Genomic DNA, 72,089 nt, shown 5'->3' with positions numbered 1-72,089 from the left:
GAGTGCAATGCATATCAGTTTAGCAGCAAGACTGTGCCCAATCCTAGCTGGCTGTAGGCTCCTTAGATGTTAATTAGGAGCTTAACGCCTGTTAAAGCCCTCCCTGTGCCAAATTGTTCCACGTCTGGGCCAGAGTTGTTGGCTAGGCTGATAGTGAGCTGGGATCTAGGAGGACTAGCATAACATTGGGGCAGTATTTTGTTTAAGATGTTAAAGAAGATCCCAAATGGATCACTATTAAGGATCCCATGACATGAGTCACGATCTCCTGGTGCCCGGGCCAACATTCCTCCCTCAGCTTACACCAGTGAAAATGATCTGCAAAGCTGGTTATTTGCATCCTGGCTATTTGTGGGTCTTGCATACAGAGAGAGGTTGTCTACTGCACTCCAAACAGCCTAGGCATAGAAACAGTTAATCTTTTGCTATCTCTTTCTACCCCAAGACCTTAGTTTGGTGGAACTCCTTTCATACCTCGACCTCCTTCCTCCTGAAGATTTATTTTCCTCTTTCTATTCCAGGAGCAGAATTTTGCCCTTGGCGGGAGTACCTGGCGGGGGGGGGGGGGGGTTTAAGGGGGGGCGCGGGAAGACATCCGCCACCCGCAATCGGCACCGCGCCGCGATTTCACACCAATTAAGGCCCAGCCAACGTGAAACGCGAGTGGCAGCGCTGCCTAGGCGGGGGGGGGAGGTGGGGAGGTTGGGGGGGGGTGGTGGTGAGCTGGCCGAGAGTGAACTTGGTGAATTTGCGCGAGTGAGTGTTTCATAAACTCCCAGAGCTGCCTCAGGGAGATGAAGAGATAAATAAAAAAAAAATTAAAATAAAGTGAGCAGGGACATGTTATTAATGAAAAATTAAAGTTTTTATTTTATTTGCTTTTGGAAACCTCATCCCACCCGTGGATGAGATTTCCAAGAAAATGTAGAGGTCCCTTGGCCTTTTCACCTGCCCGCCAGCCGTTAGGTTGGACGGGCAATGAAACTTCACCTTAATTGATAAGTTAATGGCCTTAACAGGCCTTTTAATTGTCAGTGGGCGTGCTGCTGGCTCCAGTTCACGCCCGCCAACCGAGCTATCGCGCTGCTGAGCATTGACGTCAGCACACTCGGCCGACGGCAACGAGGGTCATTTCACGCTCAAACGGGTCGGGCGTCCGCCCGCCTACCAAGTGGAGATTTCTGCCCCGGGATTTCAAGACTATGAAACTCTTCTTCTCCCTTCTTCCTGTAACTTTCTCCAGACTTTCAAAGTCCCGACTCAGCGTCACCCCTGCCTCCTCCTCTCACCCGCTGGCTGATACCAGCAATGTGGGCCTTTAGCTCTTTCAAATGGAGCAGTCTGGAATGGTACCAGCTCAGATCCAGATGGCTCTGTCGACAGGGCTGAGGCCAAAGGCATTATTAGGTTTTGGTGGCCATAATTAATTAATAAGTGAGAGGGCATCAAATGGTGCCCTCAGCACAGTGCCAAGCCTCTCCTGGAGGTGCAACCTTTAACCGGCCTTATTTATTTCAAGTTCCATATTAAACAATAACTATATTTGTATTCACTTGATGATTTTATTCACCGAGGGGTAAATTTAGCCTAACGCCACCCCACAGGGAAGGGGCATCAACTTAGCTGTAAAATGGGCGTCCAGCTCACAGCTACCCAGCACCTACCAGGTTAGCTGGGTTAAAATGACCCCCAGCGTGATGGAGGATGCCAATTCAGTGAGTCTCAGATACTTCTTTGCTTACACAAGCCTTTGCCAAAGGGACATTGTTCAGTCAGTTGTTTCCTGTTCTTGCTTTGCAAATACGGAAGCCTTTACCATAGGGGGTTGCCGACTCTGGTTGGATGTATTCCTGGAAGGTTTGTCATATGACTTCCTGCCCCCAGCCTCCCTTCCCATGCTCTCCTGCCATTGGTCACCTGCCAGATCCGTTCTTTCCCATGGCCAATTGGAAAGAGATCAGACCCTGTCCAGTAAAAGATGGGATGAATATTGACGATTATAAAACTGGTTTCTTTCCCATCGCCAAAATCCTTATAAAAGTGTTCAAAGGGAATTAAAAAATAAACTTTGTTTTAATATCCTTCTATTTTTCTTGGGTTATTTTCAGCAGTATCCTGGAGATTAATCTTAAATTCCTGGAGACTCCAGGGCAACCCTGGAGGGTTGTCAACCTAGTGCTCAGTGTTTAGAGAAACCAGCTCCTCCTGAAAAATATTTTTCTTTTTTATAATTTCTAATCTTCACATTCTATTGCGCTCCCTCCAGGGTCAGGGGAGATGATTTAGCCTCTAACCCCAAGGGAGGGTGGATAAGCCCACGTGTAGGCCTTTGTCCTGATATACATTCTCAGCCTGGCACTACAGGAGAGTCAGAATAACCAATGGGGAAAATGGAGGATGGGTATCATATGGAGCCAGGATATGTCACTGGGGAAGTGTGATTTTGGAACCCTCCACTGCACCAATCAGGTCATGTTATTCATGCTGAAGTCATCAAAAGCTCCTGCACTCCCCCTTTAATTGTCCTAAACCACCACAACATGAAGATATCAATTCTGACACAATGTGTAGGGATGGGTGAGGGAAGGAGAATTTTATTAATTTTTACCTATCGGCCCTCGGAGTGTTTGATGGGGACAGTGTAGAGGGACCATTACTCTGTATCTAACCCTGTGCTCCTCCTGTCCTGGGAGTGTTTGATGGGGACAGTGTAGAGGGAGCTTTACTCTGTGTCTAACCCCGTGCTGTACCTGTCCTGGGAGTGTTTGATGGGGACAGTGTAGAGGGAGTTTTACTCTGTGTCTAACCCTGTGCTCCTCCTGCCCTGGGAGTGTTTGATGAGACACTGAGGAGTTTTACTCTGTATCCCATGCAATAAATGAAAGTACAATACCCAGTAACTACCATATACAGCAAGTGAAAATAGTGCAGTGAATAACTGAACTATTGACATTTGTATCAATACAAGGAGCAAAATTGTGCAGGAGCAGGAAATCTAAAACAGTAAATGCAAGAAAAAGTCAGTGAGTTAGTTAGTTAGTGCCTGTGGAGAGAGCAGACAAGTGAATGTTTAAGGTCTAGATCCACCATCAGTTCTGACAAAGGGTTCGAAACTGAAATGCCAACTCTCCTGTTCCCCATAGAGGTGCTGCCCGATCTATTGGGTGTTTCCTTCATTTACTGAGGGTTCTTTCCTGCAATTCAAGAAAACGCTGGGAAATTCCTGTGAGAATCCTGGACTGGGGTGTTGTGAGCAGATAAAGCACTGGCAATGACAGGCTTAGCCTTGACTGTTTGACCAATGTCTGCCGCTAGAGAGACCACATGCTGAGCCGGACAAGCTAGGCTGCACACTAGTAATGCCGACTGAAGGACACTTCATGAAGTTTGTTGATTACTTTAGTAAATGTAAACCATTCCAACTAGGACAGAGCCACAATAGTGTCACCAGACTGCAGAGAAACAGAAGGAGACCAAGAGGGAAATCAGCATCCCACCATCTGTTTATTTATGAATAATTTCAGATGGGAATCTGTATCTGTTGCATAAATATTTGTTTGTGCATTTTGTTCTGTGTTATATTGTTAGACTATTAAATAAATGTTGCAAACAAAACCAACTCTGTGTGCCATGTGGTCCTAGCCTGCATGTTCAGTAGATCCATTTATTCAGCCATTTCTATGCAAAGACTTCCCTCCCACTCACTGGGAACTCACCAAGGATCCTTAGACAACACCTTCCAAACTCATGACCGCTACCATCTAGAAGGACAAAGGTAACAGCCAGATGAGAACACCTCCACCTGCAAGTTCCCCTCCAAGTAACTCACCATCCTGACTTGGAAATATATCACCATTCCTTCATTGTCACTGGGTCAAAATCCTGGAACTCGCTGTGGGTGTACCTACAACACATGGACCACAGCGGTTCAAGAAGGCAGCTCACCACCACCTTCTGAAGGGCAGTTAGGGATGGGCAATAAATGCTGGCCCAGCCAGCGAAGCCCACATCCCATGAATGAATTAAAAATAAATTTTGCAGAGTCTGATTTTAAATAACTGAAAATTACTTAAAAATTTATGCGGAACCATTTCCTGATATGGGAGTCAGTTTCTTAGTAAATTAAATATTTTAAGCCTTAAAAATTTTAAAAGGTGTTATTTATTGCACTGACCTTAGAAAAGTTTAATTTTTAGAACTTCCATCGAATCCTGCAAACTGCAGTGATTAACAGAAAGTCAAAAGTGTGATTAATTTGATTTGGGGGCATGGCCATCTTCCAGAATGATTTAGTGACTATCAGGTGAATTGCATTGGAAGCACCGCACCACCTAGCAGAAACTCTACTCCCCTATTCAAGAACAGCCGGGTCTGGTAACTGCTTCTACCATTCAGTATTGACTCCCACACATACCACCAGCTCCAGTCCTCAGCTCCAAATTTCCCAATTTTTTTGTCCTTCTGGATCTCTGCACACCATTGGCTGAGGTCACACTACCTTGTCAACCCAGGGAAGGGTGAATTTAGATCATATTCTGATAGGCGTTATTTCCAATGTAGTTTGTGCACACAAATTAAAACAGGGAGAAAACAGGCTTTGTTCATCTCGGCACATCACTGATCCTCATTATGAAGCAAAAACAGAATTACCTGGAAAAACTCAGCAGGTCTGGCAGCATCGGCGGAGAAGTTCTGTCGAAGGGTCATGAGGACTCGAAACGTCAACTCTTTTCTTCTCCGCCGATGCTGCCAGACCTGCTGAGTTTTTCCAGGTAATTCTGTTTTTGTTTTGGATTTCCAGCATCCGCAGTTTTTTTGTTTTTATCATTATGAAGCTGTCAGGAGACCTGGTTGCAAATATTGGCAGACAACCTCAGCCTTGCTCCACACTGTGGCCAGGTTTGAAGGACCCTGTGCAGTCAAATGGTGGGAGGAACAAGTACAATCCTCTTCTCTCTCTCTCTGGTTCATATCTCACTCTTCCCTTCTTGGACTCTGTTTCTCTGAAAATGGGCTCTCGATGCTAATCCATGACAAGTCTGCCCACTCCCACAGCTACTGCATTATTCCCTTTTCCCCGTTTCTCTATCTCAATCCCATCTTCTTTGACAATCCCAACTTGTGGAACAGCAGCTTATCTTTCCGCTCAGTATTTTGCAGCCCCCAATCCTTAAGATAGATTTTTTTTTTTACAGCTCCAGACCTTAACTCTAAATCCCACCTGAACTCTAGCAGACTGGGATGGGTGGGATTGGCTGAGGGGGTCACCCCATCAGTGCACTGTTTTTGGGGTGGGAGGGGTCAATCCCTTAGTCTTGACTTGGCGCTGAATCTTCCGGTCAGCACGCAGAAGCGCGCCCGACATGCCGATGTGTAAAATGACGCACGTTAACATCGGGCCTGCGTCCCGACATCATCGCGATATTTTGTTCGGCGGGCGTGCGCCAGAGTCAGCTGCGCGCTTACCGAAATGTTAGGGAGCTGTTAAGGTCATTGAGAAATGAATTAAAATACTTTAGAACCTTTAGGTTGTCAGGGCAGGTGAAGAGCCCAAGCGGCCTTCGCGATTTTCAGGAAACCTCATCCACGGGCGGGATGAGGCTTCCTGAAGCTTTTATAAAATAAATAAATAAATTTTCCAAACTTCACAAACATGTCTCAGCTCATGTGACAGGGGACATGTTTAAATAAATTGTTACGCCATTTATTCAAATGTCTTGTAATCTATTCAATCTCCCCGAGGCGGCTCTGTGCCTCAGGGAGATTCCAGCACTCTTTCATGCACATGCACGTATGAGCACAGGCCCCAACTCTCTCTCTCCCCCCCTGCTCACACAGGTAGTGCTGAGCGCTACCAGCCGTGCGTTACGCTGGGCGGGCCTAAATTAGCCCGTGGGTGTAAAATGGCTGCGCGCAGCCGATTGCAGGGGGCGATCAGCTCTGCTCCCAGCCTGCCCACCATAGGAAAAACCCTCCCCCTTGTTTTTGTTTCCTGCACACTCCCGGGTCACTACACCAAGCTGTGCTTTGCCGGTTTCTTCATGGTTCCCTTTCTACCCCATGGCTCTCCCCTACTTACCTTTCCACCCATCACTCACCTGTTTCCACTTGCTGGGGGTTTGGGGTGCTGGGTGGAGATGGGTGGAGGTGGGCGGAGGATGGGGAGGGTGGTAAACAGAGGCTTGGGGTAAATGTTGCTGGTTTATTGTCACCCATTTTGTGAGGCCTGTTGCATCCTCTCTGTCGAGTTTTGAACTTACACATTAGGAACAGGAGGAGGCCCATCTAACCCCTCAAACCTGCCCTGTCATTCAAATATTTCATGATTAATCTACACCAAAATTACATATGTTAGCTCCGAATCCCTTGGCTCCTTCACAGAATAAAAAGCTATCGATCTCACTGTCGAAAGCTCCAACCGTCCCCCACAATCCACAAATTTCAAGGGGAGAAAATTCAAGACGCCCTCCATATCTCCTTCAGATTTCCAGCATCTGTTGTATTTTAATCCTTGAACAAAAACCCGGTGGTGTTAAGGGGATCTTATCTTCAACCTTTAGACTTTGATTTAGTTTGTTAGTCTAGGGCGGTATGTATGAATGCCAGACCCTGTGGTTTTAAATTGAGGAATAAGACTCCAAAGTGGATCCCAGCCATTGGATTCAGAATGAGGAATTGTTTATATGAGTTTTATCATTGTGAGGTACACTTACACATGGCATATGTATTTTTGTGTCAATGTTAACTGATGTTTCAGAAAGTGGTTGAATTGTCATAAAGACACAAAACTTCCTAACTTTGTTTTGCATATCTTTTTCCAAAGCAGTTTAAACAATTTAGATTGTGCTCGGTCTGCACAATCTTTACACTAATGAAATACCGCGGATGGTGAATGTTAGCTGATTCTTTCTCCCTTAGTCACTGCCACAATGCAAGGCCAAATCGTTCAATGATAGCTTCCATGAGATTAAGCCCAGTAAATTTTAAATAAGCTTTAAGATATTGAGATTCTTCTATTCGTTCATGGGATGTATGTCACTAGCAAGTGTTTATTACTAATTCCTTGAGAAGGTGGTGATGAGCTGCCTTTTTGAGTCATTGCAGTCCATGTGGTGTAGGTACACCCACAGTGCTGTTGGGAAGGGAGTTCCAGGATTTTGACCCAGTGACAGTGAAGGAATGAGCAATGTAATTGTAAATCAGGATGGTGAGTTGCTTGGAGGGGTACACACTGCTGCTACTGTGCGTCGGTGGCAGGGGGAGCGAAAGCTTAAAGTAGTGGATGGGGTGCCAATCAAATGGGCTGCTTTGTCCCGGATGGTGCTGAACTTCTTGAGTGTTGGTGGAGTTGGAGCTGCTTCTGACCCGTGTTCTTGTCACCACAGTACTTATGTGACTAGTCCAGTTCGATTTCTGGTCAATGGTCACCCCCCCAGGATTTTGATGGTGGGGGATTCAGTGATGGTGATGCCATTGAGTGTGAAGGTGAGATGGTTAGATTCACTTTTGTTGGAGATCATCATTGCTGGGCACTTAAGTCACGAATATTCTGTGGATTTCAAGATGAGCAGATTTGACCTCTGGGGGATGCCTTCTGGAGATTTCTGACTGTTCCAAGAGCTCTAACTTTGGGAGGAAACAGCTGCTGCTTTTCTGCTATTCACCTGCCTTAAGTTGCATATACACGTTTCTGTCTTCATCCCTTAAGTTATTTATATTCCCCTCCTGTTTACTCTGCATTGAATACTTTATTATCTGTATGATGTTACTCTATTTATTTTAGTTACATAAACACCGATCCTCTCAAGAATAAACACCGTCCTGTAATCAGCATCGATTCACTAATGACCTTGCATGGTGCTTCCAAGTCTACTATTCAAGCAGCTACCAGTGTTATCAGGCCTTTAGGTAAATGGATCTCTTAGCAACCACCTTCCTTGTGTAGGTAAAGGGTCATCACTTGAATTAACCTCACAGAGATTTTTCCTGTAGCTAAAATGGCTGGAGCAAGGCGGGATGGGCTACTTTGGCCATTCGCTTCTGTTTAAACCACAGGGCTGAATGTTTTGGTTGGCGGGGGTGGGGGTGGGGGTAGGGGGGGGGTGTGGAGGAGGAGGAGGAGGAGGAGGAGGGGGGGCGGGGCGGAGTGGGAGTGGGTGTAGGTGGGTGTGGCCTGTTTATATGAAGCGCTGGCAGCCTTCGCAAGGCTGCTCACAATGGCAAGCGGAAGGGCTCACCAGAGGGCTTCTGGTGAGCAGGCCAGTCCGGAGGGTAGGGCAGGGGGACACAACAGGCCAGAGGGTAGGGCAAGGGGACAGGGCAGGCTGGAGGGTAGGGCAAGGGGACAGGGCAGGCTGGAGGGTAGGGCTGGGGGCCAGTGTGCCCCTCGTTTTTTGGATGACTGCCTTGCTGCCCTCCTTGAGGAGGTGGCAGCACAGTGGGAGGTGCTGGTTACCCAGGATGGGAGGAGGAGGCCCCTCCCACATGACCAAACGTACCTGGGGGGAGGTGGTGGAGGTGGTGAGCTCTTGCGACATGTGCGGAGCACCTGGATCTAGTGTCACGATCGCTTCAACGACTTGTTGCGCTCTGGCAGGGTGAGTACCATGTTGGCATTGGTCATGTAACCCAGCAGATCAGCTTTCCTCTCTGATCACCACCATCCCCCAAGTGTGAGTGCAGTTACTGCATTGAGTCATTGCCAGCATGTGTCCTTCACTGGGTGGGCCAGCAGATATTGCCCATGCCGAGGTCACCCTAAGACGGTGGTGATGAGATGGGTTCTGCCCCCGCAGCATGTGGTACACTGAGACCCACATGACTGGTATAGGGGCAACCTGGAGGAGCTGTACCTTGGCACAATGCTGGAACTCCAGGACATGTCCAAGTCAGGGTGATGAGATGCTGGGAGGAGAGCTTCAAAGTGGCGTGGCAACGAACCATCTGCTGCCCTCTGCGCTCCACGTGCTTGTGCCTCCTTTCTATGGAAGGGCATACTGTGCGGTGCCAAATGTGATCTAGGCAGCATTTGTCCAAGCGGGCGGGTCGGGGACATGCCTGGCATCTTTGTGTGAGTGTTCGGTAGCAGCGGGGTGAGGAAGCACTGGAGCTCTGATATGTCCCACTCTGATTGGGGTGGGCCGTGTGCGAAAAGACTCCAGGCACAGGTAGCACTAATCAATGCTCTTCTCTCCTTTTCAGGAGAAGAATGCTCATAACACGACAGAACGGGTGAGAACTGATGGTGCCCAGGCACACATCGCCATTCTAAGCCATTTCGAACAGGAGGCCCTGGATCTGGAGAGGCACCGTGCACCCGGGTCCACTGGTGTCGGTGAGGCTGGAGTGCCATGGCCAGGCATTTATGCCCAACAGTGAGGTCAACATTGTTCTCCCAACGGCCATGGCACTGCTGAATGTTAATTGATTTGATTTGCAACACGGTTTGACCATAGGTTATGGAAGGATGAACGTATAATGATCCGGGGGACAGGGATGCACATTGACATTGTCTATGTCTCCACGTTAACTGATCCAATGTCCTTGTTCTTTTTTTCAGCATCATCGGAGCAGGGCTGGGAGAACGATCAGCAGACGCTTCTTCTCGTATCTGAGGGGCTTGAAGTCTCACCAGTATCACGCCATCTCTGCCAGGCGGGCACCAGCGCAGAGACTAGCACCTCGGTGGGAATTAGAACATTGGCTAGGACAGTGGTGAGGGCACTTCATACTCACTGGAGGAGCTGGCAGAGACAGAGAGTGCCCATGGCGCCAGCAGTCGGAGGATGCAAGGGACCAGGCACATGCTCAATCAGTGCCTGATGATGAGCCTCAGGAATCGTCCACGACACAGCAAATGCAGGAAATGCGGCCGGCTGTGTGGGAGCATCTGGGGGAGATAGATGAGGCTCTGCTTGGCTTGGTCTCCATGGAGGAGTCTACGCAGACGATCGCCAAATCAATGAGCCACATGTCCGAGCGCCATGCGTCCTCCATGGAGAGAGTGATGGCTCTCGGGAAGAGGCTACTCCAGGAGATCTGTCAGGGCTTCCTGGGGATGCGCTCTGACCAGCAAGCCCTCACATCAGCATTGACCTCAGCTGGTCAGCGCCAGTGTGGAGATGGTCTGGGTATCAACTCTCCCAGCTCGGTGCCCATCGATCCACAGTGAACAGGGAGATCTGAAGTGATCTCACATCGGCGGACCAGCTGCCTGTCATCTCTGCGGGCACCTCTCATGGTGCTCCAGGTGAGGGCAGCAGCTCCTCCACCCCTTTCCCAGTGACCGTGCCATCCGGTGAGGCTGCGATGACTGGGGAGATGCCAGCTGTGGAACTGGCAGCTCCCTCCCAGGCGGGGCCATCACAGGCTCCACGGGCCAGAGGACGGCCGCCAAGGTCATCGAGGCCAACAGGACAGCAGAGTCAGCAGGCTGGCTCAGATGCCACTCCCAGCGAGGGGGCAGTATCAAGATGTAGCACCCGGAAATGAAAACATAAAGCACCTTAGGCACACCATGGGTTTTTCACTGGTGCTTTTGGTTGTCCCGGGATGAGGTCCTTATGATTTGTTTTGATTGGTAACACTATTCTCTTTTTTTTGGAATACGTTGGTTTGCTTGGCATATTAAATCCAGACATGTCACCATGGCTGAGGGTGCCTCTTTTCTTCTGCATGTGGATGCTTTCCAGAACTGTAATGAGTGCTTTGTTGGACATTCAGCTTTATTAACAAGGCCCTTAGTTACTGTTGCTAACCTGGCAGATTTTGCGCTTAGGTATCGAATATAGGGTCTACAGCCCAGGCTTGTCCTGGGGGTCCATCTGTGGTGTTCTAGCTGAAAGCTCATTGGATTAAAGCCTCTCGGGTGTCCCTGCCTCCCTGGAGGATGCCCGGGTCAGTGTCTACCCCCTCAGCATTTCCCTGTGCACGCTCATCCTCGGACTCACTGCTGGACTCATTGTGGGCAGCTGCAGACACTACATCAATGTTTTCATCGTCCACAGCGTCCCCCCTTTCCAGCGCAAGATTTTGGAGAGCGCAGGATGCAACCACTACCACCGAGACATGATCCGGAGTGTACTGGAGTGTGCCCCACGCGGTCCAGGCATTGGAAGCGCAACTTGAGAAGACGGATGGCTCTCTCCACCACAGCCCTTGTGGAGCCGTGGCTGCCATTGTACCACTGCTCAGCTTCTGTTCTTGGATGGCAGAGAGGCGTCATGAGCCATCTTCTGAGGGGATAGCCCTTGTCACCCAGCAGCCATCCATCCAGCCGAGCCAGAGCACTGAAGAGCCCCGGCACCTGGGAGTGTCTGAGGATGTAGGTGTCGTGAGAGCTGCCTGGGTACCTTGCACAGACTTGTAGAATCAGCATCCTGTGATCACACACTATCTGCATGTTCATGGAGTGGAAGCCCTTCCTGTTGATGAAGGCACCAGGCTCACCTGCTGGTGCCTTGATGGCCACATGTGTACAGTCTATAGCACCCTGGACACGGGGGAAGCCAGCAATGGCCGCAAAGCCTCTGGCTCACTGTGTCTGGCTGGCCCTGTCCGAGCGGTAATGGTTGAGGGTCAAAGCACTTCTGAACAGAGCGTCTGTAACCTGCTTGACACGAGTGTGGACAGCTGATTGGGAGACACCTCAAAGATCACCCACCGAGTCCTGGAAGGAGCCAGATGCATAGAAGTTGAGGGCAGCTGTGACCTTTAGAGCCGCTGGCATGGGATGTCCACCCACACAGTTAGGGGAGATCTCAGGGCCAATCATTTGACAGATATAGTTGACCATTTCCCTTGACAGATGGAGCCTCCTTCGGTACTGCACCTCAGACATATTGAGGTAGCTGCTTCGTCGACTGTAAACCCTGGCAGCAGGATAGTGGCATCTTCTGCAGCCCCTTCCGCCTTGGACAACCTCTTAGCCCTGCGCCCCTTGTGCCTGTGCCTGTCCTCCCAAAGGTGGCTCCCCTGGAGGCTGAATGTGCACTCCTGGCCTCCTCCCCCTTCTAACCGTCCCTTCCTCTTCAGAGAAGCTGCCTCCAGTGGACAGTACAGCTCCCATTCCCAGGCTAAGGGAAGGCTTCCTGAAACCTGCAGGCCCAGAAAAGATTCTTCACTGCAGAGTGCTGACCTGAAGGTTAAAATTCCAGAAGAAGCAGCCAGTCTGCATTTTGAAGTGCTGCAGATCACACATCCAAGTTTCAAAAACGTTCAAAAATAAATACTTGACAGAGCACACTCGCGACCCACTGACCCCTCTTATCCTGACCGTGGATGAGGTTTATACAAATATGTCCTACCCACCTGCCTGTTACGCCCTTGCACTGACCCGAAGGTTGCACGGGCGCCAGAAAATCGGCGTCGATTGGTGAGTCAAGAGCTTTAAGTGGCCCGTTAATTAATGGCGGGTGCGCGTTGGACATCATCACTCGCCCGCCCAGCGAAATATCGTGATGGGGCGCGGTGACATCGGGACGCTTGCCTGACGTTCACCCTGCACGCCAACTGGAAAATTCTGCCCATAGTCTTAAAATACTTTACCCGGAGCTACAGAAACTGCTGTAAAACTCAGTGGATCAGGCAGGCTCTATTGTGGAGGAAAACAAAATTAATGGTCCAGGTCGTTGATCTTTCATCAGAACTGGGAGAAATCTGAGATTGAACTGGTTTTAGGCAAAAACAGAGGCAGAGAAAAGGCAATAGACAGGAAGGAAGGAAAAAGGCAAGGACGGAAGGCAGGAGAAATTAAATGACAAGAGTGATGATGGTGCAAGGCAAGGTGCAAGGTTAATAAGATAAGGGAAACTAAAGAAGAGTCCAGAAGAGGCGTAACTGATAACAGCAGAATCATTAACATCGGCTTCTATCTGAAAAAAATGGGAGCAGAAATTATGGTCGGTCTGAAATTATTGAACTCTACGTGGAGTTTAGACGGTTGTAACATGCCGAATAGAAAGATGAGATGCTGTTGCTCTAACTCACGCTGAGCTTCATTGGAACAGTGCAGCAGGCCGAGGACAGAGAGGTCAGATTGGGAGTAGTATAGAGAATTAAAATAACAAGTGAGCAGAAGCTCGGAGTCATGCTTGTGGACTGAACGGAGACATTCAGAAAAGTGAGGACCCAACCTGCATTTGGTCTCCCCAGCATCGAGGATACTGCATTGTGAGTGGCAGATCGAGTATATTAAATTGAAAGTTGTACAAGTGAATCACTGGAAGGATTGTTTTGGGCACTGCATGCTGGGAATGAAGGGGTTAAAAGGGTGGGTGTTGAATCTCCTGCACTTGTATGGGAAGCAGAGGGGTGGTTAGGGGTGATTGAAGACTGGACCAAGGGGTTGTGGAGCGAACAGTACCTTCATTATAACATTTATGCCTGCCTCTGGCTATGTAGCCATTGGAATTACCTCCTTAAACTCCTCAATATCTCCAATCCCTCACATCTTTTAATGCTCTCCTCAAAACTCCCTGTTGGAGGCTGTGATTTCTTATAAGTTTCTAAATTTCTCCTCAAAAAATAGGGTTCGTGGATAACTGTTATTGATAATTGCATATAACCTTAGAGTTGTTGATTTTTTGCAAGTTTACAGGAGAAATCAATGCATGTAACAGTACAGAAAAGATTCATGAGGATGGTTCCAGGGATGAGGAACTTCAGTTATGAAGATAGATTGGAGAAGCTGGCACTGTTTTCCTTGGAGAAGAGGAGGCTGAGAGGAGATTTTATGAAAGTATTCAAAATCACGAGGAGTCTGGACAGAGTAGGTAGGGAGAAACTGTTCCCACTTGTGAAAGGATCAAGAACAAGAGAGTATAGATTTAAGGTAACTGGCAAAAGAAATGAAAGTGACATGAGGAAAATCTTTTTTTTAAGCAGTGAGTGGTTAGCTTTTGGAGTGCACCGCCTGAGAGAGTGGTGGAGGTAGGTTCAATCGAGATATTCGTAAGAGAATTAGACTGTTACCTAAAAAGAAAGGATGTACAGGTTATGGGGAGAAGGCCAGAGTGGCACTCAGCGAATTGCTTACTGGGGAGTTGGTGCGGACAGGAGAGGCAAATGGTCTTCTGTGCTGTAACAATTCTGTGATTCTGATCCAGAATGCAGCAAGCGATTGGGCGGGGAGGGTGAGATTGATGGTGGCATGAGGCTGGAGGTGGTGGAAAATGGTGAAGGATGATCTGTTGGAGGTGGAGACTGGTGGAGAGGGAGTTGAGGACAAAGGGAATACTATCCTAGTTCTGGGAAGAAGGGTAAGTAAGAAGGGCAGGAAATGTGACGGACACAGTTGAGAGCCTTGTCAACATCAGAGGAGACAAGTCCTCAGCTGAGTAAAAAGGAAGACATATTGGAAGTATGGTCAAGGAAGACAGCATCATCAGAATAAACAGGACAGAGAAAAATTGGGAGAATGGAACAAAGTCCTTACAGGAAGTGAGGTGGCAAGAAATGTAATGAAGGTAGCTGTGGAAATCAATGGACTTACAGTAGATATTGGCTGACAGCCTATCCCTGCAATAGAGACGTTTTGCTGAGTCAGGAGATCTTAGCAAACCTTTAAAAATGGCAAGTGGGACCCAGGATGCAAAAATCCGGTTGCCATTTTGAGCAGATCCCGTTCTGGACAGCGGGGGAAGGGGGTGAGGCATGGATGACATAGGGGTGAAACTCAAATCTCCTGGGTCCTTTGGCATTAGTGCTGAGATCAAAAAGGTCTCATTTTCACTGTTCCAAGGCCCTTAACCTACAGTGTGGCAAACACATGTTTATGGTGGAGGCTTAAACGCTTTTGAAGACCTCATTTAAGGTGTGTAACCCATGTTTAGCCCTCTCCAAACTAACAGTTTAAACATTGAAGCCTAACTTCAGACATTAAAGTTGGTGGCAGGCCACAAGGGAAGGAGGCAGGGGGACAAAGGGAAGGTCTAGCTGCCCCCTCTGGACTCTTCCTTGCTTGGGGCAGCCAAGTGGGTGACAGGACAGCTGCCTGTCTCACTGGATGAAAAGTGTGTTGTGAAGCAAGGAAGGTGTCCATGAGTGACGGTACTCTCCTACTGCACTCACTGTGGCAGTTATATCCTACCACCCTCTCTTGGTGCGGCTTCCTCTTTCCTGTTGAATACCAGATTTCCCTCCAAATTCCCACCTTCTGGGCTAGGAGCTCGAAGTCCTAGTCACAAACCTGGGTTGCCATTCCTTCCTGACTCTCTGGAGATGTCCTCCTCTGTGATGTTCTGGCATGACAATGAAAAAGGCACGTGGGTAAGTGTCAGGCCAGTACAGACAGAAATATATTACAAATTTTAAAACTATATTTTTTGTAATAATGTACACTGATGGACTATTGAGATGGCTGCCAAGGGGATCATATGACCTTTGGAATTTCAACAGAGACTCTCAAGCTTCTGGAAAGTTCAAAAATGAACTAGAATGGGAAGGGGGTTCCCTTTGAATGGACATGCTTAAACTGAGCTCCTTTGTAGAATTTCACACCACCTACTGTCAAAGCCAACTCCAAAACACAGAGATGATGGACTCTTAGACTCTAGTCTCCAGGTTTGCCATGTAACAAAGGAAAGCTAACAAGACCGGTTATCCATAGGGAAGGCGCTGGCGAAGTGGTATTGTCACTGGACTGGTAATCCAGAGATCCAGGGTAATGCTGTAAGGATGGGTCCCACCATGGCAAATGATGGAATTTGAATTCAATAAAAATCAGGAATTAAAAACCTAATGAAGGAATGATTGTTGTAAAAACCCATCTGGTTCACTAATGCTCTTTCAGCATTTCCTTCCCTTTAGGAAGGAAATCAACCCTCCTCACCTGGTCCACAGTGATGTGAGTAAGCCATCACTTGTGTCAAACCTATAAAAAGGATTGAAACCGGACAGACCACCCAGCATCGACCTAGGCACCGGAAACAACAACTGCAAATCCAGCCCTGTTGAACCCTGCAGAGTCCTCCTTACTAACAGCTGGGGGCCATTGTGCCAAAGCTAGTCAATCAACAGCCTGAAATAGTTACACTCACAGAATCATACCTTACAGATCATCACACCGCCATCACCATCCTTGGGTATGTCCTGTCCTAGCGGTACAGTGGTATACAGTCGGGAGGAAGTTGCCCTGGGTATCATCATCTTCAAATCTGGACGCTATGAGGTCTCATGGCATCAGATCAAACATGGCAAGGCAACTTCCAGCTGATTACCACATGCTGCACCCCCCCCCTCCCAGTCAGTTGATAGTCAGTGCTCCTTCATGTTGAACACCAATTGGAGGAAGCACTGAGGGTGGCAAGGTTTCAGAATGTACTCTGGGTGAGGGACTTCAATGCCCATCACCATTGGCTCTGTAGCACCACTACTGACTGAGCTGGCCAAATCCTAAATGACACGGCTGCTAGACTGAGTCTGCAGCAGGTAGTGATGGAACCAACAAGAGGGAAAAGCCTATTTGACCTCATCTTCACCGACCTGCCTGCCACAGGTGTATGTGTCATAGAAACATAGAAACTAGGAGTAGGAGTAGGCCATTTGGCCGTTCGAGCCTGCTCCACTATTCATTATGATCATGGCTGATCATCCATCTCAATAACCTGCTCCCGCTTTCTCCCCATAATTCAATGATCCCTTTTGCCACAAGAGCTATATCTGACTCCTTCTTGAAAACATACAATGTTTTGGCCTCAACTACTTTCTGTGGTAACGAATTCCACAGGCTCACCACTCTCTGGGTGAAGAAATTTCTCCTCATCTCAGTCCTAAGTTGTCCACCCTGTATCCTCAGACTGTGACCCCTGGTTCTGGACTCCCCCACCATTGGGAACATCCTTCTTCCATCTACCCTGTCTAGTCCTGTTAGAATTTTATAGATTTCTATGAGATCCCCCCTCATTCTTCTGAACTCCAGCGAATATAATCCTAACTGACTCAATCTCTTCTCATATGTCAGTCCCGCCATCCCAGGAATCAGTCGGGTAAACCTTTGCTGCACTCCCTCTATAGCAAGAACATCCTTCCTCAGATAAGGAGACCAAAACTGCACACAATATTCCAGGTGTGGTTTCACCAAGGCCCTGTACAATTGCAGCAAGACATCCCTGTTCCTGTACTCGAATCCTCTCGCTATGAAGGCCAACATACCATTTGCCTTCTTTACCACCTGCTGCACCTGCATGCTTACCTTCAGCGACTGGTGTACGAGGACATCCAGGTCTCATTGCACATTCACCTCTCTCAATTTATAGACATTCAGATAATAATCTACCTTCCTGTTTTTGCTACCAAACTGATCACCTCACATTTATCCACATTATACTGCATCTGCCATGCATTTGCCCACTCACTCAGCTTGTCCAAATCACACTGAAGCGGCTCACAGCTCACCCTCCCACCCAGCTTTGTGTCATCTGCAAATTTGGAGATATTACATTTAGTTCCCTCGTTTAAATCATTAATACATATTGTGAATAACTGGGTCCTAGCACCGATCTCTGCGTTACCCCACTAATCACTGCCTGCCATTAGGAAGAAGATCCGTTTATTCCTACTCTTTGTTTCCTGTCTGCCAACCAGTTTTCTATACATCTCAATACACTACCCCCAATCGCATGTGCTTTAATTTTACACGCTAATCTCTTATGTGGGACTTTGTCGAAAACCTTCTGGAAGTCCAAATAAAACACATCAAATGGCTCCCCCTCATCAACTCTACTAGTTACATCTTCGAAAAATTTCAGTAGATTTGTCAAGCATGATTTCCCTTTCGTAAATCCATGCTGACCCTGTTTGATTCTGCCACTGTTTTCCAAGTGCTCAACTATTAAATTATTTATAATGGACTCTCGAATATTTCCCACTACGGACTGGTCTATAATTCCCTCTTTTCTCTCTACCTCCCTTCTTAAATGGTCGGGTTAATTTGCTACTCTCCAATCTGTAGGAACTGTTGAAGGTGACCACCAATGCATCCACTATTTCTAGGGCCATTTCCTTAAATATTTTGGGATGTAGATGATCAGGCCCTGTGGATTTATCGGCCTTCAATCCCATCAATTTTCCCAACACCATTTCCCTACTAGTACTGATTTCTTTTAGTTCCTTCGTCTCACTAGACCCTGTGTTCCCCAACAATTCTGGTATGTTATTTGTGTCCTCCTTTGTGAAGACAGAACCAAAGTTTGTATTCAGTTTGTCAGCCATTTCTTTGTTCCCCATTATAAATTCCCCTGTTTCTGACTGTATGGGACTTACATTTATTTTCACTAGTCTTTTTCTCTTCACATACCTATAGAAACTTTTACAGTCAGTTTTTATGTTCCCCGCAAGCTTATTCTCGTATTTTATTTTCCCCTTAATCAATTCCTTGGTCCTCTTTTGCTGCATTCTAAATTGCTCCCAATACTTAGGTCTGTTGTTTTTTTCTGGCCAATTTGTACACCTCTTCCTTGGATCTAATACTATCTCTAATTTCCCTTGTAAGCCATGGTTTGGCCATCTTCCCTGTTTTAATTTTGTGCCAGACAGGAATAAACAATTGTTGCAGTTCACCCATGTGCTCTTTGAATGTTTGCCATTGCCTATCCACCGTCATCCCTTTAAGTAACATTTCCCAATCCATCATAGCCAACTCACGCCTCATACCATCGTAGTTTATTAAGATTCAGGACCCTAGTCTCAGAATCAGCTACATCACTCTCCATCTTGATGAAGAATTCTATCATATTATGGTCGCTCATCCCCAAGGGACCCTGCAACTAGATTGCCAATTATTCCTTTCTCATTACACACTACCCAGTCTAGGATGGCCTGTTCTCTAGTTGGTTCCTCAATACATTGGTCCAGAAAATCATCCCATATACACTCCAGGAGTTCCTCCTCTATGATATTGTTACTAATTTGATTTTCCCAATCCGTATGCAGATTAAAGTCACCCGTAATTACAGATGTTCCTTTATTGCATGTGCCTCTAATTTCCTGTTTATTGCCATTCCCAACATCACCACTACAATTTGAGGGTTAATATACAACCCCCACGAACATTTTTTGCCCCTTAGTGTTTCTCAGCTCTACCCATACAGATTCCACATCATCAAAGCTAATATCTTTCCTCACTTTTGCATTAATTTCCTCTTTAACCAGCAATGCAACTCCACCGCCTTTTCCTTTTTGTGTGTCCTTCCTGAATACTGAATACCCCTGGATGTTCAGTTCCCATCCCTGGTCACCCTGCAGCCATGGCTCCATAATCCCGACTATATCATACCTGTTTACATCTATTTGTGTAGTTAATTCATCCACTTTATTGTGAATGCTCCTCGTGTTAAGGCACAAAGACTTAAGGCTTGTCTTTTTAACATTACTTGTCCCATTCTCACTATTTTTCACTGAGGCCGTGTTTGATTCTTGCCCTTGATTTCTCTGCCTATCAGTTTTCTTATTCCCCTTTCTGTCTTTTGTTCTTGTCCTTGATTCCCTCTCCTCTGATCATTACATAGGTTCCCATCCCCTTGCCATTTTAGTTTAAACCCTCCCCAGCCATTCTAGTAAATATTCCCCCACAGACATCAGTCCCAATGCAGCCCAGGTGTAACCTGTCCAGCTTGTACTGTCCCACCTCCCCCAGAACCGGTCCCAATGTCTCAGGAATCTGAAACACTCTCCCTCATACCATCTCTTCAGCTACGTAATCATCAGATATATCCTGCTATTCTACTCTGACTAGCACATGGTACTGGTAGTAATCCTGAGATCACTACCTTTGAGGTCCAACTTTTCAACTTATTTCCTAACTCCCTATATTCTGCTTTTAGGACCTCATCCCTTTTTTCACCTATGTTGTTTGTACCAATGTGTACCACGGCCACTGGCTGTTCACCCTCCCCCGTCAGAATGTCCTGTAGTCGCTCTGAGACATCCTTGACCTTAGCAACAGGGAGGCAACATACCATCCTGGAGTCTCATTTGTGGCCAGAGAAATGCCTACCTATTCCCCTTAAAATTGAATCCCCTATGACTATTGCATTCCCACACAGTTTACTCCTCCCCTGTGCAGCAGAGCCAACTGTGATGCAATGAATTTGTCTGTTGCTGCTTTCCCCTGAGAGGCTATTCCCCTCAACAGTATCCAAAGTGGTATATCTGTTTTGCAGGGGAATAGCCACAGGTGATTCCCACACTGCCTGCCCAGCCCTCTTGCTCTACCTGGGTGGTTACCTATTCCCTTCCTGTCTGTGGACTCTTAGTCTGCAGTGTGACCACCTCTCTATATGTGCTATCCACCATATTCTCCGACTTGCGGATGCTCCACGGTGTCCCCAGCCGCCATTCCAGCTCTGAAACCCGGGCTTCCAGGAGCTGCAGCTGGAGACACTTCCAGCACACATGCTGGCCCTGGGCATTGGAAATGTTCCCAGCTTCCCACATAGAGCAGGAGGAACACACCACGGCTCTGAGCTCTCCTGTCATGACTTACCCCTTTAAACTAAATTAAAGCTTTTGGAGGATACTTAATATCAAATAATATCAATTACTCTAGGGCCCTTCTTCCCTGTTCCTCGTTGTTACAGAATATAGCCCTTGCCAACGATGAACCACAAAATAAGACCTTAAAAGCTATAAGCAATAAAAGTAGTAAATACTTACCCGGCTGTACTCAAGGTCCTCAAAGGATCACCTCGTTCCCTCCTCAGTAAACTCCCTCAGTCACCAAACTCCAGCTTAAGCACTCTACTGTAGCCCAAAGCAACATTCCAGTGCAGACAAAGTCAGCCCTGTAAGATGGTCTGTTTTTATACTCTCTGAATCTAGCTTCTGAAAACCTGTTTAAGCCAGTTATCTAATTAACTAGCTGTAGGTGAAATCAGAGCCTGCATAAACCCTGTTTTAAAGCTGGCCTAAAACTCACCTTCTTCCAACCCAAACAGCAACTTTTAGTTAATTACTAAATTAAAGAAAGACTAGACTTTAGATAGAAATTAACCCTTATGTTCCCTCAGTCACTAAACGCCAACTTGAACACTGTACTACAGCCCAAAGCAGCACTCCAGTGCATGTCCATGGCAGTATAGGTAGGAGTCACCATCGCACAGTGCTTGTGGAGACAAAGTCCCATCATCACATTGAGAATGCCCTCCATCGTGCTATGTGGCACTACCACTGTGCTAAATGGAGTAGATTTCAAACATATCTTAACTGGACATCCATGAGTTATTCTGGCCATCAGCAGCAGCAGCAGAATTGTACATACCGACAATCTGTAACCTCATGGATTGGCATATGCCTTACTCTATCATTATCAGGAGGGCATGCCAGGAGCGGCACTAGGCATACTTAATAATGAGGCATCAACCAGGTGAAGCTACAACCCAGGACGACTTGCATGCCAACCAGCATAAGAAGCAAGTGATAGATAGAGCTAAGATATTCCACAACCAACAGTTCAGATTTAAGCTTTGCAGTCCTGCCACATCCAGTCGTGAATGGTGGTGGACGATTAAGCAACTCGCTGGAGGAGAAGGCTCCAAAAATATCCCCATACTCAATGACGAAGGAGCCCAGCACATCTGTGCAAAAGATAAGGCTGAAGGATTGGCTACAATCATCAGCCAGAAGTGCCGAGTGGATGATCCATCTCGGCCTCCTCCGGAGGTCCCCTGCATCACAGATGCCAGTCTTCAGCCAATTCAGTTCACTCCACATGATATCAAGAAATGGCTGAAGGCACTAGACACTGCAAAGGCTATGGACCTTGACAATATTCCGGCAATAGTTCTAAAGACTTGTGTTCCAGAAATTGCTGCATCCCTTGCCAAGCTGCTTCAGTACAGCTGCAACACTGGCATCTACCTCGCTATGTGGAAAATTGCCCAGGTATGTCCTGTACGCAAAAAGCAGGACAAATCCAACCTGCCCAATTACCACCCCATCAGTCTACTCTCCATCATCAGTAAAGCAATGGAAGGGGTCATCAACAGTGCTATCAAGTGGCACTTGCTTAGCAATAACCTGCTCACTGACGTTCAGTTTGGCTTCCGACAGGGCCACTCAGCCCCTGACCATATTACAGCCTTGGCTCAAACATGGGCAAAAGAACTGAACACCCGAGCCGAGGTGAGAGTGACTGCCTTTGACATGAAGGCAGCATTTGACCGACTATGGTATCAAGGAGCCCTAGCAAAACTGGAGCCAATGGGAATCGGGGGAAAGTTCTCCACTAGCTGGAGTCATACCTGGCACAAAGCAAGATTGTTGTGGTTGTTGGAGGTCAATCATCTCAATTTCGGGACATCATTGCATGTGTTCCTCAGAGTAGTGTCCTTGGCCCAACCATCTTCAGCTGCTTCATCAATGACCTGCGTCCCATCAGAAGGTTAGAAGTGGGGATGTTTACTGATGATGTTCACTGATGTTCAGCACCATTCATGACTCCTCAGATTCTGAAACAGTCCATGTCCAAATGCTATAAGACCTGGACAGTATCCAGCCTGGGCTGATAAGTGGCAAGTAACATTTGTGCCACACAAGTGCCTGGTAATGACCATCTCCAACAAATGAGAATCTAACCACTATCCCTTGACATTCAATGGCATCATCACTGAATCCCCCACTATCAACATCATGGGGGTTACCTGGATTGACCAGAAACTGTACTGGACTAGCCATTTAAATACTGTGGCTACAAGAGCAGGTCAGAGACTGGGAATCCTGCGGTGAGTAACTCACCTCCTGACTCCCCAAAACCTGTCCACCACCTACAAGGCACAAGTCAGGAGTGTGATGGAAGACTCCGCACTTGCATGAATGAGTACAGCTCCAACAACACTCAAGAAGCTTGACACTGCCCAAAACAAAGCAGCCCACTTGCTTAACAACCCTTCTACAGACACTCACTCCTTCCACCACTGACGCACAGTGGCAGCAGTGTGTACCATCTACAAGGTGCAGCAACTCACCAAGTCTTCTTAGGCAGCACCTTCCAAACTCACGACCACTACCGTCTAGAAAGACAAGGTAGCAGACACATGGGAACATCATCAACTGCAAGTTCCCCTCCAAGCTTCTCACCATCTTGACTGGGAAATATATCACCACTTCTTCACTGTCACTGGGTCAAAATCCTGGAACTCCCTCCCTAACGGCACTGTGGATATACCTATAACCCTGGGGCTGCAGCATTTCAAGAAGGCAGCTCATCATCACCTTCTGAAGGGCATTAGCGATGGGCAAAAAAATTCTGGCCTAGCCAGCAATACCCACATCCCATGAATGAATAAAAAAAAAGTTGTGTTGAAAGACCATCTATTGAATATCAATGGCCATTAATCATGTGATTGAAACTGTTTTACTGATACAGGATCCCTTTTATCCCAAAATTCAGAGAGACCTAGGAAGTCTGTAGAATAACACCAACAAGATCACAACAGCAGAGAAAGGCTGTGCCACCTTCCCCTTTCAGGGACTGCAAGACTTTAAGGGTTTTTCAAAAGCCATCCCAGCTTTATTCGTACAATCGCAGTGTGGGAAATGGTTCCTCTTTGTCAAACTCTCAAAGACACATGAACTGTTAACTATTCTTGTGATTTAATACTTGTAGAAAGGCACAATCTTCTTTAGCTGTATTGTTATTGAGTATGTGGTGTGTGACTGATGGAGCATTTAGATCTTTCAGGGTAAGTGAGTGTATCAATAATCATCTTTTTAAACCCACAAATAGCTGCCGCTGGTGCTTTTAAATTGACCACACACTAATGGGGGCTTAGAAACAGACATCTATCTATTCCAAACTAAACCACATTGATAATGGACAGAAGCAAAGGAAATTTGGTGTTTCAGTTTATCTCACCTTGAACTGCTGCAACCCATGTGATGTAGTTTGCCCACAATGCTATTAGGGAGGGAGTTCCATGTTTTTGACCCAGAGATAGTGAAGGAATAGCGATATAGTTAGAAGTCAGGATGGTATCATGACTGATGCAATTGGTAAAGTGGAGTTATTTTTAAAAATCCCAGAGGGAAACTTTAAACAAATGTCATAATCAATAATTTAAGTGTTATGTTTGAGATGCGACTCTAAACTCAGAAATAAGACCACTAGATCTCAAGGTTTTACATTAAACTAAATGGAACCTTTTATTAATTTACAAAGGTTAAAATATATACACATGGCTACAAATTACTACTATCATAACTTTTAACAAGTTCCCAAACTAATCTCCATTAAGGCAACAGCTACCCATAGACTTAACCAAACACCAGGCAAAGCATTTTCACATTGCAAATTCAAAATGAGGCTCCTTTCACTGTGGAGCCAGTTGGAAGCTTGCAGCTGCTTTTTGATCTCACATTGTCACTGCCTGCACACCCGAAAACTACTGAAATTATACCTACCAATACTGATTGAATTCAAATTCTCATTCTCTCACCAGCCTCTTTGAACCTTATCTTTCAACAATGAAACCCATTTCATAATACTAATTTTGTTAGTAAGATAAACATATTGCTTGGTAACTGTTAGAAAAGCTTCAAGTTTTCACCCCACTTCTTGAATGTTCTATTCAAAAAATGCAAATGCACATTATCTCCCTTACTTATCAAAACTAGTACATATCAAAGCACCCAGGCTAGCTGGCTTTAATCCAATTATGACACACCCACAGACTAAGCCTCTATCTTAAAAGAAAAATATTATCTAAAATATTATATGCATTAATAGCTTCATGATTTGATTGAATTCTTTGAGGAAGTGACAAGAAGGGTTGAAGGTAATGCAGTGGATGTTGTGTACATGGATTTTAGCAAGGCATTTGACAAGGTCCCACATGACAGATTGGTCAGGAAAATAAAAGCCCATGGGATTCAGGGTAATGTGGCAAACTGGATAAAAGATTGGCTTTGTAACAGGAAACAAAGGGTAATGGTCGATGGATGCCCTTGCACATGGAAAGTTGCCTCAAGTGGTGTTACACAGGGCTCGGTGTTGGGACCCTTGCTGTTTGTGTTATATATTAATGAGTTGGATGTGAACGTGGGGGGCACGATTGGGAAATTTGCAGATGACACGAAGATTGGCCAAGTAGTGGATAGTGTAAAGGATGGCCATAGTCTCCAAAAAGATATAGATGGGTTGGTGGAGTGGGCGGTAAAGTGGCAGATAGATTTTAACATAGAGTAGTGTGAGGTCATACATTTAGGGAGGTCAAACAGTTGCAGGGCTTACACAATAAATGGGAAAATACTAAGAGGGGTAGATGAAGTGAAAGATCTTGGTGTACAAGTACACAGGTCCCTGAAGGCAGCAGTTCAAGTAGACAAGGTTGTAAAGAAGGCATATGGAATGCTCTTCTTCACTGGCAGAGATAAAGAATATAAAAGTAAGGGTATAATGTTGGAATTGTATAAAACACTGGTGAGGCCACAACTGGAGTATTGTGTGTAGTTCTGGTCACCACATCACAGGAAGGATGTAGTAGCTCTGGAGAGAGTGCAGAGGAGGTTTACAAGAATGTTGGCAGGGTTAGAAAAATGTAGCTATGAGGAGAGATTGGATAAGTTGGGGTTATTTTCCTTAGAACAAAAAAGGCTGAGAGGTGACTTGACTGAGGTGTACAAAATTATGAGGAGAATAGATAAGAGTGGACAGGATAAAATTGTTTCCCTTGATGGAGAATTCTAGAACCAGGGGACATAGATTCAAGATAAGTGGCAGAAAGTGTAGGGGGGACATGAGGAAGAACTTTTTTATGCAGAGGGTAGTGGGTGTCTGGAATTCGCTGCCCAAGTTGGTGATAGAGGCAGAAACTCTAAACTCTTTTAAAAAGTACCTGGATCTGCACCTAAAGTGCTGTAAACTGCAGGGTTATGGGCCGGGTGCAGGAAGGTGGGATTAGAAAGGGCACCTGGGTGTCCTCGGGTTGGCATGGAAAAGATAGGCCAAATGGCCTCCTTCTGTGCTGTAATTTTTCTACGGTTCTATGGTTCTATGACAGATGGTGTGTGACTTGGAAGGGAACTTGCAGGTGGTAGTGTTCCCATGGATCTGCTGCGCTGGTCTTTCTGGGTGTTAGAGGTCGCGCATTTGGAAGGTGCTGTCTAAGGAACCTTGGTGAATTCCTGCAGTGCATCTTGTAGATGGTACACACACTGCTGCTACTGTGCATCAGTGGTGGAGGGAGTGGATATTTGTGGATGGGTTGCTTTGTCCTGGATGATTTTGAGCTTCTTGAGCGTTGTTGGAGTTGCACTCATCTAGGCAAGTGGGTAATATTCCATCACACTCCTGGCTTGTGATTTGTAGATGGTGGACAGGCTTTGGGGAGTGAGAATGTGAGTTATTCACCACAGAATTCCCAGCCCTTGTAGCCGCTCAATTTATATGGCTGGTCCAGTTTAGTTTCTTGAGGCAAATGAGGAGAAAGTTAACAAAACAATTTTTGGCACCTTTCCCAAACTCAGGACATCCCAAAACACCTTATGGCCAATGAACTGTTTGAAGTGTAGTCATTGTTATAATGCAGGAAATGCAGCCACCAATTTGTGCACAGCAAGATCCCACAAGCAGTAATGTGATGATAACCAGATAATCTCTTTCACTGATGTTGGTTGAGGGTTAATTATTTATCAAGATATCACAGAGAGTTCCCCTACTTCTCCTTTAAATATTATCATGGAGTCTTTCGAGTCCAAATGAAAAGAAATAGATGGGACCTCGGTTTGAAATCTCATCTGAAAGGCGGAAGCTTTGATTGAGTGAGGTGCTCACTACCACCCTGGAATGTCAGCCTGGATTCTGTACTCAAGTCTCTGCAGTAAGGCTTGAACCCATTACATCCTGATTCATAGGCTTGGGTGTTACCCACTGAGTCACGACTGACACCTTAAGACAACCAGCCAAAATTCCTCCCAGAGCGGTGTGTCAAAACCAACACTAACTTTAACTGAAACAAAAACAGAATTACCTGGAAAAACTCAGCAGGTCTGGCAGTAACGGCGGAGAAGAAAAGAGTTGACGTTTCGAGTCCTCATGACCCTTCAACAGAACTGAGTGAATCCGAGGAGAGGGGTGAAATATAAGCTGGTTTAAGGTGGGGGGGGGTGGGGAAGTTGGGTGGGGGGAGAGAAGTGGAGGGGAGTGGTGTGGTTGTAGGGACAAGCAAGCAGTGATAGAAGCAGATCATCAAAAGATGTCGCAGACAAAAGAACAAAAGAACACAGAGGTGTTGAAGTTGGTGATATTATCTAAACAAATGTGCTAATTAGGAATGGATGGTAGGGCACTCAAGGTATAGCTCTAGTGGGGGTGGGGGGGCATAAAGATTTAAAAATAATGGAAATAGGTGGGAAAAGAAAAATCTATATAAATTATTGGAAAAAACAAAAGGAAGGGGGAAGAAACAGAAAGGGGGTGGGGATGGAGGAGGGAGTTCAAGATCTAAAGTTGTTGAATTCAATATTCAGTCCAGAAGGCTGTAAAGTGCCTAGTCGGAAGATGAGATGCTGTTCCTCCAGTTTGCGTTGGGCTTCACTGGAACAATGCAGCAAGCCAAGGACAGACATGTGGGCAAGAGAGCAGGGTGGAGTGTTAAAATGGCAAGCGACAGGGAGGTTTGGGTCTTTCTTGCGGACAGACCACATGTGTTCTGCAAAGCGATCGCCCAGTTTACGTTTGGTCTCTCCAGTGTAGAGGAGACAACATTGGAGAGACCAAACGTAAACTGGGCGACCGCTTTGTAGAACACCTGTGGTCTGTCCGCAAGAATGACCCAAACCTCCCTGTCGCTTGCCATTTTAACACTCCACCCTGCTCTCTTGCCCACATGTCTGTCCTTGGCTTGCTGCATTGTTCCACTGAAGCCCAACGCAAACTGGAGGAACAGCACCTCATCTTCTGACTAGGCACTTTACAGCCTTCTGGACTGAATATTGAATTCAACAACTTTAGATCTTGAACTCCCTCCTCCATCCCCACCCCTTTCTGTTTCTTCCCCCTTCCTTTTGTTTTTTCCAATAATTTATATAGATTTTTCTTTTCTCACCTATTCCTATTATTTTTAAATCTTTTATGCCCCCCACCCCCACTAGAGCTATACCTTGAGTGCCCTACCATCCATTCCTAATTAGCACATTCGTTTAGATAATATCACTAACTTCAACACCTCTGTGTTCTCTTGTTCTTTTGTTTGTGACATCTTTTGATTATCTGCTCCTATCACTGCTTGCTTGTCCCTACAACCACACCACCCCCCTCCACTTCTCTCCCCCCACCCAACACCCTTCCCCACCTTAAACCAGTTTATATTTCACCCCTCTCCTTGGAATCACTCAGTTCTGTTGAAGGGTCATGAGGACTCGAAACGTCAACCCTTTTCTTCTCCGCCGATGCTGCCAGACCTGCTGAGTTTTTCCAGGTAATTCTGTTTTTGTTTTGGATTTCCAGCATCTGCAGTTTTTTGCTTTTGTTTTTATCACTAACTTTAATTGGTCTGTGAAGCAATAGGTTCAGGATTTTATATTAAACAGATGCAAACCAATCCCAGAAACTGTCAGGCTGGAGAAGGAGAAAATGGCATGAATGAACCCAGAGCTGAAAATACCCAGCATGGATCACTGTTCCCAGCCAATAATCTGAAATAGTAAATGCCTGCAAGGGGAGTTTTGAGGCTTTTCAAATGGTGGCCTGGAAATGCAAAACACAAATTCAAAATGCAGAGCAGAAATGCACCAAAACAAAGATTAGATAAACTGGAGATTCTCATAACGAAGCTGAAAATGTGTCCCTCAAAATGGCTCCTTTCAACCAGACGAACAAACTCCATTCGCGGATTGAGGACCAAAGGTTAGAATCACTGCATGAGTTGCCAACATTACAAGTAGACGCATCTCAGAGTCACTGCTCCATGTGATGCAGATGAGATTTCAGTTGCTGTGGACAGTATAAACAGTTGTCTTGCCTGTGGCATGAAATTTGGTTTATTGCTTGATTGGAAAAAAATGACCATCGCAAAAGAACCAAGTCATGTAGTTCATTGGACACTTCGGGGACCTAGGCCCAAATCCAACTCTAAACTGCTGAAGTGACTCAATTGTGTGAACTCTGGGTTAGTAACATGCTTTTCTCCAGCCTTCAGAGGTGTCAGGGTCCATCAAGTAGTGTCCTGTCATTGGTGGTTCATTTTGGAAGCTGGGAACAGATTAACACCTGCAATGTCCATGTGGATTGGGGTGGGCAGTTTTCTGATCTCCTGCCAAAATTTGGGTTGAAAGTCTGTAATAATTGTAGCTTAGAGGAACGTAGTGACTGTAGCTTAAAGGCTTATCGTGTTATATAGTATCATGTGACAGTGTGAACGAATCAGCTCTAAACGGGGGAACTTTAGAGTGGGAGTTCTTCTTCCAGTTGTAGAGCTTGATGGAAGCATGTAACTGCTGCTGCAGCCTGTAAATAAAGTTCACTGTTTCTAATGGGAAACTGTCTGGAAAATCAAGTCCATTATAAACTGGCGATGAGGGTAAATCGGGTCTGGCTTTGTCCCTCTCCCAGCGACGGTGAGTATCGTGTTTAAGCAGATGAAAAGGGAGATATACTCACCAGATATGCAGTATTTTGGCAGGATTGACCCTTCAAACTATCCACGGAGGATTGGTGTCAATAAGTCGAATACCTTGGACTCTATTTCCAGGCAAAGAACTAATGGGGGAGGAAATGAGGAGAGTGATTTTCCGAAGCATTTGTAGGAGTAAAACCTATAATTTAATGTGAAGTTTGATGGCCCCGAACGTCCAGATTCGAAGACCTTCAGTGAATTGATAGCCCTCATTAAGGGACACTTTCAACCCAAACCCTCAGTCACCATCCAGAGATTCAGGTCTAATTGGAGGGCTAGAGCCCTGGGGGAGACCATTGCTACATATATGATGAAATTGAAACAACTGACTGAACACTCTGATTTCGGGGAGACCCTAAGCAATATGCTCAGGGATCGTTTGTTCTGCGATGTGCAAGATGATTCCATTCAATGATGATTATTAGCTGAAGTAAACCTCAATTTTAAAAAAAACATTGGAAATAGCACTCACAATGGAAAGTGCTGAATGGGATGCGTAGACTATACAAGGAGCACAAAATGGCACCATTTTCTAGTTGGGTGGGAACAGGCAGCTGGGCGTGACACAAAAAGCCGGGACTCCACCACAAAGCGGGAGGCAGTCCCCGCTACCCGAAAATGTAAAATAAATACAGGAAACAGCTCAGCAGCAAATCTGAAAATGAATTGGTACAGATGTGGAAGCAATCATACTCCTGAAACTTGCCATTTTCAAGAGGTGGAGTGCACATATTGAAGCAATGTAAACAAGATTAAGACAGATTCCCAGGCAGAAAACTAAGTTAATTGAAGTACATAACGTAGAAAAACCAGAAACCACTAATTCTGATATTTACGCTCTATTTAATGTAAAAGTAGGGAAGACAGAGCCAATCACTGTTACTCCGCAGGTAAATGGAAGACCTTTAGTTATGGAAGTGGACACTGGTGCTTCAACCACTGTAGTGGGAGACACACCTTCAAATACTTAAACAAAGGTACTCAACAATTGAATTTGGAGCAGACTTCAGTCAAATTGAAAACTTATGGTGGTGAGGCTATCCAAGTGAAGCATATTACCACTGCACCTGTTTATTATAAGCACCAAACAGCACAACTCCAAGTGATGGTAGTAAAAAGCAAAGGACCAAGCCTTCTAGGTCGTGATTGGTTGAAAGAAATTAGACTAAGTTGGCCTGAAATTTTCCTGCTTTGAGTAGAAGGACTGCCAGAGCTGCTAAAGAAATGTGACAGGTTTCTAGAGAGGAACTGGGGAGAATCAAAGGCCTACAGGCTAAGATCTACGTTGACTTGGAAGCAACTCCTCATTTCTTTAAAGCAAGACCAGTGCCATATGGTCTGAGAGAGAAGGTTGACACTGAATTGAGCCATTTAGAGCAGCTGAGGGTCATACAGCCAGTTCAATTCTCAGAGTGGGCAGCCCCTATAGCCCCTATCTTAAAATAGGGTCAAAACATCTGGCTCTGTGGAGACTGTAAGCTAACAGTAAACAAAGCTGCCAAGTTGGATAAGAACACTATCCCCAAGATTGAGGATCTCTATGCTAAATTAGCAGGAGGAACAACTTATACTGAACTGGATATGAGTCATGCGCATCAGCAGCTGGAACTGGGTGAGACCCTCAGAGAGTTTGTGATCATAAACACCCACAAAGAGTTACATCAATTCACGCACCTGCCCTTGGATGTTTCTTCGGCCTGCGCGATTTTCCAGAGGACGATGGAGAGTTTGCTACAAGGATTACCTCAGGTCGTGGTTGACATCCTAATAATGAGGTTCACATAAGCTAATTTGGAGGAAGCCTTGAAGCTATTTTTGGAAGCAAATGTGCGCTTAAAAAAAAGAGAAGTGTGTTTTTCAGGCAAGCAAAGTCATTTATTTGGACCATTGGGTGGATGCCCAAGGGTTACGCCTGATAGAAGAAAAAGTTATAGGTATTAAGCAGGTACCTTCACCTAAAAATATTTCTGAACTCAAGTCATTCTTAGGTATGGTTAATTATTATTGTAGATTCCAACCCAACTTATCAATGGTCCTAGTCCCTCTACACTCATTATTAAAGAAAAACCAGCATTGGCTTTAAAAGTCACCCCAAGAAGAAACCTTCACAAAAGTTAAACAACTCTTGCTCACTTCAAACTTGTTAGTGCATTACGACTCGACAAAGGAACTGGTACTAAGCTGCGACACATCCCTCTATGGCGTGGGAGCGGTACTATTGCACAAGATGAACAACGATTCAGAAAGGGCGATAGGCTATGTGTCCAACACCTTTTCCATGTCCGATAAAGGCTATTCGCAAATCAAGAAAGATTATTGATTATTTTTGGAGTTAAAAAGTTCCAACATTATGTACATGGCTGACACTTTAAGATAGTGTCTGACCACAAACTGTTCTTGGGTCTCCCTCGACCTCTCCCTCCAGCAGCACCGACTCACCCTATTGCTAAGCTGTCCTTGTCCCCAGTTTCATTTTATTCTTCGTCTCATCTGATACCTTAACAAGAAACTTTGTTTCTTTCTTTCAGGTGCTAAGGAACCCAAGCTTCAATAACACATTGATGCCAACGCCCATCCAGGACCCTCCACCCGTTTCCATCTATCTGACCCCATCCCATCTTCTAATCCAAGCCCCGGCCATGTATTCAGCGTACCCCCTGATCTTCCCTTCTCTGATGCTGAACGTTCAGTGCTCAGCAAAGGAGGACTCAGTTTCATACCCTTGCACCCTCATCTCAATGAATTTCGGGGTCGGCACGATGCTGAACTCTGCTTCTGCCGTCTTTGTCTCCGTGCTCACTTCTTTGGGCAAGAGTCCTCTCCCCGTTCAACGGATCCTTTTACCCATCTCCAATATTCTCCCTCCACCTGGATCCTTCCCCCTGGCCTCTTACCTGCTTTTGATCTTTTCATTGAGAACTGTTGGTGTGACATTGGCCATCTCAATTTCTCTGCTCCTCTCATCCACTCTAACCCGTCTCTCTTTGAACTTGCTGCACTCCGTTCCCTCAGGTCAAGCCCTGACATTGTCATCAAACCTGCAGACAAGGGTGGTGCTGTTGTTGTCTGGTGCACTGACCTCTGCCTCACAGAGGCTGAGCGTCAACTCGCTGACACTTCCTCCTACCTCCCCCTGGACCATGACCCCACCACTGAACATCAAACCATTGTGTCCAGGACTGTTACTGACCTCATCTCCTCTGGAGATCTTCCCTCCACAGCTTCCAACCTCAGAGTCTCCCAACCTCGCACAGCCCGCTTCTACCTCCTCCCCAAAATCCACAAACAGGACTGCCCCGGTCAGTGTCAGCCTGTTCCTGCCCCACAGAACTCATTTCTTGCTATCTTGACTCTGTTCTCTCTCCCGTTGTCCAGTCTCTTTCCACCTACATCCGCGATTCCTCTGATGCTCTACATCATATCAACAATTTCCAGTTCCCTGGCCCCAACCGCCTCCTCTTCACCATGGACGTCCAATCCCTCTACACGTCCAACCCCCACCAGGATGGTCTGAGGGCTCTCTGCTTCTTCCTCAAACAGAGGCCCGAACAATCCCCATCCACCACCACTCTCCTCCGTGTGGCTGAACTTGTTCTCTCACTGAACAATTTCTCCTTAAACTTGTCACATTTCCTCCAAATTAAAGGTGTGGCTATGGGTACATGCATGGGTCCCAGTTATGCCCATCTCTTTATGGGGTATGTGGATTCCTTGTTCCAGTCCTGCTCAGGCACCCTCCCACAACTCTTTCTCCGGTACATCAATAACTGTTTCGGTGCCACTTGCTCTCGTCTGGACCTGGAAAAATTTATTAATTTTGCTTTCAGTTTCCACCCCTCCATCAGTTTGACATGGTCCATCACTGACACTTCCCTTCCCTGACCTCTCTGTCTCAATTTCTGATGATAGACTGTCCACCGATATTTATTATAAGCCTACCGACTCCCACAGCTACCTTGACTACAGCTCCTCACACCCTGCTTCCTGTAAGGACTCCATTCCTTTCTCTTAGTTACTTCGCCTCCGTCGCATCTGTTCCGATGATGCTACTTTCCATAACAGTTCTTCAGATATGTCTTCCTTCACTGAGGTTTCCCACCCACAGTGGTTGACAGGGCCCTCAACCGTGTCCGACCCATCTCCCGCACCTCTACCCTCGCACCTTCCTCTCCCTCCCAGAACCACGATAGTGTCCCCCTTGTCCTCACTTATCACCCCACCAGCCTCCGTATTCAAAGGATCATCCTCCGCCATTTCCACCAACTCCAGCATGATGCCACCACCAATCATATCTTGCCTTCGCCCCACCCTCCCCACCCCCACCAACCCTGGCCGGTATTCCTTGGGGACCGTTCCCTCCGGGAAACCCTGGTCCACTCCTCCATCACCCCCTACACCTCAATCCCTTCCCACAGCACCTTCCCATGCAATCGCAGCAGGTGCAACACCTGCCCCTTTACTTCCCCTCTCCTCACCGTCCAAGGGCCCAAACACTCCTTTCAAGTGAAGCAGCATTTCACTAGCACTTCCCTCAATTTAGTCTACTGCATTCGCTGCTCCCAATGCAGTTTTCTCAACATTGGAGAGACCAAACGCAGACTGGGTGATTGCTTTGCGGAACACCTTCGGTCTGTCCACAAGCATTACCCAGACCACCATGTCGCTTGCCATTTCAACACTCCACCCTGCTCTCATGCCCACATGTCCATCCTTGGCCTGCTGCATTGTTCCATGAAGCCCAACGCAAACTGGAGGAACAGCACCTCATCTTTCGACTAGGCACTTTACAGCCTTTCGGACTTAAATATTGAGTTCAACCAATTTCGTTTATGATCCCCTTTTTTCAATATTTATTTTTAAGATTTTTATATACTTTTTTCCCACTTATTTCTATTGTTATTTTAAAAATTTATTTCCATTCATTGTTTTATCCCCACCTTTTAGCCTATTTCGATCTTTTCTCCCACATCATCCCCTCCCCCTCCCCCTCCCCCACCCCGACTAGGCCATCTGTCACTAGCTCATCCTGCTTTCTACTCTTGATGTCATCATTAGCACCTCCTTTAGCCAGTAACACCACCATCAACACCCCTTCAACCTTTTGTTTATGACATCTTTGGCAATCTCTCTTTTGCCTCCACCTATCACTATTCAGCATCACCTGTCCCACCCCCTTAAACTGTATAAATGCCATCACATTTCTACTTCTCTTTAGTTCTGGAGAAGAGTCATATGGACTCGAAACATTAACTCTGTCTTTCTCTCCACAGATGCTGTCAGACCTGCTGAGTTTTTCCAGCAATTTTTGTTTTTGTTCCTCTCTTGGGCCTGTTCAGTGAAGAAAAAGTTATCCCTCCCATGGCTTCTGCACGGGCTCAAAGATGGGCTCTAATTTTATCCACGTATGAATACACTTTTGTGCACAGGCTACGGATGCATATAGCCAATGCCAATGCCCTAAGTCACCTTCCTTTGCAGGAGAGCAATGAACATGCCCCAAATCCCCAAGAGATCGTACTAGCGATGAATTTCCTGGATTGCTTGCCAGTCTGCAGCAAGACTGGGTGATACTGCACACGGATTATATAGATTCTTTTCTAGGCACCATGTTCTTACTAATAATTGACGGACATTCCAAATGGTTAACGAGGTTAGGTCGCCAACGTCAGATGCGACTAAAGAAAACTTATGCCAAAGCTTTTCAATACACGGATTGCCAGAAGTAATCATCTCAGGCAATGGGATTGCATTCACTGGTGATGTTTCAAAGATTTTTGAGCCTAAATGGTATCAAAAACGTAAAGATGACGCCATATCATCCGTCGTCCAACGGATTTGCTGAGAGAGCAGTAAAGGCTTTTAAAGCTGGGATGAAAAAATTATTAGGAGGATCACTGGAGACTAAACTTTCATGTTTTTTGTTTCACTATAGAACAACCCCCCACCCACCCCCACACTATAACAGGCTCGGCAGCTTCAGAATTACTTACGAAGCCCCTCCTTGTACGAGATAAGGCCTGGTATCTCCCAATTTGGAGGGAAAGGTAGAGAAAAGTCAAGGGAATCAAAAAGTGACCCATGATTTGCATAGTCGAGAGTGAGAATTTACCGTCGATGAAACAGTATTTGCGTGGATCGAGTTGGTTACCTGGTGTAATAGTCTCTGTGACCGGACCGATGTCATACCATGTAGAAGTGGAGGGCCGGATCACCTGAAAACACATGGATCATCTGAGAATAAGGGAAATACACCAACAAAATAATGTTCCACCTGTTACCATTGTAGAACCTGTGGTTCCTGTTGAAATTGTTCAACCGAGGATAGACTTACCAGATGTCTCTGTCAGATTAGATAAGACGGAACTGCCTGTGCCTAAAGCAGTACCTGACGTTGCTGCAGTTCCAGGTAATGTGGATCCTGTAAGAGATTTGAAAATCACGGAGCCATGACGTTCCACCTGGATCAGGAAACCACCTGAGAGACTGAACTTATAATGCCATGACCCATGTATATATTTGTAATGTCATGAAGGTAGATGTCCTTGTAAATACAAGCTGTACAAAAAATTTGAAGGGGGAGAATGTAGTAATTATAACTTTAAGGAATGTAGTGACTGTAGCTTTAAGACTTGTGTTGTATAGCATCATTTGATAGTGTGAACTAATCAGCTCTAAACTATGGGGAACCTTAGATTGGGAGTTCTTCTTCTAGTTGTGGAGCTTGATGGAAGCATGTAACTGCTGCTGCAGCCTGTAAATAAAGTTCGATATTTCTGACGAGAAACCCGTCTGGAAAATAAGTCCATAACAAAGTTCTACAGAAATTCTACTATGAAAGAAAGACTTGCATTTATGTAATGCCTTTCACCATCCCATGACATCTCAAAACACTTTACAACCAATTAAATGCTAAAACTTAATTACTGTAGCCACCAAGGAAAATGGCCAAAACACACACACAGCAACAAAATAATAACCAGATAATCAGATAGTCATATAAGATAAAAGCTAAATAGTGCGGATGTTGGAAACCTGAAATAAAAACAGAAAATGCTGGAAAAACTCAACAAGTCTGACAGCATCTGTGGGGAGAGAAACAGAGTTAAATGTTTCAAGTCTGTATGACCTTATGCTTTGAAGAAGTGTCATACAGACTCGAAACATTCCTCTCTACACAGATGCTATCCGATCTGTTGAGTGTTACCAGCATTTTCAGTTTTTAAATCTGATAATCATGTTGGTTAATGTGTAAACAGTGGCTAGGATGTAGGGGAGAACTCTCATGCCCTTCAAAATAATATCATCAAATCTTTTTTATCCACCCAAGGGTAGAAGGGACCTTGGTTTAAAGTCCCATTTGAAACACAACACCAGTAGTGCACTGGAGTGTCAGATTATACGTATTAAATCTCTTCAGTGGGATTTGAATCTATAATGCTAAGCACAAAGCCCAGGATATTAAATCACAGAAAAGTTATTTGTTGCTCTGATCTTTGAGTTTTTATATTGCAGTATCAGGCTGTTTACACTAACTGCACACATTCCTATTGGTAAGCATTGTGTCTCCCCTGATGCAATCAAAGCCCAGTGTTAGTAGTTATTCACAGTGAGTGCCACGTTCGCCTCAAGTACGTCAGTGTTTATGGCTGATTCCCAAGGCAACCAGCTGTATGGTTTCTCAAACTGTTTACTAGCTGGTTGATCTACAGCAGCTTTCTCTAAATTCAGATTGTAGAGCCTGTGGGTGAAGAACATGCACTTTGCAGAGAACAATGTCTTTCCTCCTCAAGCGTGGAAGCAGGACCCTCAGGGAGTGCAAATAATTCAACAGCAGGTAAGTGAGGCCAACAGGACCAGGCTCTGGTGGGAGGGGTGCCTGCAACATTCTTATAGGCCATTTGAAACCATCTCTCTTAAACTGGTTAGCTTATTAATGCTAGTTAATAATTCCGTACAATAACAGTGTGAGCCATGGCTTGTTCAGTGGCAGCACTTAGCGCTGGGTCAGAATGTTTTGGGTTTAAGTCCCACTCCAGGATTTGAGTACTAAATGCAGGCAGACACTCCAGTGTTAGTACTGAGGGAATGCTGCACTGTCTTTTAAATGAGACATTAAACCAAGGCCATATCTGCCCACTCAGGTAGACATAAAAGATCCCATGGGACTATTTGAAAGACGGGTTGGGCAGGGAGCTCTCCTCAGTATCCTGGGCAAATATTTATCCCTTGACCAACATCATGAAATCAGACTGTACGTATGTGGTGATTAGGTACATAGGACTGCGATCAGCTCTTACCTTCCCTTCGCTTCCCCTCTCCTACCCCATGTGCCCCTCCACCCCTTCTCCAAGCCCCTGCAAATAGGCTGCTGACTGACCTTACGCATGATGATGGCCGTTTGGGAGGATGTCTGCTGATACCTTAGTAAGAGTCAGTGCCATTAGGAGAGAAGGGCTGGGAAATTGGAAAGGAGAATCATTTTAAACTTGTTATTAACAATAAAGGATGTGATGCATTAACTTTGAAAAAAACTTGCATTTCTATAGCACCTTTCAAACCTCAAAACATCTTAAAGCATATTACATCCAATGAATCACTTTTGAAGTGTGGGCACAGTTGTGATTTAGGAAATTGGCAGCCGGTTTCAGCATAACAAGCTCCCACAAACAGCAACACGAATGAATTGTTTCTACTTATTCCTGTAACGGAATCCTGGCTGTTTTCTCCCACATGCTTAATGAGTCATCATTGGGTGATCACTATTTTTAATACCATGTTCCCCTTAGGCCACAAACCAGTCATAGTCCCCCACTAAAGTTACCTGGAGCTAGGCAGTCAACCTAAAAGGGCCAAGTAAGCATTAGGCCCAGGGTCCAAACTTTCCCTCCGCCCTTGAGCCAGTGTTCAGCAACTTCTTAGCAGAGGTTGAAAACTCAGCAGTGGAGGAGGGAAATTGCCCATTCTGCCTCTCCATGGTGCTCTCAGTAGCTGTTCCACCTTTGTGTCACCCAGCAGAGGTCTCTATTTCACCTGGTATGTCTGATTAAGGCAGTGCCACTTTCTGCTCCTCTGCCCTGAGATACAGCTTGTCTGAAATATTGAGTGCAGTTTGAAAGCATTTCCACTTCTTAAGTATGGGTTTTGCCCAATCTCAGCTCCGCTTGGCTGAATATTGTTTGCTTAGCCCCTTCAATCACTGGTGGAGCAACATTTCAAGTTTCCATGGAGATGCTTGTAAAGTGTCATCACACAGGAAGGCTCCTAAAGCCTCAGACCCAGCATGCTACTACAGTGAGCTACTGGTGGAAGTATAACTGCAGGAGTTCCTCAGGGTAGCATCCTAGGCCCAACTATCTTCAGCTTCATCAATGACCTTCCCTCCATCAGAAGGGCCAGAAGTGGAGATGTTTGTTGATGATTGCACAATGTTCAGCACCATTCGTGACACAGCAGATACTGAAGCAGCCTGTACCCAAACGCAGCAAGAACTGGACAAGGCAAGTTAACTTTCTTAGATTACTTTGAGGAACTCCAGCTCTCTATTTTCATATAAATGGCCCTAATTATGTTGCATGTATTATATCAGGTGAAACTATATCTGACCATGATTGTCGTTGATTTTCTTCCTATTGATTTGTTGGGGTCAGGGGAGGATTTCTTTTCTCTTTCCTTTGTCTTCTTCCTCCTCCTACTTCTCTTTTCTTTCTCTTTCTCTTCCAAATATAAGTGTATTGAATTACTGTTGTACTGTAAGCTTTCTTTTTGTATGGTTACTCATTATGACCATTGTTAATTTTCCTTTTAAATAAAGAATTAATTATTGAAACAGAAAAAGAAAAAAACAAGAAAATGAAAAAGAGGGAGAAACGTAGTTGGCCTCCCCTCACCATCCTGCTTCCTGCAGATGCATCTGTCAATGACAGTATCGGTAGGGGTCACCACTGCACTATCCTTGTGGAGACGAAGCCCCATCTTTGGATTGAGTATACTCTCCACTGAGTTGTGTGGCACTACCACCGTGCTAAATGGAATAGATTCTGAACAGATCCAGCAGCTCAAGACTGGGCATCCATGAGGCGCTGTGGGCCATCAGCAGCAGCAGAATTGTACTCAAACACAATCTGTAACCTCATGGCCCACCATATCCCCTACTCTACCATTACCACCAAGCCAGGGAACCAACCCTGGTTCAATGAAGAGAATAGGAGGGCATGCCAGGAGCAGCACCAGGCATACCTAAAAATGAGCTGTCAACCTGTTGAAGCTACAACACAGGACTATTTGCGTGCCAAACAGCATAAGCAGCAAGTGATAGACAGAGCTAAGTGATTCCATAACCAACGGATCAGATCTAAGCTCTGCAATCCTGCCACATCCATTCGTGAATGGTGGTGGACAATTAAACAACTCACTGGTTTGCAAAAGATGGGCTGAATCATTTGCAACAATATTCAGCCAGAACTGCCGAGTGAATGATTCATCTTGGCCTACTCCGGAGGTCCCCTGCATCACAGACGCCAGTCTTCAGCCAATTCGATTCACTCTATGTGATACCAAGAAACAGCTGAAGGCACTGGATACTGCAAAGGCTCTGGGCTCTGACGGCATTCCGGCAATAGTACTGAAGATTTTGCTCCAGAACTTGCCGTGCCCCTAGCCAAGCTGTTCCAGTACATCTACAACACTGGCATCTACCCAGCAATCTGGAAAATTGCCCAGGTATGTCCTGTCCACAAAAAGCAGGATAAATCCAACTAGGCCAATGAAGGCCCCATCGGTCTACTCTCAATTATCAGTAAAGTGATGGAAGGGGTCATCAACAGTGCTATCAAGTGGCATTTGCTTAGCAATAACCTGCTCTCTGATGCTCAGTTTGGGTTCTGCCAGGGCCACTCAGCTCCTGACCTCATTACAGCCTTGGCTCAAACATGGACAAAAAGCTGAATTCCAGAGGTGAGGTGAGGGTGACTGCCCTTGACATCAAGGCAGCATTTGACCAACTGGAATGAAGGAGCCTTAGCAAAACTGGAGTCAATGGGAATCAGGGGGAAATCTTTCCATTGTTTGGAGTCATAACTAACACAAAGAAAGATGGTTGTGGCTGTTGGAGGCCAACCACCTCAATTCCGGGGCATCACTGCAGGAGTTCCTCAGGGTAGTGTTCCAGGCCCAACCACCTTAAGCTGCTTCAGCAATGACCTGCCTTTCATCATGAGGTAAGAAGTGGGGATGTTCGCTGATGATTGCACAATGTTCAGCACCATTTGCAACTCCTCAGATACTGAAGCAATCTATGTCCAAATGCAGCAAGAGCTGAACAATATCCAGGCTTGGGCTGACAAGTGGCAAGTAACCTTCACGCCACATAAGTACCAGGCAATGACCACCCCCAACAAGAGAGAATCCAACCATTTTCCCTTGACATTCAATGGCATTATCATCACTGAATCCCCCACTATCAACATCCTGGGGGTTACCATTGACCAGAAACTGAATTAGACTAGCCACATAAATACTGTGAATACAAGAGCAGGTCAGATGCTAGGAATCCTGCGGCGAGCAACTCACCTCCTGACTCCACAAATACTGTCCATCATCTACAAGGCAGAAGTCAGGAGTGTGATGGAATACCGTCCTCTTGCCTGGATGAGTGCAGCTCCCACAACACTCAAGAAGCTTAACACCATCTAGGAGAAAGCAGCCCATTTGACTGGCACCCCATCCACAGACATTCACTCCCTCCATCACTAATGCAACGTGGTGGCACTGTGTACCAGCTACAAGATACACCACTGTAACCCTTACCAAGACTCCTTAGACAGCACCTCCCAAACCCACAACCACTGCTATCTAGAAGGACAAGGGCAGCAGACACATGGGAACACCACCACCCGCAAGTTCCCCTCCAAGTCACTCATCATCCTGACTTGGAAATATATCGCTGTTCCTTCACTGTCACTGGGTCAAAATCCTGGAACTCCCTCCCTAACAGCACTGTGGGTGTACCTACACCACACGGACTATGGCAGTTCAATAAGGCAGCTCACCACCACTTTCTCAAGGGCAAATAGGGATGGGCAATAAATGCTGAGCTAACCTATGAATGAATAAAAAAAGTATGTTTTTCCCTCTTGTTGGTTCCCTCACCACCTGCCACAGACCTGGTCTAGCAGTTATATCCTTTAGAACTCGGCCAGCTCAGTAAATAGTGGTGTTACTGAATCTCTCTTGGTGCTGCACATTGAAGACCCCATCCTGAGTATATTCTGCATCTTTGCCACCCTCGGTGCTTCCTCCAAGTGGTGTTCAACATGGAGGAACACTGATGCACCAGTTTGGGAGGGAGGGGTGCTGGGGAAATGGGGGGGCGCGGTGGTAGGTGGTAATCAGCAAGAAGTTTCCTTGCCCAAGTTTGACCTGATGCCATGAGACTTCATGGGGTCCGGAGTCGATGTTGAGATCTCCCAGGCAACTCTCTCCTGACTGTATATCACTGTGCCACCACCTCTGCTGGACCTGTCCTGTCGGTGATGGTGATGGTGGTGTCTGGAACATTATCTATAAGGTATGATTCCAAGAGGATTGCTATGTCAGGCTGTTGCTTGACTAGCCCAAGACAGCTCTCCCAATTTAGGCTCTAGCCCCCAGAAGTTAGTAAAAAGGGCTTTGCAGAGTTGACAGGGCTGGGGATTGCCATTGTCATTTCCAGTGCCTTGGTAGGAGCTGGCTGACTTATCCACTTTCATTCCTTTTTGTAGACTTTGTATGACATAACTGATTGGCTTGTTAGACCATTTCAGAGGGAGTTAAGAGTCAACCACAGTGCTGTGGGTCTGGAGTCACCTGTAGGCCAGACCAGGGAAGGACGGCAGATTTCCTTCCTTAAAGGATGTTAGTGAACCAGATCAATTTTAATGACAACCGACAATGGTTTCATGGTCACCAATACGGAGACTAACTTTTTAATTCCAGATTTATTAATTGAATTTAAATTCCACCAGTTGCTGTGGTGGGATTCGAACTTGTCTTCCCCAGCATTAGCCTGGGCCTCTGAATTTCTGGGCCTCTGAATTACTAATCTGGTGATATTACCACTACTCCACCGCCTCTCATCAACATTATTTTAATCTGTCTCATTTCCCAAAGATTCCACAACAGCCGACAACTATATTCCAGAATCTCTCCGGACTGCAGCATCTTCAAACTCCACCAATCAGGAACGGGCATGTGAAGGAAGGTAACAGCCCCTTTTATGCAGGGACTAAGAGTAATTATAAAGGTCTAACCAGAATAACCAGGGGCTAGCTGGCTGGATTAAGTATTAACACCTTGTAGCTGATGTGCATCAATATGGCTCAGAGTGGGGGTGGAGTGGCATGGATGATTTGCTCTCCCAGTGGGTAACTGCGTGCTGGGAGCACTCTCTCAGATTGACAAGGAAGGAAAATCGACGAAAAACATAAGAGAGGGAAGCAGAGAAAACAATAGATGACAGATATAATAAAAGCAAAATGCTGCAGATGCTGGAAATCTGAAATAAAAACAGAAAATACTGGAAAAATCAGCAGGTCTGGCAGCATCTGTAGACGTTTTCTGTCTCCCTCTCCACAAATGCTGCCAGACCTGCTGAGTTTTTCCAGCATTTTTTGTTTTTTGTTTCAGATTCTCAGCATCCGCAATAGTTTGCCTTAAGACAGTTTAAGTTTATTGAGAAGCAACAGTTTAGATATGTAGCATTAATTAATTAGACAAAAAAATGTCATGACCCGTGCCAGTTGAGAGCGGTTTACTGATCCCAGAGGATGAACAGACGGTTGTCACAGAGCGTGTGGATCTCAGTAGTAGTGTTGGCAGCACTCTGCTCTCTCATCCAAGATTCCGGGAACTCTTCACTCGGTCTTCTTCCTCCTCCTCTTCTCCCTCTTCCATCTGACGAGCACTGCCACCTCACCAGCCCTGCCCCCTGTCCCTCAGCAATTGCTAACATACCCTTTTTCTGGGGGCTGGTAGCTTACCCAGTGTCAATCATCTATTCAAACCCTTCTGACCAATAGATGCAGGACAGGCACCCAAAATGACAGGGTGGTTACCGCCTCCCATATTTGTCACCCTGCTCGAGGTTAGTCTTTTAGGTTACATCATGCTGAGGGTCATATCCTGGCCCTTTCTAAACACTTGCATAGACAAGTGGGGGTACATAAGATGCCATCCTACCAATGTAGGAATGTCAGCATGGCAGTCTGAACCAAGTGACCTTGTCATTTCCAGGGATTGTTTAGAAGTCGAAGTGTTTAGAAATTGCCTTTCCAGCGAGAGAATCAAAGCTGTTTAGTTAATCTCACAAAGGTTCTACACAATGTGGAAAAGACCAGTTCATTAAAGACTCCAATTTCTTACAACACTGGCAGATTTCTGGGGATCTCACCCCCAATTGACCTATTGTCATGTGAGAGCGTCGACAGTGGCTGTTATAGTTGGCAACGTGACTGTATGGGGCCTGTAGTTTGTGCTTGACAATGTCCTCACTAACCGTGCAATGTACACACCTTCTAGTGTGGCTAGTAATTGCAATCGTGAATGGAAATAACAATTTCATCTCCTCCATAACCTGAGGGCACTGACACTGATATAAGGCCCATTTGGTACCCTGATAGTGATGTGTTTAATCAGCACAGGCTGTGGGCTGTTCCTGGACCCTGATGGTCAGTATAGCTCACAACTGCATTAAATCATGGGGAGTCACTGGGGAGAAGAGCCTACAATTTAAACAATTGATCCATAGCCGGTGCAGTGAGTCATGGTGTCGTTTCACAAATAACTTCAATCCAGCCAAGAATGAATGTTTCTTTAAATTGTGTGAATTACAGTTAGGGAAATCTCAACCCTCTCCTTATCAGGTGTCAAAACATAGCACATAACATGGTAATGAATTAAAATCCAACAAAGAAAACACAGCTTCACTGTGAGGGAAAGTGAATGATACTGATGCAAGACAGGGGCACACAGATTGATATTAAGAAGCATTCAAGTAACTGCTGTGGGAGCGTTTGATGGGGACAGTGTAGAGGAAGATTTATTCTGTATCTAACCCTGTGCTGTACCTGTCCTGGGAGTGTTTGATGGGGACAGTGTAGAGGAAGCTTTACTCTGTATCTAACCCCGTGCTGTACCTGTCATGGGAGTGTTTGATGGGGACAGTGTAGAGGGAGCTTTACTCTCTATCTATCCCTGTGCTGTACCTGTCCTGGGATTGTTTGATGGGGACAGAGTAGAGGAAGATTTATTCTGTATCTAACCCTGTGCTGTACCTGTCCTGGGAGTGATGGAAACACTATTCAGCAATGAGTTCAATGACCTTAGTGAGAATAGAAAAGTTTTTAAAATGATCTGTTTGAGCAAAATGGTCCAGAGACGAAATGGAGCACAAGAGATATTAAATTGGTGGCATGAATGTGAGGAGGGGATTTTGTAAAGTGATTACAAGACAAATGAAAAGAAAATCCCGGAAACACACAAGAGAATGAAAGCTACTTCATTCCAGAGCTCCTGTTAGTTTCTCACTGGATTCCTGAGTCTAGGAATTCACTGGGTTACATGTTCTGATAGTTTGTGTTTTATCTTCTAGACCTGGTGGAGCTGATGATGATACAGAATGCCCAGATGCACCAAGTGATCATGAATAACATCACCATGGCAGCACTCACGAGCTTTGGTTACAGTGCGCAGCCACAGCCTGCCGTTCAGGTCAGATATCAATTATTTTCACCTTAAGCTGAGAAACCACTGTGTGTTAGAGGTCAGAATGCATTTCTTTTGGGGTTGGTAATGGAGCAGCACAAAATGAACCAGGGTCCCAAGTTCCAGTCATAACCCACACTTTAACCATGGCTCAGTGGGCAGCTTCCTCAAGCGAGTCAGGTGGTATGGGTTCAAAAGCCATCTCAGAGTCCTGAGCACAGGATCAAGGCTGACATGCCAGTGCATTACTGAGGGAGTGCTGCACTGTCAGAGGAGCTGTCTATCAGATAAAATGTCAAACTGAGGTCCCACCTGCTCTCTCAAGTGGACAGTAAAGATCCCATGGCACTGTTTCGAAGTAGAGCAGGAGTGTACCCATGTATTTACTTTTCAATCAAGATCACAAAAATGGATCATCTGGTCATTATCACTTGGGAGCTTGCTGTGCAATTGATTGTTGTATTTCCTACAGCACAACAGTGACAGCAGTGTGCTAATGACCAGACAATCAGCCTTAGTGATCTTTTACACCCACCGGGGAGGAAAGACAGGACCTCCTTTTAACAACCCATCCAAAAGATGGCACCTCCAACAGTGTAGCACTCCTTCAATACAGCACTGGGGTATCAGTTTAGATTATGGAGGGGGCCTTGAACTCACAACCTTCTAACATGGAGGGAATGGTCCTATGACTCAGCCATGGCAGGCAGAGCTTGCTGGGCACTCCCCTCGCACAATATTAACACAAAGTCAACTGGTTATATTCCTGGACTAATAATCCAGAGAATGGGAGTTCGAGGACCATTAACACAGTTTGAGAATTTGAATTCAATTTGAAAAGAAGATGGAAGTAAAAAATATTAGTGACCCTGTGGCTGCCATTAAACCCCAATCGGATCACAAGTGTATTTTATGGAAAGAAACTTGTTGTTCTGGCCTACACGTGACTCGAGTCCCACACCAATGTGACTGACCCTTAATTGCCCTCAGAAATATCCCAGCAGGACACTCAGTTATATCAAACTGCTACAACAAGGGCAATGAGAAATGGACAATATATGGCCACCTTGCCAGCAACAAGGAGAATGTTTTTTTGTAAAGGTTGATCCAGTAAGTGGGACAAGGTCATGGTCAGTCACACTGACAAACAGCAGGGGAGCCATGCTGCACATGGTCAGTAGTCAGGCTTTTCACAGGGTGAAATCTAATCAGCTGGAACCAACACCCAAGCATCTACAGTCAGACAGGAGAACAAACTGTACTCACTTCCATTGTAGGAAGGTGAAAGCCTGGGAGAATGAAGTGGGTAGTTAGAAAAATGTTTCTCATGTTGGGTTGTTAGAACTTGACTTCACAGCACCCAGTTATTTGGCAATGGGACTCTGGCATTTCTAAAATGTAAATTGAATATAAAAACTAGGTTTGAACGGAAAAAAATTTAAAGTTTTTGTTTATGCCTGCGTCTCACATTGCAACGATGCTGGTTATCAAGGGTTAGTGAGTCGTGATGCCATAGAAACAAAGTTGACAACTCAAACGCCAAGGATGGATTGACCCAATGGGTCCACAATGAGGGGAGCTGATCCTCAGAGTAGGGTTCGGGAACAGGCCACTGATTTTCAAATCCATGCCTCTAATTTGCTCTAATCAACTCAAACATCATATGACAGGGATGATGGAAGATGCCACCCCCCTCATTAAGGACCTCAGCTGTCTACACCATAAACTCCATAATTCCCGTCCAGCAAACCTCAATTTTAAAAACCTCATCCTTGTGTTCAAAATCACCCATGGCCTTATCCGCCTGTAGCACTGCAAACCTCCTCCAGATTTACAACCTCCTGAGAACACTGCATTTCTCCAATTCTGGGCTCTTCTGCACCCCCCACTAAATTCATGATGCTATTGGCAGCTAGTCCTACAGCTATCCAGATCCAAATCTCTCGGAATTCCCTCCATGAACCTCTCCACCTCTCTTTCCTCCTAAACACCATCCCTAACATCTAACATTTTGACCAAGCATTTGGTCACCTGTCTTAATACCTCCTTATGTGGTTTGATGCCAATTTTGACCTAATAATATTCCTGTCACTGTCGTTGGGGCGGTTTCCCATGTCAAAGATGCTATATAAATGAAAGTTGTTGTTGAATTGTTCTGATGTGGACTCATTCCACCTGTACAGGTAACACCAGTAGCCATTTGAAATTCCCAGCATTACAATAGTTATTCAAAATTCTAGAACTTGGAAACCTCCACATGTTGGACAGAAAGTCTGTGGTTTAAGAAATCAGTCGGAGAGTGTGTTGTCTTTCATTTGTTGTGTTTAGAACCCAGTGTCAATCAGAATGGAAGAGGACGGGCCCGACACTGTTTATCACCATCACTATGAGCCTTGGCCATACCCTGCATACCCCTCTTGGCCTACACTGCCATCCCAGGCCCAGGTCCAGAACCAACCTCAGACACATCACATGATGAGACTACTGCAAGAGAATCTGAGGCCAACGGTACGGCATGTCAGTGGAGATGCACCTCCGGGTCCCCGGAGAGAGATGTAAGCACTTTCATTGTACAAGGGGCTGCAGAGCATTGGAGGATGGGGGTCAAGGAGCATCCCAAAACTGGAGGCTTGAAGCTCCCAGGGGTAATATTGGGATTAGGATCAATGGATTTGGTAAGGCATTCTATCAGCAGCTCTATGGCTATGCGCCATTCCTGACATGGGTAGAGCACCATTGGCTAGGAAGGCCTCAGGTTAGAATCCTACTCTATGTTACATTGGCTGATCTCAGCCATGTGCTACATTTGGCCTGTGCACCTCTAAGGTGGGGAAGAGAAATATGTCAACACTTCCATGTGGGAGTGTACCTGGGAGTGAGGGGGAGTATATGAGGGTGGGAAATCGGAGCAAAGGGTCCAATCCATAGAAGCATTTGTCTCCGAAATTGGACAACAGTTGTCGATGTTCCATATTGCCTTTTATCTACCACCATGGGACCTCTGACTCCCTCCTATTGTCTACTCTCTATTCCCTGTTTAATAACAGGTTTTGCGCATCCTATTAATTGTTACAAAACCAGGACTTTAAATTGTGTGAAAAGCAAAATACTGTGGATACTGTGGGTGCTCTGATGAAGAGTCATATGGACTCAAAATGTTAACTCTGTCTTTCTCTCCACAGATGCTATTAGATCTGCTGAGTTTTTCCAGCATTTTCTGTTTTTGCTCTAAATTGTATTTTCTCTGTGTCCATTCATGTGTGCATTTTGGCAGTGGCTCCAGGCCAGCTCTGCTATTTCCACTTTCTCCCTCCTTTGACCCCTCTCCCCTATTGTTATACCCTGACCATTCGCTAGTACAACTCTCATTTCTGCTCCCTTGAGTACAAGGGATGCAGAGTTGAACAGAGACTGATTTCGCACTCACCGCCAGATCTGGCCAGATCTCTTAAAACATTAACCAGCCCTGCTCTCATCTGCAAAAACTGCTCATTATTCCAGGATCATCCTGCTACTGCAAACTGTTTTCTTAAAGCCTCCTCCCCCATCTCTTCCGCTCTCACCTCCACCAGCAATTGAGAGAAGCTCAGGGACTTTTTGTCACTAAGATAAAAACTATCCCTTCAGCTGCCTTTGCCAGGTTGAACTCCAAAGTGCCTGCTCCCAACACCTTCCCTTGTCCTGCTCCTGTAGTTTTCTCTACTTTCTCTCATATTGCCCCTCATTCCCTTCCAAGCTCATCTTGCCCACCATGTCCTGTTCTCCTGACTATTCCACTAAGCTGTTGGCCACCCAGCTTCCCTCCTATCTCTGTGTTAGCTGACACTGTGGAAGGTTTTCTCTCTTCAGATACTTTCAAATCTGCCCTCATCACCCTTCTCAAAAAACACCCTGACCCCTCTCGACCTCACCTCCAACCTCCTTTTTCTCTCCAAATTCCTTGTTGTGTTCTTCCAAAAACACCCCCATATTTTGAGAACTCCACATTTGTATCCTTCCAATCAGGTTTGCAGCCCTGATAGTATCAAGCTAGTACCTAAATAGCTTGTAGCAGAGTCACAAATGACACCCATGTGACTGTGAGAAAGGTAAACTTTCCTTCCTCATCCTTCTCAACCTCTCTGCGGCATTTGACACAGTTGACCACACCATCCTCCTCCAACACCTCTCCCCTGATGTCCGGCTGGGTGGGACTGCTCTCACATCCGTAACATTGTCCAACTCAGTTCCTGCACTAGCTCATCTGCTGCTAAAACCATCAATGTGCCTTTGCTAACTCTGGACTCAACTATTCCAATGCAAACCTAGCTGGTCATCCAACACCCTGCTGCCCGTGGACCTTATTTCACCAAGCCCTGTTCTCCCACCACCCCAGGCTTTCTGACCTACATTGGCTCCTGGTTCAGTCACACCTCGATTTTAAAATATTCATTTTTATTTTCAGAGCACTCTATAACCCTGCCCTGTGCAATCTCTTTAATCCCTTCCAGCCCACAACCCTCCGAGATATGTGCATTCCACAAATTCTGGCCTCTTGCATATTTTTATTTTTGAAAAATATACTTTGTTCATAAAATATCTGGAAGAACATTCCAAAACATTTCAAAATTACCGTCACAAAAGTACAATCAGATTCAACTTTTAGACATAGATCACGAGATTATTCAATACAATCAATGAATATTACAATCATTTCAATATGATCATTACAGACAGTCAGACAGTGCAATGGTATTGGAGTCATCAACATACATCATGTTGCGCTCTGAGGTGCTTCAATACAATTATAATACAATCAGTATTCAGTGCAGACTTTCATTTTGAGCTGTACAGCCCGAGGGGCTCTACACAGTTCCCAGCTCCTCGGTGCACTGTGGCAGAAAGGTCTTAGACAGCGACTCTTCCCCATTGCACCTTTGCAGCAGCTGCCCCAAGCTTTAGTGCATCCTTCAGCACGTAGTCCTGGACCTTGGAATGTGCCAGTCTGCAACACTCGGTCGGGGACTACCCTTTGCGCTGGAAGACCGACAAGTTTCAGGCAGACCAAAGAGCGTCTTTCACCGAGTTGATGATCCTCCAGCTGCAATTAATGTTTGTCTCGATGTGTGTCCTTGGGAACAGCCCAAAGAGCACAGAGTCCTGTGTCACAGAACTGCTCGGGATGAACCTCGACAAAAACCATTGCATCTCTCTCCAGACCTTCTTTGCAAAGTCACAATCCACAAGGAGGTGAACAACAGTCTCTTCCCCACCACAGACACCTCAAGGGCAACTTGCAGAGGGGGTGAGACTCCTGGCATGTAGGAAGGATCTGACGGGGAGGGCCTTTCTCACCTCCAGCCAAGCTACATTTTGATGCTTGTTGGAAAGTTCTGGCGATGAGGCATTCTGCCAAATGACTCTGACAGTTTGCTTGGGGAACCATCCGACAGGATCCACCCTCTCCTTCTCCCTCAGGGCCTCTAGGACGTTACGTGCTGACCACTGCCTGATGGACCTGTGGTCAAATGTGTTTCTCTGCAGAAATTTTCCCATGAGGGACAGGTAGTACGGCACGGCCCAACTACTTGGAGTGTTCCGCGGCAGTGTGGCCAGACCCATCCTTCGCGACACTGGGGACAAGGAGAACCTCAGCACATAGTGACACTTGGTGTTTGCGTACTGAGGGTCTACGCACCGCTTGATGCAGCTGCACACAAAGGTGGCCATTAGTATGAGGGCAATGTTGGGCACGTTTTTTCCCCTCTTATCTAGAGGCTTGTACATCACGTCCCTGCGGACACGATCCATTTTCGACCTCCAGATAAAGCGAAAGATGGCTCGGGTGATCGCCATCGCGCAGGAGTGTGGAATGGGCCAGACCTGCGCCACGTACAGCAACAGCGAGAGTGCCTCACACCTGATGACCAGGTTCTTACCCGCAATGGAGAGGGAGCATCGCTCCCACATGCCCCCAAGTTTTCTTTGCACCATAGACACTCGCTCCTTCCAGTTTCTAACACGTGCCCCGGTTCCTCCAAACCATATCCCCAGCACCTTCAGGTCGTCAGCCCTGACTGTGAAGGGGACAAAGGATCGGTCAGCCCAGTTCCTGAAGAACATGGCCTCGCTCTTCCCACGATTTACCTTGGCTCCCGAGGCCAGTTCGAACTGGTCACAGATGTGGATCAGTCTGCGCACCGACAGCGGATCCGAACAGAAGACGGCGACATCGTCCATGTACAGGGAGGCTTTGACCTGAGTGCCTCCACTGCCTGGGATCGTCACTCCTCTTATACCCGGATCCTTCCTGATGGACTCAGCAAAGGGTTCTATGCCACACACAAACAGGACAGGGGAGAGAGGGCAGCCCTGCCTGACTCCAGATTTAATAGGAAAGCTATCTGATTCCCACCCATTGATTGAGACTGCGCTACTGATGTTAGTGTAGAGCAGTTGGATCCAATTGCGAATTCCCTCCCCAAACCCCATTTTGGACAGCACAACCACCATGTAGGTATGCGATATTCTGTCAAAGGCCTTCTCCTGACCCAGGCTGATGAGGCAGGTGTCTACACCCCTGTCCTGTACATAGGCAATCGTATCCCTGAGCAGCACGAGGCTGTCAGAGATCTTCCTGCCCGGCACAGTGCAGGTCTGGTCAGAGTGGATCACCAATTCCAGAGCGGACTTGACCTGAATGGTGATGACCTTGGACAGAATCTTATAGTCCACATTCAACAGTGAAATGGGTCGCCAATTTCTAATTTCCTCCCTTGTCCCCTTGTGCTTGTAGATGAGGGTGATGATGACTTTCCTCATGGATTCTGACATGCTGCCGTCCAGGAGCATACTCTCGTACACTTCTAGCAGGTCCGGGCCGATCCAGTCCCACAGAGCTGAATACAACTCCACCGGCAAGCCGTCGCTTCCGGGAGTCTTACTCCTCTCGAAGGACTCAAGGGACTTAGTCAGTTCGACAGGAGTTATCGGTTTGTCCATTCTTTCCCATGTACTGTCGTCCAAGACATCCCTGATAGAGGACAGGAAGGACTGGGAGGCCGTGCTGTCTGTGGGCTTCACGTCATACAATCTGGCATAAAAGGATTTGCTGATCCTCAAAATGTTGGACTGCGATGACTTTACTGAGCTGTCTTCTTCCTTCAGGCTGCTGATCACAGAGCTCTCTCTGTGTACCTTTTGGAAGAAGAAACGTGAGCACGTCTCATCCTGCTCCACGGAGCGGACTCTGGAATGGAAGATGATCTTAGAGGCCTCCGATGCAAAGAGTGAAGCTTGCTGGCTCTTCACCTTTTGGAGTACCTCCTTGACATCGACCCCCATCGACTGCAGCCAGAGCAGGTTCTGCATGTTTTTCTGGAGTTGGGACATTTCCCTCTGTTCCTTTCTAGCTTTTTGGGTGCCTTTGAGAGTGAAAAACCTCTTGATGTTTCCCTTGATCGCTTCCCACCAGTGTGTCAGTGACTCAAAGAGGGGTTTCATGGTTCTCCAACCTTTGTAATCCCTCTTGAGCTCCTCAATGTTCTCTGGGGTCAGCAGTTGCACGTTTAGCTTCCATGCCCCCCTGCCAACCCTCTGGTCCTTCTCTAAGTGATAGTCAGCTAGTAGGAGGCAGTGGTCAGAGAAGAGCACCGGTTTGACGTCAGTGGATCTGACTGCGAATGCACAGGACACAAACAGGAAATCTATCCTGGAACAGACGGACCCGTCAGGCCGCGACCATGTGTATCTACGCTGCGCTCCATCTGCAGGGTTGCTGAAGACGTCGTGCAGCTTGGCATCCTTAACTGTTTCCATCAGGGATCTGGATGTAGCGTCCAATCTGCTGTCGGCCCTGCTGGATCGTCCAGCCGCATTGATGATGCAATTGAAGTCACCGCCCAGAATGACCGGCCTGGAGGTCACCAGCAGCAGTGGGAGCTGCTGAAAAACCACCAGCCGTTCAGCCCCTTGTGATGGGGCGTAGACGTTAATTAACCGGAGTAGAGCGTTCTTGTACATTACGTCTGCTATGAGGAGGCGCCCGACCACCACCTCCTTAACCTGGGAGACGGTGAAGCTGCCTTCCCGCAGCAGAATACCCAGGCCGGAGGAACGAGAGTCCTTTCCTCCCGACCAGATTGATGGCCCAAGGGACCCACCATCGTGACCATTGCCTGTAGGAGCTGAGGTGCGGTATCGCACACTCCTGTAGAAACAACAGGTCAGCTTTGACCTTGGCAAGGTAGTCCAAGGTTGCAACACATCACATTGTTGATTTAATGCTACATTTATGAATACAATCTTTACACCCATTTTAAAGCATTTAGTCTCTTACCAAACCTGTTGCCTTTGAGACTTTTGGTCTGCTCCTGCATACCCATTGTGTTCACAAATTGCCTCACTTTGGATGGGTTCTTGCATATGCCCAAGTTTAATCACTTCACTATTGGTAGCTGTGACTTCAGCTGCCTAGGCCCTAAGCTCTGGAATTCCCTCCTAACCCTCTCCACCTCTGTGTGCTCCTTTTAAATGTTCCTTAAAGCATTTGAGCAAGCTTTTGGTCCTCTGCCCCAATATCTCATGTGTCTCAGTGTCAAATTATGCTTCCTATGAAGTGCTTTGGGACGATTTATTATGTTAAAGTTGTGATATGAATACAAGGCTGCACCAGTTGACACTGCAACACTAGGGGGAGCACCTCCTGCACTGGCTAACCCTGGAGGCTGCCTTGAAGGGTGACAACATTTGATTAGACACAACTGTTCTCATTCAGGATTTTGTCTGACTGGAAAATCTAGGCTTTTATCTCCTATTCATGCTCTGTTTGAGCATGTCTTCCCAATTGAGTGTCCAAGATCCTAAAATCATTCCTCAGGCATACTAATCATATTTTGTATATACTTGTCCAACAATAAATAACTAACACCTGTGAGCTTCAGCAAATGATGTTAATTCACTGTACATTCTTTCGTTCCCCAAATTTGCCTCAGCATTTTCTGGAAAGACAAATATTGGGGCAAACGTTTAGATGAAAGATCAGCTTCTCTCCTGACACTGTTTTGATGATATTCACCAACTTCATTGCACAGGCACAAATAAGGCTTTCAATAGGTATCAGGGGTCATAGTGATGCAAATTGTTGTTTACAGCTCTGGAGGAGGCCATTCAGCCCACTTTGCCTGTATTAGTGGTTTACTAAAGAATTCCAGGACAAGTAATTAGGTCTTCCATTCACTGTCTAGACATGTGTAGCCTCTTGGAGCAAGCACCTTCAGACTGTCAATCACATGGAAAATACTCTAGTGCAGGTCATAAAGAAGAAAAGGGGACAACAGCGAACGAAGCAAAGAAAGATATTTATATATTTATTTTCTGTAGCAATTCACACCTCATTTGGACGCAACCTTTGTTTCTATATTATATCCATTCCTGTTGCATCATGAAATCTTTTGTTATTTAATCTCTCCTGCCCTCCACCCTATCACAAACTTTCTCCTTTGTTCTTCCTGACTCCTCCACCCCCTTCCGCTGGTTTAAAAACTCTTACATTTCCATCTCTCTTCACTTCTGACGAAAGCTCATTGACCTGAAACGTTAACTCTGTTTCTCTCCGCAGATGCAGTCTGACCTGCTGAGCTTTTCCAGCAATTTTTGTTCTTATTTCAGATTTCCAGCATATTTTGCTTTTGTAAGATATTTAAAGTGTTTATGCATTTGCTGAACTATTTCTGTTGATTTATCAGGTACTTAGATGATGCCCTTCATCATTTAACACTTCACTCTGTTTGTGAAGACCACTGGATAGTGATTTCTTGCACACAACAAAACCAGGGCCCAGGTCTTAGTCTTTTCTTCTCCGCCGATGCTGCCAGACCTGCTGAGTTTTTCCAGGTAATTCTGTTTTTGCCCAGGTCTTAGTGCCAGCTATGTCTCAGCTGGTATCTCTCTCACCTCCGAATCAGCATGTTGTGGGTTCAAGTCCCACTGAGGGAGTACTGCACTGCTGGAAGTGCTGGCTTTCAAACAAAATGTCATCTGCCCTCTCAGGTGGCTGTCAAAGTCCCATGGCACTCTTTCGAAGAAGAACAGGGGAGTTCTCCCTGGTATCTTTGCCAATATTTATTCTGTAATCAACATCACAAAAACAGGTTATCTGGTTGTTATCACATTGCTGTTTGTGGGATCTTGCTGTGCACAAAATGGCTGACACATGTTTTCTACATTACAAAAGTGACCATATTTCAAAAGTGTTTCATTGGCTGTAAAGTGCTGTGAGACATCCAGTGGTCATGAAAGGCTCTACATACACACAAGTAATGTTTCCTTTTTCATGTTTCCTAATCATGTGCAAATTGCTCCCCTTTAATAGAGGCTGTTTGGTGGAAATTCTGCTTTCAGATCCAGCCCAGGGCCTGCCGGCTGGGCTTGTCTCCTAACTGCATGGCTGGGATTGGGAGAAATAGCTGCCCCTCACCCCAAGACTCACTGTTGTCTTCTGGCTGTGACCGGGTGGGATTACTCCAGGTTGGGTCATACAGCATCATGCCCTTCAGAGTGACAGCACTTAGGGCCATCACCCACCCCCCCCCTCCCTCCCACAACATGGACAAAGAGTCCACAGGCAGAATAAGATGCGCCCATTCATCATTTATGTCCTAGGATTCCAATTGTTGTTGCTCTCTGAATCTATGTAGAGTCTGAGTTAAGTCGCTTTCAGTGGAATATTACATTCTCTTTGGCCCAGCACTCATCATCAGGGCAACATGACAACCCGTTCAATGTCTAGTAACTAAAGCACTCAATCCCAGCCCCACTCTGTTTTATCCCACCCTGCCCTCCTATTCTCAGCAGGTGAAGAGGCCGATTCCCAGTTAGACATATTTCAGTTGGACCAATAAAGGGGGCACCGGGTTACCCTAGAGACATTTGACAGAGGTCAGCCTCACCTGTGCCCCTTTTGAAGAGCAGCATTGGTACAGAATAATGCACAATCCAATTAATCTGATAGGGGATTAAAATAACGCACTGCAGTCCAATCACAAAAAAGGCAAAGGAATCTTGCAGAACTAAATCTCAATATTAATGCAAGTGTCTACCCAATACGCTAATCCTTATGGTGCCCACTAGCCACAGAAGGCTTCAGGCATTTTGGGGAATGTTGCCTGCTCCATCTCACAGACCACCAGGTCAAGACCAGGGAAGAGAGGCAAGCAGCTATAGTCACTGCTTCCCCCAGGCTACAAACATCCATGCCCAGCATGGGTGTGGACTGGAATCTCTCTGATGTATGGGGCCTGATCTAACATCAAACATGACTGGACAGCCAGTCCCACAAACTGCAAATGGGATAAGCTGCCAATCGGTCTGACTAGCTGGGACATCAGGAGAACAACCTGTTCTTCGAATGGCACCATGTTAACAGAAAAATCTCTGTAACCATGAAAACAGCCTATGAAGTATGGATGCTGGAAAAACACATTGTCCCAAATCTTCCCATATCTGTACCATTGAAACCTCGAAATTGCCCGATAAGTTTAAACTCCTGATGGGCTGATTTCCACTGCCTGGATACCTCTGTGAAAGTCTTCAACGCTGAGCTCAGTGTCAGAGACTTGGGCTGGATACACAGGACATGCCTGTATACATACCCTGGAAATGTTACACTGGGTAATAACTGGTCTAACTCAGTGATTAGCCAGTGTAACTGAACTGAGCACCACAACCAACCACCACCAAATCATTCCCCCAACCCCACCTGACTGTCCCTCCTGACTACCCCTGACCCCATCTGACTATCTCCGACCCCTCCCAACTACCCCAACAACCAACACCACCCCACCACCTTCCAACCCTACCCAACTATCCCTGACCCACCCCACTATCTCCCAACCCCACTTCACTACCCCCAATCCTACCAGACTATGCCTTCCGGTTACCCGACTACATCTAACTACCCTCAACCCATTACTCCCAACCCCACCCCACTAACCCCCAACCCTACCTGACCCCACCCCACTACCTCCGAGCTCACTATTCCCCAATCCTACCTGACTACCCCTTCTGACTATCTCGGACCACATCTAACTACCCCAAACCCCATCCTATTACCCCCCAACCCCACCCCACTACTCTCTGACCCCCACCCAACTATCTCTCTGACCCATTCACCCACTGAAAGACTTGAGAACTTTAAAGATTTTCTTGAATGCGGTAATTACAATTGTGAAAAAGGGGGGTGTGTCTGGTCTTCACCAACCTTCTCTTGTGCCTGACGGCCTTCCCTGTGGATGGTCGCACTGACCCATCGATGCTTCAGCTGGGGTCAGGAGTCCTGGCTGAAATCATCATGGACAGCGGCAAAGACACACTGTGGCGTTAACTGTAAGATTTGGACCAACCTGTTTTAACTTTCTCCTATTGTCAATTGTACAATTTTCCACATGTAAAATGACACATATCTCGCCAAACAAAAAAAAAATTAGATCCTGAAATGAAAAGTGTTTCAATTTCAATCGAGCGATAACACATCAGGTAAAACCAGTGAATATGTATCTGAGGCTCCCCACTCAAAGCAAAGCAAATCTTCCAAATGATCTCCTCCTCAGCAAAAACTTGACCTCGCTTCATTTTCAATTGTATCCGAACCTGTCTTTCCAAGTCCCATGCAGTGGATAAACTTTATGCATGGCCACATGGAGCTGGTAAACTTGGCTCTGCCCCTGGTAAAACTGTCAAACATACCTATGAACATGTAATTTAGGAGCAGGAGTAGGCCACTCGGCCCCTCGAGCCTGCTCCCCCTTTTAACAAGATCATGGATGATCTGATTTTAACCTCAGCTTCACATTCCTGCCTACCCCAATAACCTTTCACCAACTTGATTATCAAGAATCTATCTACCGCTGCCTTAAAAACATTCAATGCTTCTGCCTCAACCGACTCAGTGGGATAAACTGGTAAACTTGGCAATGAATATAGGGCCAGTTGGCCACAGTTGCTTCAGTCGCTAGAATGGGCTCATCATTAACCAGACGCTTTTGGATTTTCTCCTAGGATATCTGTGCCACCACCCCCACCGCCAAGCGCCACAGGGACAGTTGGGGCTGATGTGCGTCCAGCTTCAGGTAGGCTGAAACAACATGAATTACCTTGTGCTCCTGCCTAGTACTGTCTAAGCTTCCCCATCCGAAGTAATCTCCCTTACAGTCACTGTTAAAAGACTGTCGCCTTTAACTATAACTTGGCCCAAGCCAGACTCCCCAAGGTGCCTCAGAATTGGGCAGTTCCCTTGTTTCCCACACTCCTCCTCCTCCCCATCCCATCCACAGGCCTTGAAAATATCTTTGGGTCTTTAAAATCTAGGTTTGGCATTGTGTAACACCATAACCGGATTCCTCCTGTCTTTTACTACGCTGTTCTCCTGCACCATGGGGCCTTCCCTTCACCTTGATAGTTCCAATGTTAAAAGTATAACGTGCCCATTTTCTGATTTGTTTTCCCAAAGGCTAAATTTCTGAGCAGCAATTGTTCTTTTTAATTCTCTCCCTCCCTAAAATCTCATCCCAAACATCCAAAAGGCCAGGGCTCAGAGTAAGAATTCTTCAGTCCCCTGATGCCAAAATCCATTAAAATACCAGCATAAAGTAAAATGTATAAAAAAAAGGCCTGTAACATGTTTCATTCTACATAATAATGCTGTGTTCCTGTTGTCTTTTAGTTCCCAGATATTGGTAATAATCACACGTTAAGCTTGGAAAGATCAGAACTTGCCATGATGTCTTGTACAAGGAGGACTGGTTTGAACTGGTTCTGTTACACTCCACATGAGTCTCTGGTGCAGCTATGAAACGTGGACCCCTGAAACACTTACATATAACAATTAGTTCCTAGCTCTTTACATATATTTACAGATAATACAACAACAACATATAACAAAACAAATAATTGACAAAAAACTGCATTCATGCCTAGTGGGGCACCCATAAATATAGCCGAGCATCCTGGGTACGGGTCTTCACTCAGCCACATGGTTACCTGCCCTGCTCCCACACATCTGGTGATGAGCCGCGAATTGAGACCCAAAGAGTCATGGAGCAGAGAGTTAGAAGCAGGGAGGAGGAAGCCTGCAAACAACCCCAGAGTTACATTGAGTGGCACTGGCCTACAACGTGTGAATAGTCAGCTATTCGCAGAGCCAGTCAGCTACTGAAACACACTGGGCAGAATTTTCTGCCCACCGAGCGGGCGGGCCTGACTCAATCTCCAGTGGGCAGGGAGCCAATCCCCGCCAGAGAAGTGGGCCCCGCCGCCATTTTATGTGGGCGGACCAATTAAGGCCCGCCCAGCGTGACGTCTGCCGGGAAGCGCTGTGCTCTTCCTGTGCAGGCGGGGGTTGGGGATTCCCCAAAAGCGAGAGTGCGCTTTGTCGTGCATGCGCACATCTCCCTGAGGCTAAGTGCTGCCTCAGGGAGATCGCTGACAATTTTAAAAATAGAAAAAAAATAATTCCTTAATATGTCCCCCTCATGTGACAATGTCACATGAGATGGGACTTGTTCATAATTTACACTATTACTTTATTAATCTATTTTAAACGCTGCATGAAGCCTCATCCCACCGGTGGATGAGGTTTCATGTTTTCTCTATTCCCCGCCGGGGCTCCTGGCCGACCCGCTAACCTTAAGGTTGGACGGGCAGGTCCTTTAATTGTTTCAATGATCCTGTCAATGGCCTTAATTGGCCATTGACCAGTCAGTGGGTGCACAGCTGATTTTGCTGCGCCCCTGTCTTCCTGAAGATTTAAATGGGGCAGGATGATGTCGGGTGTTCCGCCGGATGTCATCCCACATTGGCGAGCAGGCCCCGCCCCCTGCTCACCGACGGCAAAATTCTGCCCACTGACTTGGGGAAGTGAACAGAGGAGCACTCCAGGGCCATTCAACCCCTTCAGTCTGCGCTTCCATTCAATTGGTTCATGGGCGACCTGTACAGTTTCATTTAGTTGACGTTGATCCATATCCCTTGATGTCCTTACCAAACAAAAATCTCTCCAACTTCAATCTCAATTGATCCGCCCATAACCACAACTATTTGGTGGAAGAGAGTTGAGATTTCCAATTCTCTATATGTGAAGTACTTCCTGGCATCTCCCCTCAATGGCCGACCTCAATTTTGAAGATTATAGCCCCATGTTCTGGATTCCCTCACTAGAGGCAAATGTTTCACTGAAGGGAAAGACGAGAGGCACAGGGAAATCAGGGGAGGGAGAAATGTGCGGAGAAATCAAGTTCAGTCACTGCCTTTGTTCCTTCTTATTATTTGTACAGGTTATCCAGGACAGTCATGTTAAACATGTGTTTCAATTATAACACAGATATTGCTGTAGAATACAAAGGGGCTTGCATCCCTCCTCCTCGGAGGTAGCTACACTCCTCCCAACTCCAGCATTTAGTACATCTCCCACTCACTTCATCCACAACTGGAGGACATGGCTTCAGCTGCCAAGGCGCTGTGCTCTGAAATTACTTCCCTAAACTTGCTTTCCCTTAAAGACCTGAAAATCTGCCTCTTGCAGCAAGTCTTTGACTGCTTCTCGAGTCAACTTAAAAGATCCCATGACAGCCTTTTGAAGAAGGGAACGGAATCGTTCTCCCTGGTGTCCCGGACAGTATGTAGCCCTCAATAAACATTGCAAAAACAGATTACTTGGATATTCAGACAACATTAACAGTCACTTGGACAAATGCGGATTAACGAAGGAAAGCCAGCATGGATTTGTTAAGGACAAATCGTGTTTAACTCACTTGCTTGAGTTTTTTGATGAATGAAGTAAGAGAGAGAGTTGATGAGGTAATGCGGTTGATGTAGACATGGACTTTCAGAAGGCATTTGATAAAGTGCCACATAACAGGTTTGTCGGCAAAGTTGAAGCCCATAGAATAAAAGTGACATTAGCAACATGGATATGGAATTGGCTGAATGATGGAATGATGGACAACAGAAGTAGTGGTGAATGGATGGTTTTTCATACTGGAGAAAGGTATATAGTGGAGTTCTCCAGGAGTCAGTATTAAGCCCTTTCTTTTCCTGATGCATATGAAATAACCTAGACTTCAGTGCACAGGGTGCAATTTCAAGATTTGCGGATAACACAAAACTTGGAAGTATTGTGTACTGAGGAGGATAGTGACAAACTTCAAGAGGGCATAGAAAGGCTGGTGGAATGAACAGCCAAGTGGCAGGTGAAATCTAAAGCAGAGAAGAATTAAGTGATTCATTTTGATAGGAAGAATGCGGAAAAGTGACATAAAATAAAGGGTACAATCCTAAAGTGGGTGCAGGAAGAGAGGGACCTGGGATGTATGTACACAAATCATTGAGGTGGCAGGACAGATTGAGAACGTGGTTAGTTAAGTATACAGGATCCTAGGCTTTAAAAGTCAGGATGTAGAGTAAAAAAGCAAGGAAGTTATGATAAACCTGTATAAGATGCTTGTTCAGCCCCTGTATTGCATCCAGTTCTGGGCACTACACTATAGATAGGATGTGAAGACATTAGAAGGGGTGCAGAAAAGATTTATGAGAACGGTTCCAGTGATGAGGAACTTTGGTTACTTAGATACATTGGAGAAGTTGGGGCTACTCTCCTTGGAGAAGAGGAGATTAAGAGGAGATTTGATAGAGGTGTTCAAAATCATGAAGGGTTTGGATAGAATAGACAGGATGAAACTGTTCCCATTGGCAGAAAGATCAAGAAGCAGAGGCGATAGGTAAAAGAAGCGATGGCAATGGTGACATGAGGGAAAACAGTTTTACACAGTGAGTGCTTAGGATCTGGAATGCACTGTCCGAGAGCATAGAAACATAGAAACTAGGAGGAGTAGGCCATTTAGCCCTTCGAGCCTGCTCCACCATTCAATATGATCATGGCTGATCCTCTATCTCAACGCCATATTCCCGCTTTCTCTCCATACCCCTTGATGCCCCTAGTATCCAAAAATTTATCAATTTCTTTCATGAATATACTCAGTGACCCGGCCTCCACAGCCTCCTGTGGTAGAGAATTCCACAGGTTAACTACCCTCTGAATGAAGAAGTTTCTCCTCATCTCAGTCCCAAATGACCTGCCCCATATCCTGAGACTGTGACCTTTGGTTCTAGACTCCCCAACCAGGGGAAACATCCTCCCTACATCCAGTCTATCTAGCCCTGTTAGAATTTTATACATTTCAATCAGATCCCCTCTCATTCTTCTAAACTCCAGTGAATACAGGCCCAGTTGAACCAAACTCTCCTCATCTGACAGTGCTGCCATCCCTGGTATCAGCCCAGTGAACCTTCGCTGCACTCCCTCGCTGGCAAGTGTATCCTTTCTTAGGTAGGGAGACCAAAAACTGCATGCAATACTCGAGGTGTGGTCTCACCAAGGCCCTGTATAACTGCAATCAGGCATCTCTACTTCTGAACTCAAATCCTCTTGCAATGAAGGCCAACATATCATTTGCCTTCATAATTGCTTGCAGCACCTATTTACTTTCATTGACTGGTGTGCAAGGACACCCAGATCCCTTTGTACATCCACATTTCCCAAAAATCACCGTTTGCCGTTTATGACACCGAGTGTATAACTTCATATTCATACACATTATACTGCATCTGCCATGTGTTTGCCCACACACTCAACTTGTCGAAATCGCCCTGAAGCCTCCTTGCATCCTCCTCACAACCCCGCCCAGTTTTGTGTCATCAGCAAACTTAGAAATATTGCATTTGGTTGCCTCATCCAAGTCATTTATATATATTGTGAATAGTTGGGGCCCAAGCACCGATCCCTATGGTACCCCACTAGTCACTGCCTGCCACCCGGAAAAAGATCCATTTATTCCCACTCTCGGTTTCTGGTCTGTCAACCAATTTTCAATCCATGCCAGGATATTACCCCCAATCCCATGAGCTTTAATTCTGCCCACTAGCCTCTTATGTGGGACCTTATCAAAAGCCTTCTTGAAATCCAAATATGCCACATCCACTGGTTCTCCCTTATCTATTCTACTAGTTACCCTCAAAAAACTCCAGTAGGTTAGTTAAGCATGATTTCCCTTTCATAAACCCATGCTGACTTTGTCTAATCTTGTTAATCCTTTCTGTTACCACGTCTTTTATAATAGACTCTAGCATTTTCCCCACTACTGGTGTTAGGCTAACTGCTCTGTAATTCTGTTTTTTTAAAATAATGGCGTTATATTTGCCACCCTACATGGAACTGCTCCAGAGTCTATAGAATTTTGGAAGATGACCACCAATGCATCCAATATTTCCAGGGCCACTTCCTTTCATACTCTGGGGTGTAGATTATCAGGCCCTGGGGATTTTTCAGCCTTTAACCCCATTAATTTCTCTAGCACCATTTTTTTAACTAATACTGATTTTCCTCAATTCCTCCCTCTCACTAGACCCTTGGTTCCCTAAAATTTCTGGGAAATTACTTAAGTTCTCTTTTGTGAAGACAGAACCAAAATATGTGTTCAATTTTTCTGCCATTTCTTTGTTCTCCATTATAATTTCCCCCCCGTTTCTGACTGTTTGGGATCTACATTTGTCTTTGCTAATCTTTTTCTCTTCGCATATTTATAGAAGCTTTTACAAACAGTTTTTATGTTCCTTGCATGTTTACTCTCATATGCCATTTTCCCCTTCTTGATCAATCTTTTTGTCCACTTTTGCTGAATTCTAAACTGCTCCCAATCCTCAGGCTTGCTGCTTTTTTTTGCAAATTTTATATGTCTCCTCTTTGGATCTAATACTATCACTAATTTCTTTTGTAAGCCATTGTTGAGTCACCTTCCCTATTTTATTTTTATGTCAAACAGGAATGAATAATTGTTGTAATTCATGCATATGTTCCTTAAATATTAGCCATTACTTATCCACCGAAAACTCTATTAGTACATTAGGCAATCCATCATTGTCAACTCGCACCTCATACCCTTGTAGTTCCCTTTATTTAGTTGCAGGACCCTAGTTTCAGATTCAACTTCTTCTCCATCCTAATGAACAATTCAATCATTTTATGGTCACTCTTCCCCAAGGAAGATAGTTAATGAATCTTTTCTCATTACACAATACCCAGTCTAGGATAGCCTGCTCTCTAGTTGGTTCCTCAATGTATTGGTCTAAAAAACCATCATGTACACACTCCAGGAAATCCTCCTCCACAGTGTTATTGCTAGTTTGGTTTGTCCAATCTATATGTAGATTAAAGTCACCCATGATTACAGTTGTACCCTTGTTCCATGTGTCTCTAATTTCCTGCTTAATACCTTCCCTCACAGCTCCATTACTGTTTGGGGACCTGTAAACAACCCCCACCAACTTTTGGCTGCCCCTTGGTGTTTCTTATCTCCACCCAAATAGATTCCACATCATGATTTTCTGAACCAATATACTTCCTCACAATTGCATTGATTTCCTCCTTTGCTAACAATGCTACCCCATCTCCTTTTCCCTATTTGTCTATCCTTCCTAAATATTGGATACCCCTGGATGCTTAGTTCCCATCCTTGGTCACCCTGCAGCCATGTCTCTGTAATTGCAACTATATCATAACCGTTTATATCTATTTGCGCTGTTAATTCATCTACCTCATTTCAAATGCTCCATGCATTAAGATCCAATGCCTTTAGATTTGTCTTTTTAACCTTGTTAGTCATCTTAGCTTTATTTTGCACTATGACCCCATTTGTTTTTCTTCCTTGTTTTTTCTGCCTTCCACATTTGCTTCTTACTTTTCTGCCTTTTGTTTCTATCCTTGTTTCCCCCTCCTCTGTCTTCCTGCTCAGATTCCCACCCCCCAGCCATTCTAGTTTAAACCCTCTCCCCAACTGCACTAGCAAACACTCCCCCCCACCCCCCACCCTGAGCACATTGGTCCTGCCCAGATGCAGCCCCTCCTGTTTGCACTGGCCCCACCTTCCCCAGAACTGATCCCAATCTCCCAGGAATCTGAATTCCTCCCCGCAATGCTATTTCTTCAGCCATGTATTCATCTGATATATCCTGTTATTTCTACTCTCGCTAGCATATGGCACTGGTAGTAATCCTGAGATTACTACCTTTGAGGTCTTACTTTGTAATTTACATCCTAACTCCCTATATTCAGCTTGTAGGGCCTCATCCCTTTTTTTTACCTATGTCAGTGGTAACAATATGTACCAAGACCACTGGCTGTTCACCTTCCCCCTTCAGAATGCCCTACAGCATTCTGTGACATCCTTGACCCTGACACCAGGGAGGCAAGATACCATCCTGGGGTCTCTTTTGCGGCCGCAGAAAAGCTTGTCTATTCCCCTTACTATTGAATCCCCTATCACTACAGCCCTGCCGCTCTTCTTCCTCCCCTCTTGTGCAGCAGAGCCACCCGTGGTGCCATGGACTTGGCTCCTGTTGCTTTCCCCTGAGAAGTCGTCTCCCCCAACAGTATCCAAAATGGTAAATCTGTTAGAGAGGGGGACGGCCACAGGGGATTCCTGCACTACCTGCATCCCTCTACTCCACCTGGTGATCACTCATCCCCTTTCTGCCTGTTCAATCTTTAGCTGAGGTGTGACCACCTCACTGAACGTGCTGTCCACAATAACATCAGCATCACTGACACTCCACAGTGAATCCACCCACAGCTCCAGCCCTGAAGTGTGGTTAGCCAGTAGCTGCAGCTGGACACACTTCCTGCACACATGGCCGCCAAGGAAGTGTCCATGACTTCCCACACAGCGCAGGAGGAGCATATCACAGGTGTGAGCTCTGCTGCCATGCTTTAGATTAAGCTCATTAGTTACTCTCGTTAAAGAATACTAACTATGCTAGGGGCCTAATTCCACTCTAAACACTCCCACGACAGTCCAAAGTCCTCACCTTATTTTGTTTAAGCTAACGGACTGGAGCAGTTTAATTAGCAGAAAAAGTAGATGTAGAAGTAGTCACCTGACCCTACTTACCAATCAGCTGCCTCTCCTGCGCCGAGTCACTTTTTGAATCGTGACATCACTTCGAACTCCACCGCCCGAAGGTCCTGAGGGTAACGCCTCTTTTCCCTGGTCTTGGCCTTTGTTTTTCGTGCCCTTTAATACTGATCCCACTGGCCTCTCCTTTCCGGAATCAGCTTGTGTTTTTTGCACCCTTATATACCGCTATCGCTGGCTTTTCCTCTCCGGTCTTGGCCTTTGTTTTTCCCACCCTTTGATACCACTCTCACTGGCCTCTCCTCTCCAGTCTACCCTGTCTCTCCTCCAAACTCTAGCTTTGTCCTCGCATCGCTTTTAGCTCCGAGTCTAGATCCCGCTCTTTTTAAATCTCCCTGGTAGGGGCAGATTCCATATTGTGGCTTTCAAAAGAGAAATGGACATATTTCTGAAAGAAAACATTTGCAGGCCCCCAGGGAAAAGTTGGGGGAGTGGGACAAGACACCTCACTCTTGCAGAGAGCTGACACAGACATGATGGGTTAAATGGTCTCCTTCTATGGTGTAACCGTTCTATAATTCTATGGTCATTATCACATTGCTGTTTGTGGAAGTTTACCGTGTGCAAATTGGCTGCCACCTTTCCTACATTACAACAGTGACCACACCTCAAAGAGTACTTCATTGGCTGCAAAGCACTTTGGGTGCCTGGTGGTCCAGAAAGTGCTATAAAAATGCAAGTCTTTCTTTCTTTAATGTCTCTTTTGCCTTAGTGTCCATTTTCATCTGTTCATACTCTTGTGAAATGCCTTGGGATCTTTACTCTATTAAAGGTGTTATATAAGTGTAAGTTGTAAATCTCCAAGGAAAGAAGAGATAGTACAGTATATTTTCCAATTAGGCTTATACAACTCTTAGCAATTTCCATGAGTTCCTTTTGAAAGTAACCGATATCTGTTCTTTGCTATGCAGAGTATTACGATGTGGCTGATGGCCAACTGTGAAGAGTCCCATCTGTTCGGTGGAGATCCTTCCTCAAACCACACTTCTGGCTCCTTGACTGCCGAGACCTCACAGCCTGAACACCCGCAGCTAATGAAATGAGACTCTGTAATCATTGCAATAAATCCGCACATGGCTGGACTTGTCTCGAAACTTTGCTGTTGCTTTGATGATCGCAGGCTCGTACGTGGTGCTCTGCTGACCACTCCGTTTTAGTTGTTTATTCATCAGGGATACCAAGTCCACTAGCAAACTGAAACAAAAAACAGCACACAGTGCACATGATATACATTTCTGATAGGTCCCCTATGACAGAACATTATCCTGGCTTTTGTACAGTAAGCTGCCCTGCTGGGTGCTTCCTCATTTCGTTATTCTGACTTGGAAATATGTCACAGTTCCTCAGCTGTCGCTGGAACTCCCTCCCTAACAGCACTGTGGGTGTACCTACACCACATGGACTGTCGCGGTTCAAGAAGGAAGCTCACCACCACCTTCTCAATGGCAACTAGATATGGACAATAAATGCTGCCCCTGCCAGCAAACCATACATCCCATGAATGAATTTTTAAAAAATTCACTCTGTCATGTTGTTATAATGATATAAAAGGACCAATCACTCATAACTGATTGTGTAAACACATTGTGGGTTCATTTATTTAGACTAGGCCCATGTGAACAGATATACATAGATATAAAGCTTGAAGCAGCAGAATTGTGCTTGTGTGTTCTCTGTTTAAAAGCAAAAGTGAAACTAAAACTTGATCGCACGACACACTTCCTTTCTAGTGATGTCATGCTGCAATCCCTGAAAGGCATATTACAACACACTCTATTAAAACCTTTCACAATTTTAAAGATCTCTAATGGGTCATCTCCACGCTTTCTCTTTTTAGAAGAAGAGGCATAGACTATTCATTCTTTCCTGATAGTTGTAACCTCACAGCTCTGGTGAATCTTTTTTGCATCCTCTCAGTGCCTTGATATTCTTTTTATAATGTGGTGATCAGAACAGTACAACATTCACCAAGCATCTAATCAAGTTGTGTTATAAGTTTAGCATCACTCCTCTATTTTTCAATTCTATTGCCCTAGAAATAACCCCTAGAGCTTGCTTTGCTTTTATGTGATCTCTTTATTTTTCTTAACAAAATGTAATAGCTCTCATTTAGATTAGACAAATTGGAGAAACTGGGGCTGTTCTCCTCAGAGCAAAGTAGGGCGAGAGAGATTTGATAAAAGTGTTCAAAATTGTGAAGGTTTGGACAGAGTAGATAGAGAGAAACTAATCCCATTGGTGGAAGGGTTAGATACCAGAGGACACTAATTTAAAATGATTGGCCAAAGAACCAATGTGACATGAAGAGAAACGTATGAATGCATTGAATGGTTAGGATCTGGAATGCACTGCCTGAGAGTATGGCGGAAGGAGGGTCAATTAAGGTTTTTGAAAAGAAATTGAATAAAAACCTGAAAAGCAAAACTTGCAGGGTTATGGGGAAGAGGCAGGGAGTGGGACTAGCTAAATTGTTCTTCCTCAAAGTGGAATCAGGCCTGATGCTCTAAATTGACTCCCTCTGTGCTGGAACCATTCCATGATTCTGCTTTAATGTTGAAATACATTTGCCAATTATAATCCCATTCTACAGGTTTAGTAGTGTATTCTTGTAATTTTTTGCAGTCTCCTCAGAAATGTCTACCTTCACCAACCATCACCCCTACCCCCAAACCCCTACAAGTCCTACCAATTTGGTGTCTTTTGCACATTTAAAAATTGTGTTTTTAATGAGGGTGAGTAAATTGTTAATTTAAATTGTGAAAACAACAATGGTCCCAGCATTAACCCATCCCACTTTCTGCCACTTTGAATAGTCACCCTCCACACCTATCAAACAGCCAACTATGCATTCAGTTACTTGTCCCCTATCTCCACATGCTCTGACCTTATACCTTAGTGTATTAAGTCGCATCCGAGTCCGATGCGCGCCTGCCAAACTGACAATCTAGATGACACGGGGTGATGTTGGAACAAACGCCCGACATCATCCCGCCTCATTTTACGTGTCGGCAAGTGGGCCCCGCCCCCACTCGCTGACCAGAAGATGCTGGCCCTAGTTTCTTACCTCAAAATTCTTTCAATTATTTCTTGCCTGGCCTTCCGACTCAGGCTGGGCAAGAACCGTTTAGTGTGCTCCTGAGACCTTCTGTCAAGGTCTGTAGAACCAGACTCAAGAAGGGCCACATCCCCTTTTTTTATAACAATAGCCCAAGGGTAAGTGGGTGGGTCGTGGGTCCCATGGGGCTGGAGGTGTCTGGTTGGGGTGGGGTGTCAGAACAATAGTTACCCAGAAGTTAGAAGTGGTTTTAATTATTCTAACGTTTTCTGGCTAACATTTGCTGTTTGGCAGTTTGCGATTTAAGTTGTATTATTGGATGGTTCCCAGTGCAGGGCAATTGCCCATCAGAAGTTTGAACTTCTCAGGCAATTGCTGTGCAATCCTTACCTGGGAACTTCCAGGGTCGCAGGGCAGTGGTTTGTGGAGGGGTAGGTGACATTGGCCAAATATTTATCCCTTCACCAACACCAAACACATAAAAAAGTTAAGTTGATTCTTTCTTTACTTCAAATAGTGTGATAGGTCAATTGATAGCTAAACGTTGTTGTCAGGGTAGAGGGAAGGACCAATGTTCCCATTGAACAGTATCTGGTGGCCTTTGCTGTAAAGCACATCGACAATGATCCAATGAAACAATAAGTACCGAATGCTTCATTAGCTGAGTGCTAAGTTAGGAATTTGGTGAAAGTGGGATCATTTTGGTAAGTGTTCCTCAAGCTGTAACTTAGGTTAACAGTTAGAATCTGCCTTAGAACTTTAAAACTGCAAACTAGTTATGATATTGAATTAACAGATGCTGTCTGGCAGTGCAGCTATCTGCCAATCCACTGAAAGCAGTGGCCTGAATAACTGCTAATTACTTAACAGTTGTAACCTGAGACCTGAGTGTGAGTCACAAGCTCCCTGTATAAAGTAGGCAGTGTTTGCGATCACACAGTGTGATCTGGGAGGAGAGTGCTTTGTGAACCGTATGCTGAGTCAGGAATTTGGTGCAGAAGGTGAAGGGAATCAATGCTTTGTTTTATTTTTGTTTCACCTCCAGTAGCTTGTGAGTGATTTTCTTTTGTCCCTAAACTCAAGAGACTGTAACTTGCTGCTAAATTAGTAACTAGTAACTGGTAGTAATCTTTGGATTACTGCTTGACCCATGATTTAACTAATGCGTCTGTCCTGTTGGCACTGTGTCATTCCGATCTTCAGTTCAGTGGGCGTGCACCGGAGTTGGCTGCGTGCCCGCCGAACTGTCAAAGGATGATTAAGGCCATTTAAAAACTAATTGACATAATTAACAGGGCTGTCCGTTCAACCTTAATGTTGTCGGGCAGGCAAAGAGCCCAGGCAGCCTTTCCATTTTTCATGGAACCTCATCCACAGGTGGGATGAGGTTTCGTGAAGGGTTTTTAAATGTATTAAAAAAATTTTCGTGAAATTCATTGCCATGTCCCAGCTCATGTGACTCTGTCACATGAGGGGACATGTCCAAATAATTTTTAAATTTATTTTTCAGATTTTCATGATGAAATTGAACTCCCTGAGGCAGCTCCGTGCCTCAAGGAGATTTAGGCACTATTTCATGCAGATGAGTGAAAGAGAACAGACCCCAACTCTCCCTCGTACCCCCCACCCATACAGGCAGCACTGAGCGCTTCTGGGTGTGCGTCACGCTGGGCGGGCCGTAATTGGCCCACCATGTAAAATGGTAGTGCGCAGTCGATCACGGGCAGCGATTAGTTGCACCCCTGCCCGTGCCCGCTCCATACCCAGCCTGTACAACGGGGAGAAAATTCTCCCCATGGTCTCAAATGGAAAGAAAAGGCATATATTTCTGCAAAGATTAGTGGCAGGTCAGAAGATTGGACAGATTTTAGAAACCAGAAAAGGATACCTAAAAATAATATGGAGGGAGAAAGCTAGCTAGACGTGTCTAAAAAAGTAAGAGTTGCTAGAAGTATTTAAAAAGCAAATGATTAATGATAATGGGCAGTGGTCCTTTAGAGGATGAGACTGGGCAATTACTAATGCAAATCAAAGATATGGTGGAAGCATTGAACAGGTATTTGTGTCTGTCTTCACTGTAGAAAAACATCCCAAGAATACCTGAAAATCACGAGATAAATGGAGGGAGGAACCTAAAGTGATCACAAGGGGAATGGTGTTGTGACACTATTAGGGCTAAAGTTGACAAGTCCACTGGATCTGATGGCTTCCTAAGGTCTTAAAATAAGGTGGCAGCAGAAAAAGCAGTTAAATTGTGATCTTCCAAAATTGCCTGGATTTTGAAAGGGCCCCAGTGGATTGGAAAATCACTAACATAACATCTTTATTCAGGAAAGGAGGGAGACGGAAAGCAGGGGCAGGATTTTCCGGTGATTGGGTGGGCTAAGGCGGGCAGGCCCTGGAGCAGCCGGGAAACAGCCCGCTGCCCGTGATCGGCCCCCGACCACGGTTTTACGCTGGCTGGCCCATTAGTGGTCATCCTGCGTGAAACGTGTGCTTAGCGCTGCCAGGGTGGGGGGCATTGGGGGTGGGAGGAGTGTGAGAGCCGAAGTTCACCCCCAAATAAAAAAAAAGGATATTAAAATGTTAAAAATCATGTCCCCTCACGTGGCTCTGTCACATGGACAGGGACATGTTAGAGATGAGTGCAAAATGTTTTTTTTAAATCATGGATTTAAAATCATGGAT

General features: G+C 45.7%; 1 protein-coding gene across 1 annotated transcript; it reads left to right on the top strand.

The window, feature by feature from the left end:
• Window positions 1–37,267: 37,267 nt before the first annotated feature.
• Window positions 37,268–67,428, top strand: LOC121269198 (proline-rich protein 29-like). Its single transcript, XM_041173733.1, has 6 exons — window positions 37,268–37,443; window positions 42,756–42,846; window positions 45,235–45,353; window positions 47,676–47,902; window positions 58,383–58,453; window positions 67,258–67,428. The coding sequence occupies exons 1-6, from the start codon at window positions 37,363–37,365 to the stop codon at window positions 67,287–67,289; spliced, it is 621 nt and encodes a 206-aa protein (XP_041029667.1). The 5' UTR covers window positions 37,268–37,362; the 3' UTR covers window positions 67,290–67,428.
• Window positions 67,429–72,089: the final 4,661 nt, after the last annotated feature.

This window comes from Carcharodon carcharias, chromosome 23, assembly GCF_017639515.1.
Source record: "Carcharodon carcharias isolate sCarCar2 chromosome 23, sCarCar2.pri, whole genome shotgun sequence".
NCBI classification, from domain to species: Eukaryota; Metazoa; Chordata; class Chondrichthyes; order Lamniformes; family Lamnidae; genus Carcharodon; species Carcharodon carcharias.
Note: the sequence above shows the minus strand (reverse complement) of the source record. Positions and strands in the feature narration are given on the sequence as shown.

Excerpts from the sequence above, each read along its gene's own strand:
- LOC121269198 (XM_041173733.1), top strand. The coding sequence starts at position 37,363 with ATGCACTTTGCAGAGAACAATGTCTTTCCTCCTCAAGCGTGGAAGCAG. Across the intron at positions 45,354-47,675 it reads AGCCACAGCCTGCCGTTCAG|AACCCAGTGTCAATCAGAAT; the intron begins GTCAGATATCAA and ends TGTTGTGTTTAG. Across the intron at positions 58,454-67,257 it reads TGATGTGCGTCCAGCTTCAG|AGTATTACGATGTGGCTGAT; the intron begins GTAGGCTGAAAC and ends TTTGCTATGCAG.